The sequence below is a fragment of the Rhinoderma darwinii genome, unplaced genomic scaffold, assembly GCF_050947455.1.
Source record: "Rhinoderma darwinii isolate aRhiDar2 unplaced genomic scaffold, aRhiDar2.hap1 Scaffold_4580, whole genome shotgun sequence".
Lineage (NCBI taxonomy): Eukaryota > Metazoa > Chordata > Amphibia > Anura > Rhinodermatidae > Rhinoderma > Rhinoderma darwinii.
The window spans coordinates 33,908-98,467 of NW_027463987.1; the positions used below are offsets into that span (position 1 = coordinate 33,908).

Below are 64,560 nucleotides of genomic sequence, written 5' to 3' on the forward strand. Positions count from 1 at the left end.
CCGCCCGTCTGGACGAACATCCGCCCGCTCCGCCCCCCAATGAACGTAGGAATGCCCGACGATCCACACCAATCGCCCCGCTGGTCCTGAAAAATAAAACCACTGATTAACAAAACGAGTAAGGATGCAAGCGAAACATGGAGGAGGAGAGAAAAACGATGAGGGGACCTGGAGGGAGTGTAAAGAAGGAGGGATTACGACTGGACTATCATATAAACTGAGGGCGCACATACAGCTGGAAGCGGCGGGAATCCCATCGACCTATCTGCTTTACCACTTCCTCACCCAACCCCCATGCCACCGCCTCCGTCGCTGCCCCAATCCGAAAAGAATGGGGGGAAAACAACGCCTCCTCCAGTCCCAACTTCCGCAGACACCTACGAAAAACCCACGTAAACTGATACCGGGACATAAAGGACCCATCCTCATGACACAACAACTGTCCCCTACGCACCGTTGAGACCACTCTGAACCCCGCAAAGCAGGCGACTGGGCACATCCTGACCCCCTTGGCCACCCCCAACACCACTCTCTTACCCCGACCCCCTTGATCCGTCTTAGACCGCCGGATCCAGAATTCCACACTCCGATCCGTTACCAACACATTGTCTCCTTGTGCTGGGAGCCACCAGCTCCCTGACCCTCAGGGCCCCAAAAAATGCCCACGAGAATGCCAACCTATACAGGGTCACCTCGTAGCTGGAAAAACAAATGTCACACAACACCCCCCACAACTGTTCCAACAACATAAACGACACAGGGCGCCGCCGATCCGGCAACATCCTCCCTCTCCTGTACCCCCTCAGGGCCTGGCCAACCAAAATACTTTTTGTAACATCTGTGTACCCCCGGACCTTAAAACCAAAAGCCAGGGCTGCCACAAAACGATTTACCTTGGACACTGACCAGCCCGCGATAGAGACTTGCCCCAGAAAGACTAACAACGCCACCACCCGATCATCATCCGTCACTACACCCTCCAGAACTGCCAACCAACTCTCCCACTCCCGCCACGCCGAATCATAAGCAGCCCAAGTACCCTGCGCAAGCGAAGCCTGAATCAAACCTCCTGCGGCTCGTAACCCAGCCCCCACAACCATTCCGGGCAAGCGATCCCGTCCTCCTCCGCGTCCGGAGCCACCATCCTGAACCGCTCCCACTGCAAGCGAGAAAGAGAATCTGCGATGTCATTTTTGATCCCTGGCACATGAACCGCCACAACCCAAGCGTTCAAAGACAAGCAACGTAAAACCAGGTGCCTCAACAGCCGGACGACCGGGGGGGATGACGCTGACACGTTGTTAATAGCCCCCACCACGCCCAAGTTGTCACAATGGAACCGTACCTCGCTGTCCCGAAACCTCTCACTCCAAATTTCCACCGCCACTACTATGGGAAACAGCTCTAGGAATGCCAGGTTCTTCACCAAACCCAACTCCGCCCATTCCTCAGGCCACCGCGCCGCGCACCACTGACCCTTGCAGTAAGCCCCAAATCCCACGCCCCCCGCAGCATCTGTAAACAGCTCCCAATCTACGCTGTCAACCACCGGGGCCATGATCAAGGACCTCCCATTATAACGATGCAAAAACTCAAACCAAACTGCCAAATCTGCCCTCAGCGCCTGTGTCAGACGAATGAAATGATGAGGGGCTGTCACCCCAGCCGTCGCTCCCGACAGCCGCCTGCTGAAAATCCGGCCCATGGGCATAATCCTGCAAGCAAAGTTAAGCTTACCCAAAAATGACTGTAATGCACGTAACGTGATCTTACGCAAATGTCTAGCCCGGTCCACCTCCGCCCGTAACGCTACCAATTTATCTTGCGGGAGCCGACACTCCATCCTCAAAGAATCAATGGTGATTCCTAAAAAGACCAGACAGGAGCTAGGTCCTTCCGTTTTGTCCTGGGCCAAAGGCACACCGAACCTCTTTGCCACCCACTCTATCATGTTCAACAACGTAGCACCAACCGAAGACCCGCCTGGACCAACACACAGGAAATCATCCAAGTAATGTATGACCGACGAGACCCCCGCAACATCGCAAACCACCCACTCCAGGAAAGAACTAAAAGCCTCAAAATAGGCACAGGAAATAGAACACCCCATAGGGAGGCAGCGATCCACAAAATAAGCCCCGTCCCAATAACATCCTAACAGCCGTATGCTGTCAGGATGCACAGGGAGGAGGCGAAAGGCCGACTCAATATCCGTTTTTGCCATTAATGCACCCACACCATAGCGGCGCACCCACGCAACTGCCGCATCAAACGACGTGTAAGCCACCGAGCAAAGTTCTGGAGAAATCCCATCATTAACCGATCGCCCCCTCGGGTAAGATAAATGATGTATGAGCCTAAACTTATTCGGCTCCTTCTTAGGCACCACCCCCAGTGGTGACACCACCAGCTCCGGTAAAGGGCAACTCTCAAACGGACCTGCCATGCGCCCCAACTCCACCTCCTTCCGCAACTTATCCCCTACTACCCCTGGATACTGCAACGCTGAACGCAAACTACGCAAGGTAAACGGCACCTTGTGAGCAGGGGCAGGGTTCCGGAAACCAACCCGAAAACCATCCAACAACAAACTTGCCCTGGACCTATCAGGGTACCTATTTAGAAAGGGCTCCATGTCTTCCCACCTCACCGGTGTCCGGCCCTTGACTAGCGCCCCCGGCCCCTCGTCCTTTTCCCTTCCGAAAACATTTAACCGCTCCGTGAGAGATCCCCCCGCAGGAGGAGCAGCTATGTTTGAACTTACAACCCGATCCGAACTTACACTGGCCCTCATTAAACTGCCAGCAGAACCCGGATTTTCCTCCTGTCCCCCCTGCTCCCCCCCCCCGAAGGCAATGAGGGGCCGGCCACCCCGGCCCCACCCCCTTGAAAGGACTGGCCAAAACGCACTGGAGCCATGACCCGCAACCATAACCCTATGTCTTTGTTATCCCACCTAATGTCAGGTCTCACTGCCTTCCGCTGCCGGAACTGCTCATCATAGCGCAGCCACGTCTGCCCGCCATAAACTCGATGAGCCTCTCCGATAGCATCCATATAACAGAAGAGGCCGGAACAATGCTCCGGCGTCTTCTGTCCAATTACGCTTGCCAAAATAGCAAACGCCTGCAACCAATTAACAAAAGTTTGGGGAATCAATCGATACCGACGTTTTTCCTCCTTCTCCTTCTTGCTTTCCAACCACTTCCCTTTATCTAAATTGAACTTCTCCAACGGCAACAATGAAAAAATTTCCACATATTCATCCCTCCATATCTTTTCCCTTACTTCCGGTTTCAGATGCGCCCCCAATGGGCCCTCAAAACAAACATAGACCTCGCCCTTCGCCTTATCATCCAACCGCACCTCATCCACTGCCACATCCTTTTCTGTCTGCACCGACACTGCCACGCCCGATTCCCTAGACACCACCCCAGCTCCCCATAGCGTGCTATCCACCACTGCAGGCCCCGACGGCCCCACCCAAGCTGCAACCGGGGACGGGGAACCTATCGCCCCCCCTCCGCATCGCGCCAAAAGGTCACGCACACAACACAACAATTCCTGAATCTCACCCCCACCACCCGTACTTCCTGTAATCCCCCCGCTACACCCCGGCAATCCCGTAGGCAAAAGTGAACCCCCACCCCCTACCCCTGGGGACCGAAATACAGCAGGCAATGAAAAAGTAAGAGACAGCGACTCACCGGGCTGCGCAGGTGCTGTGTCCCCACCAGCCGGGGCGAAGGATCCATCCAGACGTCCCTCTTGGTCACCGAACTCACGGTCGTCCACTTCATCCTGCCCAGACGGGCCAGGACAAGCGCCGCACGCATGACATCCCCGACCTTCTGATGGAGCGCTCCTTAACTGCGCCAATGAACTGGGCCTCTCCGCCCGTCTGTTGGGGAGGCTCGACCACCCCGCGGCCCGCAGGTAGCCGCCCTCCTGCCCGCCGTGTCACCACCGACCGTGGCACACGCCTGGAATTGGTTGCACCATCCTGGGTACAGGTGGGCCGCCCGACTGGAGCATCGCCAGCACGGCCCACCGCAAGTCCTGGGTCCCGTCGTCTGGAGGCAGAGGGAGGTCCCGGATGCATGGGTGCCTGCCCTACCACCTCCGCTGAGCCAGGCCGGCTTCCAGGATTCCTCTCAGACCAGGCCGTCCTGCTCACGGCAGCCGAGCGAGGGGCCCGGCCTGGAGGGTCCCTCGTGGGGCTCCTTACCCTGCGCCTGGCTCGTGGCATCACTTCCGGGCTCAACCTCTCCGGAGGCCTCGTGCGACGTGACCGCCGCCGGGGAGGAGAGGACGGCACCGCCTGCGCCCCAGATCCAACACGGAGCTGGGTAAGTAGTGCATCCAGTATAAAGTACTGGACAAACTTCCCTGTGCTGCTGCAATTTTCCCTGTGCTGTTAACTAAAAATCACCAGCTTCCCTGTGCTGCTGCAAGCTTCCCTGTGCTGTTACTAAAGATGGCAACGCCTTTCCCTCTCCTACCCTTAAGTAAACTGACCTCGCCCCCCTCACATCCGCCCCCTCCTAACCACACCCCTAACTCCTTAACTCCTTCCCTTCCTAACATCCCTGATCATGGTGGCCTCCCCCTATGGCATTCTGCCGGGTCCAGCCTGTACTGGACCGGTGAGGTGACTACCATCATATAGTACAGGCAGGGAAGCAAACCCAGGACAGTCCACCCTGACTGGGGATTTCTCGCTGACCAGACAAGTGTTAATATAATGTATTCAGGTATATTTTTGCTGTTATCATTAATGTCTATGGATAAAAACAAATCACAAAAACTCCAAAAAGGCCAAACCATTTATTCATACAACTGTACTAGAATATTATCATTTATTGTCACAGAGTGAAATCAGAACAGAAAATGTTGTCATCAGACTCTCTCCGTACTGCAGCCTCAGGCTTTGGGCCTGTAACGTCAAACTTTTCAGCATCGATATTAACCCCTTCAGGACGCAGCCTGTTTTGGCCTTGTGGACGCAGGCGATTTTTTCAAATCCGACATGTGTTCGTTTATGTGGTAATAACTCTGGAATGCTTTTACCTATCCAAGCGATTCTGAGAATGTTTTCTCGTGACATATTGTACTTTACGTCAGGGAAAAAATTTGCTCGATAAATTCAGTATTTATTTGTGAAAAACACCAAAATTTGGAGAAAATTTGCAAAAATTTGAATTTTTCTAAATTTGAATGTATCTGCTTGCAAAACAGATATTAATACCACACAAAATAGTGACTAGTTTACATTTCCCATGTGTCTACTTTATATTTGCATCATTTTTTGAACGTCCTTTCATTTTTCTAGGACGTTACAAGTCTTATAAGTTTAGCAACAATTTCTCACAAGAAATTTCTAAAACCTGTTTTTCATTGACCAGTTCAGTTCTGAAGTGGCTTTGAGGGCCTTCTATATTAGAAACTCCCCATAAATCACCCCATTTTAAAAACTGCACCCCTGAAAGTATTCAAAACCCCATCAAGAAAGTTTCTTAACCCTTTAGGCATTTCACAGGAATTAAAGCAATGTAGAGCTGTAATTTACAAATTAAATTTTTGTTGCAGAAATTCATTTGTAATAAAAAAATTGTGTAACACGGAAGGTTTTACATGAGAAAAGCAACTCAATATTTATTGCCCAGATTCTGCAGTATTTAGAAATATTCCACCTGTGGCCCTAGTGTGGTAATGGACTGAAGCACCGGCCTCAGAAGCAAAAGGAGCACCTAGTGGATTTTGGGGCCTCCTTTTTATTACAATATATTTTGGGCACCTTGTCAGGTTTGAAGAGGTCTTGTGGTGCCAAAACAGTGGAAACTCCCAAAAAGTGACCCCATTTTGGAAACTACACCCCTCAAGGAATTTATCTAGCTGTATAGTGGGCATTTTAACCCCACAGCTTTTTTACTGAATTTATTGGAATTAGTCTGTGAAAATGAAAATCGACAAATGAATGGGCAGATGTTTGCCGACGCTTTCAAGCAGTATTTTCGGCCGTAATTCCAGGCATAAAACGCCTGAATTACGTCCGTAAAAAGTGCGTTTGAACATACCCTAACACTGCAATACCCAAAAAATCCCTTCAACCAATCCCTAATAACCTCCTTTGCCCCTCTTCCCCTTGAGAGATACCCATCCTCTTTTGCTGCAATGATCTCCCTAGACATCTCAAAAAGTAGACAAACCTTTCCTTTCCCCAACGCTTCCTGGCACAAGTGTGAGTAGATAGAGGTCAGCAAACATGTAGAAGTGTCCTGGCCCCAAACTTTCACCCTTCTTTCCACTAAAGGATTGGCTTTTAGTATTGTGCCTCCTTGTCTTTACCTTTTTCCCTCACCATGTTTGAACATTTTTTTACAGCACCTTCAACAGCTTGGCCATCACCCCTTCTAACCTCAACATCAGACCACTCATAATCATCTGACAGATCAGAATCAGACTCAACAGTTGCTGTTATCTTCTTCCTACATTGCTTCACTTTTAGTCATATTGACATCTTGTCCTTCCGGTGGTCCCCATAGTGACTTGCCTTCTCTGCTGCTCTTTACGTCCAGACAAGTTGCTCCTGTAATTACAAACATCGTGCCAGCACCCTCCTTGTGTAGTAAACATTTTGGCCCCATGTTCGGATTATGAGTCCCTCCTGGGATCATGCTGCCCTCACCCACCCAGGAACGCTGTGCAAGGGCCCTGGCACTTGCCCCATCATCATGTGATATTCCCTAAAAAAAATTCTATGCTGACACCATTGAGGATAGCTGCCATGCTTCCACGATGCAAGGACACTTACTTTTAGCCACCACATCTAAACAGTCCATTACACCCCAAGTCCAGGTCCCTGTGCTGCATGTGTTGTGGGAGTTCTATAGGTGGCGATATCCTGGACCCTTCCACTGCTTTCCGCTTGAGTCCTGTAAATATAAAAAGATTTTGCCAGTATCCATTGTCACCTATGCCTGCAGACCATAAGTGGGTAATGCAACTCACTCAAGTCCTTGTCTACTGCATCATATTGGTACGGCCGCCTCAAGTTTCACACTAAAATAGTAGTCCTAGATTAGGCCTATCGAACTTCCAGTCTGTGGCGCCGTGAGATCGAACGCATTAATGTGCCCGCTGCAAGGAACTGCAGCAACTACCGCCACCGTAGTTCCCACGCTACCTCCCTGAAGCCCTTGTAGATAATTTTACCAGGTCTTGACGTGTCCCAAATGTTCTTGGCAGGGCAGCTCTGCCTAAAATCCCCCTACACTACCCCCAATCTCCTCACCCAATTACCTTACACCTACGTTCAGGCCCAAACCGGGCCATGTGGCCAGAATTTTAGGCAAAGAAACCCCTAACTTTCACTATGCCTATTCCTACCAAAGTATCCAAAGTTCCCCTCTACTATCCTTGTGTTGACATTTTGCCCTCTCGTCACTCTTTCAGTGTAGAGAGCTACTGGTGGGTACTGTATATAGTAACTAATGATGGACATACCTCATATAGATGAAATATTACTTCAGAGAGTCCCCCTGGCAGCAGGCAGCCGATCACAACAATATCTGGAACAGAAAATGTAAATTGTGCAGATATTATGAGGTGAGCTTAGTATGGGCCATCATATCAACAAATATATGTTCAGCCTATTGACAACATTGGGGAATTTGTTCCCGCAGCCTCGCTTGTCATGTGTCTCTATAGGAACATTCCGGATGACATCACATTATAGGATTTCTATAGGTTGTTATTTTCTATAATACTTACATATATACGGTGGATCTTCTAGCATGTCGGCTGTCACTGGGGCCGCATATTCACATGTCTTATATGTCTGTAATATACATAATGGGTTTACTGCATATACATAAAATAACCCCATATCTATAATGTATAATAATATATTTACTGTCACACATGTCATTTCCTATCACAGGGCGAGTCCAATAGCCCCTCTGCCACAGAAATAACGCCAGCAGTATAACGGCACATGACAATTGGATGGCGCTGGTATAGATGTTGTGTGAGGGCCCAGGAGCTTATAGTTATTCTCCTATATAATCGTATCCTTAATAAAATACATCTAATTTATTTCTTGTTTAGTCTTTTGGACTGGAGTAGAGAGGGTAGAAAATGGTAAATTACGTTTCTGGATTTAGATACCAGAGAAAATATTTATTAAAGATTTTTTCTGACAGTTTTAAAACTTGAGTATAAGCCGCATATGTCTATAAATAACAGACAGTCACTACTCATCCTCCATATACCCTGCGGCTCCTGCGCTGGTGATTCTGATGTCTTTGGTTACTAGGCCACAGCGGTCATGTCAGTGTGGACGGCTGTCACTGCTGCAGCTATTATGTCACATCCAGGGCCGGCCTCAGGTTGATTGGTGCCCTGTGCTGTACCTTCTATGGACGCCCTCCCCCCTTATGATGCTTTATGTAGTGGCCCATTAATATAATGATACAGCGCCCAATAACGTCATCTAGTCATTAGACTATGAAATCTATCTTTCTGTCTTTCCACAGGTTTGGTCCACAAGTGCTGGATCGGGAGTACAAGCTGTGGGGGCTCAGGACATCTATGGTGGTGGCGCCCCCTTCAGGATGGGCCAGTAATGCGCCCTGTGCGATCGTATAGAGATGCAGGAAATAAAATACACCGACCTTGGACTCTCCTACTGAATACGTCCGGCTGAATGTAGGACGTTATGTGATGGTGAGGTGGAGGGCTCTGCTTATTCTGTGATCTGCCCTCCTGGGACGTGTGGTTCTCATCAGCTCTTATGAGGAATTAATACCAGGAGTAAGAAAGACAAAGTATTAGGAGAAATCCCAATCAATGGAAACATTTTCATGTAGAACCGAGACCAGTCCCCAACATTGTATTTTATAGCTTTAGGTGTATTATATATTATCTCATTTTTATGCTTCTACAATGTGTCTCTTATCAGTGAGTTATTATAATGAACTATATTCTTATTACATCACAACAGTAACTATTATGGGGTTTCTCAGGGGGTTCATACAAATATTCACACAGACACTTTATTAGGAGTCCTGCCACCCCTCCCCCTACAATGCGGCAGATAAACGCTGTGGACGTCAGAGTGACAGGCGGCATGGACAGGTCCGCTCTCGGCCGCCCGCTTTTATTACTTGTAGTAATGATAACAGTAAGGTAAGCAGTGTCTCCCCTGACTGCCAGCAAAGTTTGGGGTCCATGTCTGGGACACACTGCACAAGTGCCCAGCGCTGAGACACCAAGTAGTAGAGATGACTCCTGATCCCTGTACCTTTCCTTCACCATGACATTACAATATACAATATTATATAATACAACCCCTCAGCAGTTACATGACGTGGAATCAGTGGCTATTACAAGATGTTTGCCCATTTGGCCTAGGTATTTAGCCGGTCAGGGGGCTTCTCCCATATGACTTTCTCACATAAATCAGGGGCGGACGTACCATATGTGAGATCTGTGCAGTTACATTGGGGCCAAGCAATTTTTTTCTATTCTTCCATCTACCACCCCCTATTGTGCCCTTACCTGTCCCCCCTAGACTACATGGCACCGCCAGTCATGTGACCATCTTCATATTACACATAGAAACCCATTACCTACACGATCCCTATCCCTATATATAGTAACTAATGATGGACATACCTCATATAGATGAAATATGACTTCAGAGAGTCCCCCTGGCAGCAGGCAGCCGATCACAAGGTATTCTGGAATGAAAATGTAAATTGTGCAGATATTATGAGGTGAGCTTAGTATGGGCCATCATATCAACAAATATATGTTCAGCCTATTGACAACATTGGGGAATTTGTTCCCGCAGCCTCGCTTGTCATGTGTCTCTATAGGAACATTCTGGATGACATCACATTATAGGATTTCTATAGGTTGTTATTTTCTATAATACTTACATATATACGGTGGATCTTCTAGCATGTCGGCTGTCACTGGGGCCGCATATTCACATGTCTTATATGTCTGTAATATACATAATGGGTTTACTGCATATACATAAAATAACCCCATATCTAGAATGTATAATAATATATTTACTGTCACACGTGTCATTTCCTATCACAGGGCGAGTCAGACATTGAACACATTTTGTAATGTAACGTAGACCCAGGGAACATAACTATAGGGGTGAAGAGGTTGTAGTCACACACAGGCCCTGGTGTCCATGACTGGCATAAGCGGGTCACAACCTGAACAAATCCCCAATTCTGCCATCACCTGGAGGAATCCTGACACATGTAATGAATATTCTGGGCATGCACCGGGTTACCTGACAATATATAAGTTTGGGTGGCAGCTTAGTCTGGATGCCATAGTTCACCACACCGGGTTTCCAGGCTCTTGGTCTCTGATCCTAATATATTACAGGTTTGTAGCTTGTCAGTAATAAGCGGTCACTACATTTTGTTAGGGACATTTTTTTCTATTCTTCCATCTACCACCCCCAGCATTGAAGCGAGGAATATTAGGAAGAACAACCTTGTTTTCTGAGGGACAATGTGAGAAAACTGAAATTGGGCTCTTGGAGAGAATCTCCATTATTGCTATAAACCCTCCAGCCAGTAAATATGTGATATAACGTGTGTAGAGGTAAAGAAATATTCGGCACTTACCTTGGACTCTCCTACTTTATATGCTGGGCAGTAGTTGGGCGCTCTCCTTATTTTTTGAGCCGCCCCCCTACACCTGGACCTGAGACCATCACAGAGATCTTCATTGGGCTGTTACTTTTTTATTACTCCTGGAAATATAAGAAGAAATTGACAGCTGGGTGATGCTATTCCCTTTTCTCAATGCCATGGTCTGATACTATACAATGAGTGCTGACAGTTTCATAATGTTTAGGGACACGGCCTATAGACAAGAGATATTGTATGCCCCATATGTAAATATTTCCAGGAGGAATTATAGAGGAATGGCAATATGCAGAGTGCTAAGAAGAGATGCTCCAGTATTATAATTTTATGGGAAATACAATTATTTACTTATAATAGGAACAGACAAGTCCAGAACATATGACCAGTATTATATACATAGAAGAGATAATACATCCTCCCTGGGATTGGAGCTTAATTGTAATTAATTATTATAATATAAGATTACACTTCATGGGAAATACAATTTGTCAGTTATAGATTTAGGCAGCAGTGGATTTGGGGTCACTATATAGCAGGTAATGGAGTTGGTCCTCTCCTCTTTGCGGCTGGGTGGTGACAACCTGCGCAGGACTCCGCTCTCCAGAGGAACTACATTGGCAGCAGAAAAGCGGTGGAGAATTGTCCCAAAGGTCATGGGAAGGGAATGGAGAGGTAAACAAACATCACGCCCGTCTGTCCTCAGTAGCTACATTGGGGCCCCATAATGGAGGGCCCGGTTTGATCTTCGCTATGAGGACCCCTGTCTTCTATGTCCGGCTCTATATCCAGGAGTAAGATTATGTGACTGGTGAACTTCTTGGTGTCAGTAGAATAAGAGTGTTGATGATAACTATGACGGCCGCCACGTGTCAGGGATCTATCTCCCTATGTGACATGGAGGAATGGCTTCAGTCATACACAACAGTGACGTCTGTTTTCTGACCTGATAATTTGGGACGTGTATGAGTAATATGCAGGAAAGGTAAATTACAGGAAAGAGAGATCAATACCTGAGCGCTGTATTCAGGACACTGTCCCGGCAGCAGCAGTTCTGGGACTAATCAAGGGATCTGTTCAGATAAGATCTAAGAAAAAAATACAAAACCTCTGATCACAGGATAGATACAAGAATAGTTGTCATGTTACCAGAAGTTACACAAGAAAAAGAGAGGAAAAGGATCCAGCGCTGAGACAATATGAGTCTATAAAAAATGGAAACTTCTTCCAAGTTTTATTGGACAAACGAAGTTAAAAATAGGATAGTCCGTGTATCTTTGGTATCCGTGGTTCATTGGGATGAATAAGCAGGTGCCTACGCGTTTCAGACGCGCTCTGCCTCCTTAATCATGGCTTTCCGTGAGAACTCTGTCAAATGTCAATGGATTTTATATCCGGTCAAGCAGGTGAATTTGATTGCGGTCCACACAGATTACTTTGCTGGAACGCTTCGCCATTATTTAGTTCTGACGGCTGATCTGATAGATATGAAGTCCAGGAATCGGGAGCGGCTAATTCAGGTATAGTATTTCTTGTCGTCATTTTGTTTGGAATTTACAAGTACTTTAGATTGTGCCGCAGCCTTTAATTGTTGGTTCATGAAGGTGACATGAATATGGCCAGAGTTCAATTGACTAATAGACGGATTGGGTTCAAATACATCTATGTGAGAAAAGTGTTAGATAAAAACGTGTTGCGTTGTTGCTGGAGATATCAAAAATGTTTAAGATGTTAGTAGGATGTGTTTTGTATATATCGTTTTTTAATTATTTTTGGTATTATTAGTTGGTTTATTTGTTTACTTCTTAACTGGGGAATGTCCTGAACACGTATTATGGTTCATGTCATTTTGATGATGTTATACCCCTATTGTATATTTTATTGTTTTTTATTTTGCTTTGATGGGGTGTTTCTTCCTGGTAATATTTCTATGGATTTTGATATTAACACAACTTGTCGTTTTCTACTTGAATGATGAGAATTTAATGACAAACACGTTTGTTTGGCGTTATATCATTACGTTTTTCTAATTCTATCATGTGTTCTGGCGGCCAATCATATTGCTATTTACTTAAATATTTATGTTTTGTTGATTCCCGTTAATTGCCTTGAATTGGTTCATTTAGCTATTGCCATTGATTTGGAAGATAGGACTTGGATGATATTGTTTGCATTCAATTATTCTCAACTTGTTATATATTTTGATCGATACAGGAAAAACGTTGGCTCCTTATTCCTTTTAGGGATCATTATGCACCCATATTTATTGTCTGGAAGTCTGATGTGTTTTTCTTGTGCACGTTCGTGCATATAATAGCGATCTCTCATTTTAGGACATTGTAATGTATTGGTTTATGTACTAATGGTATTGAACTTGTATAATATGAATTTAATGATAAACTCATTTGTTGTAATGATAATAATTTTATCGGCATACATTGCGTATGTGTATTATATATTTATGATGCTCGAATTATAAAATTAATTTATTAATGTATTTTTAGTTATTTGTGTTAGTAATGTTTGGGGGGGAAAGATAATGCAGTTATGTGTTTATTCCCGTTGGTAAGCTTGAATTTGTTATTTTAGTTCCTTGCATTATCTAGACAGCGATGCTAGAATGATTAGTTTGAATTAACTGTTATCACTTTCTTGTGTATTATAGTCAAAAATTCCAAAAATCAATAATGGAACATCAATTCCTTCCTCTTTTGTAACCTAAAAATCCAATATGCCTCTCTTGTACGTGTCTTATGTATAATATCTCCCCCTCTTTTTGGAGTATGAATTTTTTCAATGACATAGCATTTGAAATAGTTGGTCAATCTGTTGTGTTGATGGATAAAATGTTTAGCGACATTTGAGATGTTGACAATATTCGGATTACGTATGTATCCTAGATGTTCTAGCATTCTTGTTTTAAATTTACGGTTGGTGCATCCTATGTATTTGAGGTTACACTGGGTGCATTCAATAATGTAGATTACTGATTCTGTATTGCAGTTGGTGTAATTATTAATGGTGAAGACGTTTGTATTATTTGTATCGTGGAACAGTTTTTTTGGAAGTGCAAAGAGGCAGACTTTACATGGGTTGTTCCCACATTTGTAAAAGCCTTTCTGTTCCAGCCAGGTGGTTTTAGTTATTTTAGAATTGAAGAAGGATGGTGAAAGGAAGCTACCTAGAGACGATGCTTTCCGGGCTACAATTCTACACCCGTCTTTGAGGATGTCTTCCAAACTGTCATCTTCCATCAGCATGGGTAAACGTTTATTTATGATCTTTTTTATATCGTTGTACTGATTGTTTTGTTGCAGGACCAGAGTTGGTTTGTTTGAATCCGATGCTGTGTGTAGGTTTTCTTTAAACAGTAGGATGTCTCTAGATTGTTTATGAATTACATTTGCGCCTTTTTCAAGGACCAATTGGGATATCCTCTACTGTGTAATCTTGTATGAATTTGTTTTTGTTCCACTTCGTAGTAGACTTCTGAACTGCAATTACGTTTTGCTCGGCTCATTTCTCCGATTGGGGTGGATTGGATTGTGTGCTTGGGGTGGTTGCTTGATGCATGTAGTATGGTATTTCCACTCAGAGGTTTTCGGAATGTTTTAGTGCAGATTCGAGTTCCTGCTTTTCCCATCAACTCGAGATCCAAAAATGTGATGTTGTCTTTGTTCCATGTGTGGGTGAATCCAAGATTTGATGTATTTGAAGTTAGGAAAGTTATGAAGTGTGGGATGTCTGAGGTGTCCCCTTCCCAAATAAATAGGAGGTCGTCTATGTACCTTCCATACCAGTTGATATTACCTGCAAAAGGATTGTTTATTGAAAAAATCGATATTTCTTCCCACCACGCCATCACTAAGTTAGCTAGGGAGGGGGAAATTTGGCTCCCATGGAGACGCCTTTCATTTGTAAATAAAAATTGCTGTCAAATAGAAAAAAATTGTGTGACATTAGAAACATCACTGCCTCCAGGATAAATGCCTGTAACTTCTCAGCATAGGTGCTATGTATGGACAAATGATGTTTTAGTGCTAACAGTGCTATATGGTGGGGGATCCTGGTGTACATTTTAACCCAATCTGTTTATTAGTCAATTGAACTCTGGCCATATTCATGTCACCTTCATGAACCAACAATTAAAGGCTGCGGCACAATCTAAAGTACTTGTAAATTCAAAACAAAATGAAGACAAGAAATACTATACCTGAATTAGCCGCTCCCGATTCCTGGACTTCATATCTATCAGATCAGCCGTCAGAACTAAATAATGGCGAAGCGTTCCAGCAAAGTAATCTGTGTGGACCGCAATCAAATTCACCTGCTTGACCGGATACAAAATCCATTGACATTTGACAGAGTTCTCACGGAAAGCCATGATTAAGGACGCAGACCGCGTCTGAAACGCGTAGGCACCTGCTTATTCATCCCAATGAACCACGGATACCAAAGATACACTGACTATCCTATTTTTAACTTCGTTTGTCCAATAAAACTTGGAAGAAGTTTCCATGTTTAATAGACTCATATGGTCTCAGCGCTGGATCCTTTTCCTCTGTTTTTCTTGTCTATCCAGTACGTGTGCCGACACGAGGACCCGAGCGCTACAGGCAAGGCAAATTACCTGCACAGGTGAGCTGGTGGACTCCTCCCATTTTCTCTACTACCAGAAGTTACACTTATAAACTTATACATTACACATATACACTATTTAACAATGGAGTCTATAGATGACCAACACATGACATATATCAGAGGCGTCCGTCACCGCCATCCAGTAAGAAACGTGTACAGTATGTTAAATGTATACAATTCTATTAACACGGGAATATATGTGTGACGGAGACTGAGGGACGGCATATGTCGGGGGTATACTTTGTGTAACATCTCGCGTCATACATCTCAGGATATGTCAGATTTAGGCTGGATTCACACGAGCATGTTCGGTCCATAAAGGACGGAACGTATTTCGGCCGCAAGTCCTGGACACACTGCAGGGAGCCGGGCTCCTAGTATCATAGTTATGTACGACGCTAGGAGTCCCTGCCTCGCTGCGGGACAACTGTCTCGTACTGTAATCATGTTTTCAGTACGGGACAGTAGTTCCACGGAGAGGCAGGGACTCCTAGTGTCGTACATAACTATGATGCTAGGAGCCCGGCTCCCTGCACTTTGTTCGGTCCGGGACTTGCGCCGAAATGCGTTCCGTCCTTTACGGACCGAACATGCTCGTGTGAATCCAGCCTTAGGGTTAAGTTAGGCTCTGTTCACATCTGCGTTGGGGTCCCGTTCTAACTTTCCATCTGAGATTTCCGTCAAAACGGGACCCTGAGCAGACACAAACTGACACTGACGGAAACCAGAGGTTTCTGCTTCCATCACGATTGATTTCAATGGTGACGGAGCCGGTTCCTGAGGTTTCCGTTTGCCTCTTTCGTGCACTGGACCCGTTGTTTTGCCGGAAGCAATAGCGTAGTCAAAGTGACGGGTCCGGTGCACAACGGACACAAATGGAAACCACGGGCATCGGCTCTGTCACCATTGAAATAAATGGCGATGGAAGCAAAAACCTCCGGTTTCCGTCGGTGTCAGTTTGTGTCTGACAGAACGTTAGAACGGGACTCCAACGCAGATGTGAACAGAGCCTTAAGGAAAGACACATCTGTAGACATGAAAGGTAAATTAAAATAAAGCTAGATCAAGCCTGAGCGCTGTATTCAGGAGGCTTCCCCGGCAGCAGCAGTTCTGGTCCAAATCCAGGGATCTGTTCAGACAAAATCCAAGAAATAATATAAAACCTCTAATCACAGGATAGATACAAGAGTAGTTGTCATGTTAACAGAAGTTACACCAAAGTGGAAACATAATTTACATGTTAAAGAAGTTCTCTACCTTGTACCGCAGTCACAGAACCACCTGAATGGACTATAGGAGGACTGTAGCATCCTTCCTTACTCCACACAGGTCAGATACTTGGTTTCCCATTTATACTCTGATAACTATGACTGGCTCCAAGTATTAGAAGTTACCTATCTACCCAAATCACATGAAGGAACGGAATCAGCCATATGTAAAAGTGGGAACTGTTGTCGGGGAGTCGTTACTTTCAGCATCACATATTCTCTCTCTGAGTTCATGAATAAAGCTTAAGAGAAATTTCAGTTTTGTACTCAAATATTTTATGTTTTAGGTAAGTTCTAGAATACCCGGACCCTTAAATATGCCAAAGAGTATATAAGATAGATAGATAGATAGATAGAGAGAGAGAGAGAGAGAGAGAGAGAGAGAGAGGGAGAGGGAGAGGGAGAGAGAGAAAGACAGATAGATAGATAGATACATAGATAGATAGATAGATAGATAGATAGATAGATAGATAGATAGATAGATAGATAGATAGATAGATAGATAGATAGATAGATAGATAGATAGATAGATAGATAGATGGTAGATAGATGGATGGATAGATAGATATGAGATAGATAGATAGATAGATAGATAGATAGATAGATAGATAGATAGATAGATAGATAGATAGATAGATAGATAGATATGGGGTAGATAGATAGATAGATAGATAGATAGATAGATAGATAGATAGATAGATAGATAGATAGATAGATAAATATAATTTTTCTTACTATAGAGCTTTATATTAGTCTTCATATATTAATGTCTATAATAAATATCTCAGCATCATTCTCCATGACAGAGTTATTTGGTGGAGGATGTGGTGGTTGTGACCTCATCGTATTCTATAGTGAACATAGTCTGTAATCTGGCAAATGTGGAACATGAACATTGAAGGGACTTTCCAGGACTTTGATACTGATGGCCAAGCCTTGACAAATGGCATCAATATCAGATCAATGAGGGTCCGACTCCCAGCACCCCAACTAATCAGCTGAATGAGGGGCCCCTTTATTGCTTACCAGGCATAGCACCGTATATTTTGTAGTGGCTGTGCCTGGTACTGCAGCTCTCTGAGCTGAGCTGCAATACTGAGCACAGCCACTACCAAATGCATGGAGCTTTCCTGGTAAACAATGAAGAGGACATGGGGCTGACCAGGGTGGTGCGGCCCCTTTACTCAGCTGATCATGGGGATGGTGAGAGTCAGATCTCCACCGATCTGATATTGATGGACTATCCTAAGTACAGACCATCAATAATAAAGTCATGGAAATTCCCTTTAAAAGGTAAATAAGAGATTTTATACAAAGGACAGAACATACATATAAAATTATAGAGGATCTGACGTCTCTCCTGACATGTCTGTTCTAGAAAATACTTGAGAATTCACATTTCTATTCACACATTACTGACTGCTGCAATTTTCAGGAAATAGTAAGTTGTAACTTTAATGGGGAAAATATGTAACATTGAAATCTGAATGTAAAATCCTCATGTTCAGTTTTTACTTCTGTTCATAGAAACATTTTACTGGAACTTGAACTGTTTCTCTAAAAAAACAACTCCGGCAATTATCAGAAATAATTCCTTCTACAATCATATAGTTGTGGTGAGATGCTGGTTATAAATTGCTGCAGGAATGTCCAGTGTGAATCTGGTCTTATCTGAGAATTCTAGAGCGTAGATATTTCATGTATCCAGTAACATGTATAATTAATAACACTGACATTATAGCTGATAAATAATACAATGCTGCATCTTACCTGTCAATCACACAGTCAATCACAGTCCTGGTCCAGATGTTATTCCAAAAATTGTAGAAAAAGCCCAAAAATCGTGATCTGTAGGAAACACACTGATCAAATATCAAGTGTAAAGTGAGTGTAATACAGCTGCACATAGAACCCAGCGACTAGTACTGTCTATGACATCATCAGTGACATCATAAACGGCTGCAGTATCTGTTACATCATCGATTAGCTCCTCCTGCCTGGATAGACTGTCTGTGTATACACTGGATATAGGCGTTACATGGGACTGCTGTTTTATATACATGGAGGATACATGTGTTATTATAGGGGCTACGACTAAGAACATGTAATGTATGACACGTGTGAGCTGTTACTGGATGGATAGACTGTCTGTGTATACACTGGATATAGGCGTTACATGGGACTGCTGTTTTATATACATGGAAGATACATGTGTAATTATAGGGGCTACGACTAAGAACATGTAATGTATGACATGTGTGAGCTGTTACTGGATGGATAGACGGTCTGTGTATACACTGGATATAGGCGTTACATGGGACTGCTGTTTTATATACATGGAGGATACATGTGTTATTATAGGGGCTACGACTAAGAACATGTAATGTATGACACGTGTGAGCTGTTACTGGATGGATAGACTGTCTGTGTATACACTGGATATAGGCGTTACATGGGACTGCTGTTTTATATACATGGAGGATACATGTGTAATTATAGGGGCTACGACTAAGAACATGTAATGTATGACACGTGTGAGCTGTTACTGGATGGATAGACTGTCTGTGTATACACTGGATATAGGCGTTACATGGGACTGCTGTTTTATATACATGGAAGATACATGTGTAATTATAGGGGCTACGACTAAGAACATGTAATGTATGACACGTGTGAGCTGTTACTGGATGGATAGACGGTCTGTGTATACACTGGATATAGGCGTTACATGGGACTGCTGTTTTATATACATGGAGGATACATGTGTTATTATAAGGGCTACGACTAAGAACATGTAATGTATGACACGTGTGAGCTGTTACTGGATGGATAGACTGTCTGTGTATACACTGGATATAGGCGTTACATGGGACTGCTGTTTTATATACATGGAGGATACATGTGTAATTATAGGGGCTACGACTAAGAACATGTAATGTATGACACGTGTGAGCTGTTACTGGACGGATAGACTGTCTGTGTATACACTGGATATAGGCGCTACATGGGACTGCTGTTTTATATACATGGAGGATACATGTGTTATTATAGGGGCTACGACTAAGAACATGTAATGTATGACACGTGTGAGCTGTTACTGGATGGATAGACTGTCTGTGTATACACTGGATATAGGCGTTACATGGGACTGCTGTTTTATATACATGGAGGATACATGTGTAATTATAGGGGCTACGACTAAGAACATGTAATGTATGACACGTGTGAGCTGTTACTGGATGGATAGACTGTCTGTGTATACACTGGATATAGGCGTTACATGGGACTGCTGTTTTATATACATGGAAGATACATGTGTTATTATAGGGGCTACGACTAAGAACATGTAATGTATGACACGTGTGAGCTGTTACTGGACGGATAGACTGTCTGTGTATACACTGGATATAGGCGTTACATGGGACTGCTGTTTTATATACATGGAAGATACATGTGTTATTATAGGGGCTACGACTAAGAACATGTAATGTATGACGCGTGTGAGCTGTTACTGGATGGATAGACTGTCTGTGTATACACTGGATATAGGCGTTACATGGGACTGCTGTTTTATATACATGGAGGATACATGTGTTATTATAGGGGCTACGACTAAGAACATGTAATGTATGACACGTGTGAGCTCTTACTGGACGGATAGAAACTGTTTTACTAATAAAGGATTCATTTTATATAATTTAGTTTGAGTTCTGGATTTTCACCTTTTTAATGCTCCACAAAGTTACCAGAATATTATCCGCGCACCGAGAGTTTATTGGACACACGGGCGGCCTGGTGAGCGGAGGAACTTCTTGTGTGTTTGGAGTCATGTACAGATGTAGTCATCCTTATCCTGACTCTGATAACTTGTCACTTAAGTCATTGAAAACCATTGAAAAAGTGAAATGAAAGTTTCTTGCCGCTGTGTATTTAATGCGTTAGAAGTCAAGTTAAAGATCTCCACATCTGTACATAGAAGGGGACACATTGCAGAAGAATTATATCATTAGTGTCACTTCTATAAATTGGATCTGTGTGTAAAACTGTCACCTCTGTCTTTGAAGTGTCGTCTCGTCATTACAACCTCGTTTTGAAATGACGTTTTCTCTTTATTCCGGACGCTACAGACACTGACCAATAGGCGACTATCTTTATAGACTGTGCGCCATTTATAATATTAGTGTCTTCTTTTGGGCCCCTCAGACACCGGCCCCCGGGGAGACTTTTACCTCTGTAACCCCTATTATTATGCCCTTGATGATTATACACCGTTCAGCCATAACATTAACCCATTAAGCCCCCATGACATAACTGGACACCATGGATTGTCTTACATAAGGCCACATGATGTACAGTCACGTCACGGTGATTGTGCGGGCACAGGAGGTCATTCTATTTGAAGATGCCGCCACATTGGGAATTTTTATGGATACAAAATCTATTTGCTATTATTTAACATTGATCTTTTTGTGCATTTATAACATTTGTAACAAGAATAATTTAGGTGTAAATGGGTCTTAAAGGAGTATTCCCAGCTTACACATAAAGGACGTGTTCACACGGCGCATCTTCAGGCGGATCTCAGAGTGTAAAATGCTCGTGTTACGCTCCGAAATACACTAGAAATGCGCCTGCAAACCGCTTACCACTAATATAAATAGGAAATACAACGCACAGCTCATATGAGGCGGATATTTTTGCTGCTGAATTATTAAACAAGTAAAAATACGCTTTATAAAAAAGAAGGGACATGTCCCTTTCGGAAGCATTTTAGAAGCTGATTTCTCCCTTTTCCTGTGACACTTTAAAAAATTCTCTGAAAAATCTCCTCAAAATACGCTCAAAAATGATTGGAACATCAGCTCTAAAAAACGGCCGGAATCAGAGTCTCTTCTTTTAATCTCAGCCTCGTATTTTCAGCCTAAACATCTGCGGTGTGAACCTGCCCTCACATGCACATTTCCTGCAGACCTCACCCAGTCATCGCTACTCGCTTCACGCTGTTTGTTTTGGGGAGCGCGGGGGGGGGGTTTCTTTCCCTAATCCCAGACAACCCTCTTCAGGCTGGATTCACACACAGTATAACGTTTTTTTCAGGCGTTTTTTCCATAGACTTCTAAATAGAACTTCAAAAATGCCAGAAAAAAAAGCACATACAAAATGACACCACATAAACACGCCACTAAAAATGCCTTAAAAATGCATGTTTCATTTTAATAACGCTGGTGTTTTTAGAAGTGTTTTGGTGCAGTTTAATATGACAGAGATTTTCTGTGTGTGAAGGAGGCCTTAAGGTAACGCTGTGGGAAAGATATTATAACCGAAAGAAATTGATACATAAATTTCCCTCTGCATAGAACATATCCAAAGCCGTCCCATTCGTTTTCTTCACCATAGTGTCCGTATCCCTCTCTACGTGACTGGCCACAATATTGTTCGCTGTGATGGCGACTTTCCTATGATGCACACGGATATGAAATCCTTACATGGTGTAAGGATGACGAGTAATATAAAAAGATACAATATATCACTGCATACTGAATCGGTAGAGTTCCATATTATATATACTGTAAGTGGGAGTGCGGTTTGCACCGTGTTATTCTTTAGGATTTGATCGATATTTTCCTATATGATCCATGAGAGGTTTGGGATCATTTCTGGGGATAGTAATTGTCTGGAATTCTAATGAAACTTGGTGTCACACAGAAGGATCCTTTCTTTTTGAGTCGTGTCTTGTCTTCTGGTCTCCATTTATCCTGGCACTGAGACGGCCTCTCCTTTCCGAGGGAGGTTAAATGTCAAGGAATCACTACTTGAGAAAATCCCCAGAGTGCAAGTTTATGGAATTGCTATACGAGCAATTCCCCAAAGGCAGCTGGAGACTGTCTGGATCAAGTGTGCAGGTAAATCAGCTACCTCAAGTCCATCACCACCCTGGTCAGCATAGTCTAAGGCTACTCTATGGTCTTCACCAGAGCCCACCTCAAGGCAGGTTGGATTTGGCTGCATAGAACCCAGGTTGCTTCTACAGAATATGGTGTTGGGCAGGAGGTGCAATGCAGGCAATGCCAGAACGGAAACCAGACAGATAGAGGGTAAACAGCAAGCGGAGTTCACAACAAGGAGATACTAAAAGTCCAAATCCCAAAACAGAAGAATACCAGGACTTGCAGAGGTCAAAACCAGCCGAGAGCAGAATGTCCAAATCAGTGAGCAGAGGGAAAATCCAAAGACAAAGCCAAGGACCAGTTCAAAGAGTCCAAACAGTCAAGGTGATACAGGAGCTTGATCAGAAACATGCAAACACAAGAAATCACAAGTAACAATGAGAAAACTGAACAGATTCAAAAACTCCACCCTTGGCCCTGATAGGACGCAGACAGAGAAATGAGATTGGCTCTGTATCAAAACCAGGACCATCCAGAAGCTTGGCTAGTAGTCATGACAATCTTAAAGTGACCGACGTTTCCTAAGATTAAATATGAAATAAATCACCTGCTCTTAGCTATTTTTTCTCGCATATGTCATGTAAATTGTCCAAATGTTTGATCAGTTTTCATGAAACATTAAAGATTTTGTTTTTGGAATCGTTATTAACATGTTTTTTATACTCATTTCTGTGTATTGTGCTTTGATTGCGTGACATTCTGTAGTTTTCAATTAAATTTTTGTTTATTTTCTTTAGTATTTACAGTGTTTTGAAGTGGGCGGAGATAGAGCACTCTGTAGCCAATCAGATCATTGGACAGATCCAAGAAGCAGGAGAGGAGTGTGCTGATCTTGTGGGAGGCAGTGACATGTTCATTCATCTGACTGTCTAAAGTGGATATAAGTAGTTATCATCTTGAAAGACAAGACCACATATGACAGCATTTGATGTGGCTAAAAGGTTACGGCCAGGGTTTGACACCAACACAGATGGGTGCGATTTGCGTTTTTGGTAGTTTTGGTACAGTATGGGAGACGTATTGCTGCTCAATACAATTAACCCTTTCCCGACATTTGCTGGATGGATATGTCATGGTAAGCTACTGCTTCCCGCATTTTGCAGTATCCATACGACATATGCATGGCACCGGCTCAGAAGCTGAGTCCGTGCCATCATCGCCGGAATTCAGCAGTATCTTACAGCTGATATTCGGCTGTAATGGCTGGGACCGAAATTAGCTTTGATCCCTGCCATTAAACCCTTAAATGCAGCGGTCAAACGCGATTGCTGCATTTAAGTTGTTTGCACCCCATCGGAACCCCAGCAATGAAATTGCCAGGGTTTCCCGTGGCAGCAATGGCAACCGGAGGCCTAATACTGGCCTCCCGATATACCTAGCACGGACGTTTTCCAGGCTCCTGAAAGGCTTCCGTAGTCAAAGGCAAGATGGAGGCTTCTCAGCAGCTGATCCGGCGTCATCAGCGGTGGATGTCAGCTGTATGTTACAGCTGACATCCACCTGTAACGGCAGGAACCGGAGCTAGCTCCGATTCCTGCCACTAACCCCTTAGATGCAGCAATCGGAAGCGATGGCTGCATTTTAGAGTTTGCTAGCTGATCGCTAGCCCTGCCATGCAATCAGGGTTTCTGCTGCTATGGCAACAGGAAGCCTAGCAATGGCCTCCTGCTCTGCCATTACGGAAGCAGATTAGGCCCCGCTGGGAGGCGAAGCCTAATCAGCTTGCTGTCAGTAAATGACTGACAGATCTAATACATTGCACTACATAGGTAGTTGTAAAGGTTCTGCCAGACACAGCTTCTGTGTCGACGCCCGTGATTAATCAGTCTACACCTGCTCCTAGGTCTGATAGAGTGACTCGATCTGCTACCACTCAGGCTGGTAGGCTCAGGAGTGGGAGAACCTATCACAGCCTGGCCAGACGGTTCTAGCTCCCGCCCTCTGTCTATTTATACCTTCATTTCCTGCTTGTCCTCTGCCTATGATTCTGTCTTGTTTCCTGGCTCTGCTGCTCCTGCTGTTATTATTGACCTTGCTTCATATTGACCCTGGCTTTACTGACTACGCTCCTGCTCTGCGTTTGGTACCTCGTACACTCCTGGTTTGACTCGGCTCGTTCACTACTCCTGTTGCTCACGGTGTTGCCGTGGGCAACTGCCCCATTTCCCTTAGCTTCTGTGTACCCTTGTCTGTTTGTCTGTCGTACACTTATTGAGCGTAGGGACTGTCGCCCAATTGTACGCCGTCGCCTAGGACGGGCCGTGCATGTAGGCAGGGACTGAGTGGCGGGTAGATTAGGGCTCACCTGTCTGTCTCCCTACCCCGTCATTACAGTAGTCTAATGTATTAAAAAAAAAACAATCAGACAGTTGGACCTTCAAGTGTAAAAAAAAACAAAAAACAAGCCCTCATACAGCTCCGTCAAAGAAAAAGTTAAAACTTTATGATTCTCACAACGTGGCGACAGAAAAAACACATTCTATTTATAAAAGTAATTTTATTGTGCAAAAAGTTGTAAAACATAAAAAAGTTCTATAAATTTGGTATCGCCGGAATCGGACTGACTCGCAGATTAAAGGTAACATGTAATTTATAATGCATGGTGAACGCTGTATAAAAAAAACCTAAAAGAAAACTATTTAAGAATTGCAGTTCTTTTGGTCACCTGGCCTCTCAAAAAATAGGATAAAAAGTGATAAAAAAGTCACATGTAACCCAAAATGGTACCAATAATAACTACAGCTCGTCCCGCAAAATAACAGCCCTCATACCACTACGTCTATGAAAAAATTAAATCAGTTAAGGCTCCAATAAGCCGGGAAAGAAAAAATATGCAGTTGTGCAGATCAGAGGGGAACATTTCTTCTGTTTCAAGAGGCGATTTATCAAGGCCCTAAAATTAGGGAACCAGGAAGGGGAGGCCCAAACATATCCGCTGGAAGCGAGGGCGCCCGTATTATACCAGGACAGCACTTTCCCAGCAAAACTCCCCAAACTGCAAAGGTGCTGAGTGTGGACCAAAAGGGGATAAGAAAATACATATATCAGTGCGATACCGGCCTGTGCAGAAAGGATTGCTTCACAGCGTAACACACATCTATGGATTATTTTACAGCTTTTTTACCCCATTATTATACCCCCTGACAATGCCCCTGATATACTCTGCACAGCTTACATGTACCCCCACATTATAAAAGGAAACACCAGCAATACTCCAAACATAACTACTACCAAGCAAATCCGCTCTCCAAAAGCCAAATGGCGCTCCCTCCCTTCTGAACCCTACAGTGTGCCCGAACAGCAGTTTTCTTCCACATATATGGCACTGCCATACCCGGGAGAACCCTTTTAACAATTTTTGGGGTGTGTGTCTGCGGTATGCAGAGGGAGACCAGATGGTGCATGAGTGGCAGCAGGGCTGGCTGGGACTTGTGGTCCTGCAGATATCAGATTGATGTCACGGGTGGCGTGGCCGCCCCCTGCGTCTCTACCTCTGAACCCACACAGCTTTTGTCAAGGTGCAAGTCTGCAGTAAAGAGACACCAACTTGGTTATAACAAGATGGTAAACTTTACTGATGAGGTCTGTGCAGATTAATGGCACATACAGTCATGTGCAGGAGAAGAGGAGTGGTACACAGACTGGCAAAGAGGTGTGAAATACTTGGTCACCATTCCCTGAGATGGTAGAATTGTCTCTAGCTTGAATAGTGGCTGGGATGATGAGGAGAACTCGCGGTTGAAATGGGCGACGGACACAGTCCAATATTATGGAATCTCCCGAGGGCAGGGCCTTCACATCTTTGCTCACTGTGGATGGTTTCTTGAGAGGCTTTTACTCATGGTTTGGCGCTGGCACGATACCCTCCTGTGGAACGTACAGCAAAACGGATCTCAACTTCATAGCCGGAAAGTGCGCACGCTGGCGGAACCATTAAAGGCATAACGCGTTGCAGAGAAGCTCTTGTACAGCGTTATCTTCTCTGGCACAGAGAAACGTTCCCTCCCGGTGTGGACTGGAACAGCTTTGGATTTGTCTTATTATTTCACGGCACTGTGGAACACCGCGGACGCTCCAAAGCTGGAAAACGGATGAAGGCCCTGACAACCGGATACCGGGGAGTTCACTGGCAGCGCCAGGCTTAGAAGCTTCTAGATAGGGAACTGGACATGTGTGGCCTAGTCCAGCCTGAGCTAAAGTTGGCAGAATCACCAGACAGCAGGTCTGTCCGCTTCACCTCATGGCCGACCTCACACATGTCTCCTACTCTAAACCGGTTTCTGCTGGTTCTGCCCTCTGGAACTTCTAACTCCTCCCACAGAGCTAGCGGATTGGCTTCGAGTAGAAGCATGTGACCATCTATTTTGCTCCTGTACAAAGTGAGAATATATTAACCCTTGCACGACATCACCTTTAGGTATACATGAGATTTGCAGCAGATAAAAGGAAATGCATATTGTTACACACTTGGAACTCCTGGTCCCCAGCAAATACACAGGGATTACATAGAGAGAACTCCTCAGCCACCCGACCACTTACATACAGCAGCTGGGAGACTGTACCGGGACACTGCAGGGTGACTGACAGGACGTAAAGACAAATACTTGCCCCATGATCACCACTTTGTCTCATATCTCTACTCTACCGAGCACACGTTATACAGCGCAGCTGCGGGGTCTTCTATTATTTACCTAGAAAATCATAAATTCTGCCCCCACAGGTCTTACCCCAAGGGACAGTTCCCCCGTCCTCTAATTTCACTGCTCAGCTGAACACTTCATCCAGATCATCACATTAAAGACACAAATAAACCACATCCATGAAATCCGAAAATAATGCAGAGTCAACAAACCATTATGTAAATGAGGATAATTCTCTACTTGCCGTCCGTATTTACAGTAAATAGTTCTTGCTTGTGTGACGATATATATAATAACTTCTACAATAACAGACTTTAATATGCTTGTCTTAAAGGGACAGTACTTTATGCCATAAAAATATTTAAAGGGGTATTCCCACCTTAGACAGTTATGGCATATCCACAGGATATGCCATAAATGTCTGATAGATGTAGGTCTAATAGGGGGGGCCAAGCCCAATTTGCCATATTGCCAAGTACAGATCTAAAAATAGTAACATTTGTCATCAAGAATGTTCTGTGGCGAATCTTCCTCATAAATAATATAGAAATTAAACACTGAGAACAAAGTGAATAAAATACAACAGGACGGGTACGCGCTGGTCTCCGGGGGACATCTTCTAGGTCATTGTATAATTACTTCATTCACTTTGACTCTGTTAAAACTAATGAGTTACATCCTGGAAAGAAACAGGGAAGGATGGAGAGGAGGATGAGTCATGTCATGTGTTCAGCTCTGTATAAACAGATTTACTACGTTCAGATTTACAATTAAAGAAAATTAAAATTTAAGGAAGGTCAATTCCCAAAGACAAGCACAATACCTACCCCCCTCACTGCAAACTATGACCATGGGTCATGAGGTCCTGGGATCACCATGTTCTGGTCGGTGAGGCCGAGTAGAAAAAGTTTGAAAAGCCCTGAAATAGAGAAACGTAATAACTCCCCCCTTCACGTGCAGAGCTATAGGGGTGCAGCGGTAGCAGTGGCACCAACCCCTAGTGCCTGAGGAGGCCCAAAGACTCCTCTGCCATATAAGAAGACACCAGTATTATAAATGGCACATGGTAGATGAGGTCCCTGTTACAGATTTTACATTGGGGTCCGGGAGCTTGAAGTTAACCCTCTGAATGCATTTGATCACAGTATAGCAGCGGAGCTGCGGTATCCAGAGCCAACTGCTTCCGACACTGGCAACTGCATAACATCCGGTACACAGAGGCAGCAGGAATAGCCGCGGGGTCCAGGTGTCGGACCCCCACCCATCATATACTTATGACTTATCCTGTGGATAGGTCATCAGAATAAAAAACGACAACCCCTTTAAAACCTGGAAAAGATGGCAAAAAACAAAATTAAGAACTCAAATTTTCTAAAAACGAGACAGAGAGGCCGGAGCCTTTCATACCACAGTTATCTCCATATTTTGACTTTAGTGCCAAAGAGGATGGGCTTAGCTATGTGGCTTAGTTTTGTTTGGTCAATTACAGTCAGATCTGTAGGGCAGTTTCTACAGAGGGAGACAAAATAGATGCCCCAGAAAAAAAGAATTGTAGAAAAAATCTGACTTTTATATAAGTAGAACATATGTTTCAGCTGAGCTCACACAATGCTGGGAGTCGTAGTCTTGGCACATCTGGATAGCCAATGTTTGGGGACTACTGCTTTATAGTATCGGGACCTGGACAAGGATGCCCTGTTGCTTTTACACATTTTAAGATCTATTCCCTGTCACACACCACACGCACCACACGCACCACACGCATCACACACACCACACGCATCACACGCACCACACGCACCACACACACCACGCACCACACGCACCACACGCACCACACGCACCACACACACCACACGCACCACACGCACCACACGCACCACACACACCACACGCACCACACGCACCACACGCACCACACGCACCACACACACCACACACACCACGCACCACACGCACCACACGCACCACACGCACCACACGCATCACACGCACCACACGCACCACACGCACCACGCAACACACGCACCACACGCACCACACACACCACACACACCACATACACCACACACACCACACACCACATACACCACATACACCACACACACCACACACCACACACACACCACACGCACCACACGCACCACACACACCACACACACCACACACACCACATACACCACACAAACAACATACACCACATACACCACACACATCACACACACCACACACACCACACACACAATACACACCACATGCACCACACACACCACACACATCACACACACCACACACACCACACACACCACATACACCACATACACCACACACACCACACACACAACACATACACCACATACACCACACACACAACATACACCACACACACCACACACACAACATACACCACACACACCACACACACAACATACACCACACACACCACACACACCACACACACACACACACCACATGCTACCATGCTGTACATTGTCTTTTTATCCCTTATTCATTATGAATATTCATCATCAGTGATATAAATCCTGCCTGACACTGACTGCAGAGCCGGGTAAATTTCATCTCTCAGGAAAAATATTTCTCTTACATTATACGACCGGTAATAAAGTTTACGAGTCTCATTTGTCAAAGCCGTATTGTCTTGCAACATTAAAAATCAATAGCAATGAATGAATCTGTTCCTCCGGACAGAATATACTAGACATGGAAACCAGAGAGGAATTAGGATTTGGGGTTTTTTAGGGAATACAGAGGTAATAGTGGGGTCCCCCTTTCAGGACTCTCATCTATAGGCCGGAGCAGAGAGCAGCTACAAAGAGATTCTCCACCTCTGGAGGACCCGGCATTTCCATGTATTACACAGACAGCCCATTCTAAAATAACAAAAATATATAAAAAACAGGAATAATAAATGACAACAAATACATTACAAATCACAGAAATCAGTGCAATGGAATTAGACTAAAGACAAACACAAATGTAAAACAAGTATAATAATATTGAAGCTGCCGCAAGTCATAAAACAGAAGTTGTCGTAAGAAGGCGGAAAGTTTTCTTCTGTATTCAGCCGGTTAAAGCCGATCCAGTCCATCGTCCAAGTTCCCCAGATTGTTCATGTTAAATAAATACCATATTTTTTGTGATTTACTCTGACTGAGAAATGTCATATTATAATAATCTGTTTATTACTTTATTATTTTTTATAATGGAGTGTATTGTCTGGTATGTAGCCGCACGCTTATACCCCCCCCCCCAAGACACACACATGGTCCAACGCAAACACACACTACCCAGTCACAGTCAATATAGCCCATGTAAAGGATCCAGCCACAGTGCCCCCATATCAGCACCAGCCACTGTCCCCCCATAACAGCACCGGCCACTGTCCCCCCATATAAGCACCGGCCACTGTCCCCCCATATCAGCACCAGCCACTGTCCCCCCATATCAGCACCGGCCACAGTACATGCTGATCATCAGCAGCCACAGTGCCCCCATAACAGCATTAGCCACAGCTCACCTATATGAGCATTAGCCATACTGCCCATTTTTCAGCACCAGAAACAGTGCCCCATACCAGCATTACCCACAGTGCCCCTTTATCAGCAGCAGCCACAGTGTACCCATATCAGCAGCAGACACAGCGTACCTATATTAGCACCAGCCACATTACAGGGCCAGGCGCACGCCTCCATTGTAGTACACATGCCCACAGAACTAGCCAACCACTTGCCTCCGATTCCCGTCATTCTGAGTCACCAATATACTAATGACGGTACTTAAGAGAGCAGTGCGCCCCCTATGGTGGTTTATATGCATGCAGCCTGGGATCCTGGACACCCAGTGCAGTTGACCCCATACTCATCCTTGTGGACACCCTCGTTACTGAAAAGTAATATCTGAAGTAAAAAAATAAAGTGTAAAAGTATAGGACTAGCGCAGGACTTTTCTCTCCACTGCTTCTCACGGAATCTACAACAGAGGCCCCGGGTGTAGCCCCCAACGCAGATGAGAACAAGCCCTTATAGGCAACCCACCGACCCTGTGGTTGCAGGAAATTTCTCTATTGATGACCTTTACTCGCCCTCAATATCAGATCAGTGTTGGTGAAACACCCGGCAGCGCCGCAGATCAGCTGCTTCGTTGCAGCTCCAGCACCGGGACTATTGAACAGCTCTCTGGCGGTGTTGTGCGGTTCCAACATCGATCGGATATTGAGTGTCTTTTCTGAGGATAATTTATCAATTTCTATTACCGGGACATAATCCCCCGACCAGACCACAACCCAAAACAAGTCCCTTATATATGACAGCAGACATTCTTGTTTTAAGAACATTTATATTCAATAAACAAAATAAACAAGTATCACCGACATGAGGCAAAAATGACATTTACAACAGCCCAGACCTGAGCAGACCAATCACATGAGGAAAGAAGATCACATGTCAAACAGTTCAGCACTCAGAGAGGTCGACGCTGCTGGAGGTCCTGAGCTGCACTCTGCATGTCCAGGTCCAGTCTGAGCTGCTGGGTATGGGCCACTGTGTGATTGGCCAGTGGGTGGGGGGCCGTGGTATTCAGATTGATAGTACCCGTCCTGCTGAAACAGGGTTGGAGGACTGTTATACGGCTGGTAATGGTCAGGGTGTTGTGGTGGTCCAGCGTGTCGGGGTAGAAGGACACGCCACCCGCCATCTGTGCTGCTCCACATGCTCATACAGGTCCCACGGGTCGTTTGCACCAACAAAGATCTCCACCGCTGCAATCAGCATGTTCTACCAGTGCAGCTGTCGGTCTTCTGGCACATGTCGTAGATGGGGCGCGAGACTGTGAAGGATGACGGCCCCTGGACATTTGTAGCTTCTTCGGGTCAGATAGTCGGCACACTGGTGTTAATCATGGATTGGTTGTGGGCGCCGGGTCGCCACGCCCCATACTACACCGCGGTGCAGGCCGACTTGGCCGCGTGTCTGCAGCCACTCACGATGCTGCCAGAATGTTGACCTCTTCAGGGGTTTGTTGCTGGGCGGTGCTGGTGCTACTATCAGATGATTTCTATTCTGGTGCCTCAATTTGGGTTTTATCAGAATCCTCCTGTGGATCATCCCGACTGTCAACGGTTCTAGAATGGAAAAGGAAATCATAAACCCAATAATAATAATAAATAGTATAAAGTGACATATGGAAGAATGGCCCTCACCCTCGGCCTATGTGGTACATGCCATACTTCCATGCTGGCACTTTCAGGACAGCAAGACTACTTTCTTCTGGAAGTGATGTATGGAAGTATGGGGGGCACCACAGGGGTCTGGGGGACATACTATACTTCCATATGTAACTTCCAGACACAATGAGTCCTGCTATCTGGACCAGTGCCAGCATGGCACACACCACAGAGGCCTGGCATTGCATGGCAGTCTTTTTCATGAACTATATGGCACTGTATAGTAGTATTCTGCGTATACTGGATGACATTGTTATGTGGGCAATGTATGGCAGTGTTATTTAGGCACTGTGTTGGGTACTCGGTGCGCTCTATATGGCACTACTATCTAGGCAATGTATAGTGGTATTACTATTATATAACGGAGCGGTTATGGCGGGGACAACGTCTGACTATTGTGAACTGCACATTTCTCCTCCAATGATCTGTAAATCTGCACATGATACGGGGAAGTTGGATCTCGCTGGTTTGCTTGTTGGAATTTATACAAATAAAGTGAAGTTAAACGTTTGACAATCTTCTGACATCTCATAGTGACGGGTCAGAAGTTTGGATTGGTGGGGTCCGAGCACTGAGACCCCCACCAATCTCTAGAATGAAGCAGCTGAAGGTCTCGTGTGACGCTCAGCCGTTCCTGTCTGCTCGGCTATTTCTGGAAATAAATGTATCTGTGTGCGGAGTCAATAGAAAGTCTATGAGCCCGTCCTCCGCTACATCGGCTTTCCGGAAAAAGCCGAACAGACACGAAGCAGCTGAGCGATCACATGAGACCTTCAGCTGCTTCATTCTAGAGATTGGTGGGGGTCTCAGTGCTCGGACCCACCAATCCAGACTTCTGACATCTCTCTATGACCGGTCAGAAGTTTGTCAGACGTTTAGCTGCACTTTATAGATAAATGTCATGTTCTTCATATAAAGCTCCAGTTCTCACTATTGCTCTTCACATAGACTGATCTTTCATTCTTCTAAGGCTGAATTCAGATGAATGTAGAGAACGTTCATGTGACCGCCGTTATAACAACTGTGTGAAGGGATCCGGTATAAAATAGAACATGTCCTATTTTATTCAATTTTCACAGATCCCTCAATAGACTCAAGTCTATTTTCATGTCCGAGTTCCCCCACGTTGGTGTGAATCTGGCCTTATGTAGTAATTCCCATTATGAAATATCAGAAGATGGAGTTTTTCTAGTTCTATAATGACATCAGCTGGAAATGTTCACCTCACTATAGGGGTTCTGCGTGGATCAGCCGTGTGACTCCCCCAAGAATAACACAACTTCATGTCACTTCATGTCTTCAGCTCCTCATGGGCCGGAGAGAATGATATTATATCGTCTTGTCAGTTTTGCCGCAGCCGCATGAATAATGAGCTCAGAGTTCGGCTCCCAAATCCTTGTGCTGTGAAAAGGAGATTTTCAGTTAGATTTGGAGGCAATGTTACCAGGAAAAGGCGACACGCCGCTGCTCTCTACCCCCCGCAGCCTGGAAAATGGGAAATAAGATCTGAAACTTCAGCGTGAAAATCCATTGGCCGCCAACCAATAAACTGCTCCTGAACCTGTTTCCTGTAGTGAAAACTGCATTAAAAAAGACTCATCAGTGGATACTAGAATTTCACAAGAAATAACAATTCTGTAAAATCTTTTCTTAGAACTCTGCGTTGTGCCGTTCCTCTGTTATTCCTCCTGAAAATGTATGAATAAATTGACAACTGGGTGTTACCATTCTCCTTGTCAATAGGGTGTGGCTCTGCACTGCCTGATATTTTCAGCACTGATTGGACAGTTTCAGAGTCTGTAGAAACACGCCCCTATGACACGGGGAATGATAACTGCCAGTTGTTGATTTATTCATACATTACCAGGAGGAATAACAGAGGAACGACGCAACGTAGAGTTCTAAGAAAAGATTCTCCAGAATTGTTATTTAATGGGGAATACAAATATCTACTGATAAGTCCTTTTTAAAGCAGTTTATACCTATAGCACGTGCGTGTGTGTGTGTGTGTGTGTGTGTGTGTATGTGTGTGCGTGCGTGTGTGTCTGTGTGTGTATGTGTGTGTGTACGTGTGTATGTGTGTGTGTGTGTGTGTGTATGTGTGTGTGTGTGTGTGTGCGTTTGTGTGTGCGTGTGTGCGTGTGTGTGTGGTCCAGACATCACAATTTGTCCCTTGTCAATGTGGCTCAGATTCTTACACTTGCCCATTTTTCCTGCATCTAAGACATCAACTCCAAGAACTGACTGTTCACTTACTGCATAATAAGGGCTTGTTCACACACAACGGAATTGCTGCAGAAATTCGAGCTGAAAAACGCAGACATTCCGCTGCGGCAAAAACGCACCATTTCCTGACTTTTTTACGGCAGAAAATGGTGCGTAATTTGCTGCGTTTTTCACAATGTTGGGAGATGGAGACGTCTCCTCTGAAAAACGCAGCAATTCTGGACACTTTCCGCAGCAGGAATTGACATGTGACGGTCCGAAAAATACGCACCGCAGGCCAAACTCTGCTCGGAATATTTACGCAGCGTGTGGAGGAGATTTGTTAGATCCCATCCTCTTTGCTGCTACTGTATTCTGCTGCGTTTATTCCGTCCGAAATTCCGTCCGGAAAAAAAACGTGTCAATTCCGCAGCGTGTGGAAGAGCCCTATATCCCCCCCCTTGTCAGACGCCATTGTAACCAGATCATTAATGTTATTCCATTTACCGGTCAGTGGTTATAATGTTATGGCTGATCGGTGTATATACAATATCTGTCCAATAATCCAGACAGTTGATAATCCGGCGTTCATCAAGTCCAGCGATGTCGGTTAAATTCACTGTTTGATGTATTTTTCTCTATAAACTGAATATAGAATTTATTATTAGATAATAACAAAGAAATAATTTGTGACAATTAAACCCCCCCCCCCCCCCATGCTGACGACAAACAATATATATATAATCTCTATATGTTCTGCATTGTATTGTGACTTGTTTGGCTGCTGATCCCCGGGATCCACTAACTCTGGGAGAACATCACATCCTTTACACATTGATCTCCTGATCCCCGGGATCCACTAACTCTGGGGGAACATCACATCCTTTACACATTGATCTCCTGATCCCCGGGATCCACTATCTCTGGGAGAACATCACATCCTTTACACATTGATCCCCTGATCCCCGGGATCCACTAACTCTGGGAGAACATCACATCCTTTACACATTGATCTCCTGATCCCCGGTATCCACTAACTCTGGGAGAACATCACATCCTTTACACATTGATCTCCTGATCCCCGGGATCCACTAACTCTGGAGAACATCACATCCTTTACACATTGATCTCCTGATCCCCGGGATACACTAACTCTGGGAGAACATCACATCCTTTACACATTGATCTCCTGATCCCCGGGATCCACTACCTCTGGGAGGACATCACATCCTTTACACATTGATCTCCTGATCCCCGGGATCCACTACCTCTGGGAGAACATCACATCCTTTACACATTGATCTCCTGATCCCCGGGATCCACTAACTCTGGGAGAACATCACATCCTTTACACATTGATCTCCTGATCCCCGGGATCCACTAACTCTGGGGGAACATCACATCCTTTACACATTGATCTCCTGATCCCCGGGATCCACTACCTCTGGGAGAACATCACATCCTTTACACATTGATCTCCTGATCCCCGGGATCCACTATCTCTGGGGGAACATCACATCCTTTACACATTGATCTCCTGATCCCCGGGATCCACTACCTCTGGGAGAACATCACATCCTTTACACATTGATCTCCTGATTCCTCCGCTGCTTTCTGTCATTACCTGAGATGGATGGTGATAAAATGTGTAAATCACTGGTATATAAAACATAAGGGGCACAACGGGAAGAGACCGGGATTTCTGCGCCTGGAAAGATATTGAAATACAATGAGATTTATGTGGAGTCGCTGTGACTTACATTACAATCTCAGCGTCCAATGAAAACCCAAATCTGACTGAATTCTGCAATATTACATTTTACTAAATAAAATTATCTGAATGTAAATATTCCCAAGTCAATACAAAAATAATATACAGTCCATGAAAGACAATTTATGGGGACCATAATATTACACCCACTAAACGGCTCCTGAAGGGATGAACTGGGGGGACCCACAAAAAAGATCTGTGTCTGCAATCTATAGGGGCCTTATGGACAGTGATTTAATGTGGTTGTATCAGTCAGACATCCCTTTTCTATATGTACTATTAGGGTATACGGATGTCATAGTGGAGCATCTCTTGTCAGGAACCCCCTCTAGTACACGGCCATTTTAACACATTGGTGGGCCCAGTGCAAGGGCTTCATGAGTGCCCCCTCCTAATTATCTTAGGCTGTTCCCACGGGTCAGAATATGCTGTGTAAAAGTATACAGCGTATCCGACCTAAAACCCGCAGGGAATTCCGCCCAGAAAACTGCACCAAATTGTGGTGCAGTTTTTCGGGTGCAATCTCCGCTACAAGAAAAATAATAAATTGTATACTTACCGCTGACCAGTCCGGCCTCCGGGGATGATGCTGCGGCCCATGTGACTGCCGCAGCCTGTCATTGGCTGCAGCAGTCACATGTGATGAAAAGTCATCCCAGGAGGCCGACCTAGACGGAAAACAGAAGAATGCGTCGCTATGACAAGTATTAGCTTTTTTATAAAATTTAAAAAAAAAAGGTTTCTTTTTATTTAATTAGTGATTTTTTAGCGGCGGAATTGCAGCGTTTCCACCGCAAAAGTAACAGCACTTGCTATTCGCTGCGGATTTAACACCCCCATTGTATTCAATGGGGAAAACCCGCAACAAAAGAGCAGCGAATCCGCAGCATTAATTGACATGATTTAAACTTCACACTGCAGGTCAATTTATGAAAGGTTTTCGCTGCAGATTTTTTCTACAGAGTGTGCGTGAGATTTGTTCAAATCTCATTCACTTTTCTGCTCCTGTAAATACTGTGGAATTTCCACACATAATTTCATTCGGAAATTCTGCAACGTTTACTATACGTAGGAACCCGGCCTCACAAGGTCTACAGATTCAATGAAACATCATAAGAACAATTCTATTTAGAGGCAATTTTTTAGACACATTAGTGGGAAAGATTTGGACTCACTGGTGACGTCTTCTATGATTGGAGTCGTTCTCTTTCAGTTTTCTTCTCTAACCGTCCTAAATCGCAATGAGGACTTCTTCCAGACACAACTCAATACTGCCCCTAAAAACAATAGTGCCAGATAGTGACCCCAACAGTTATAATGGCCAAGACGGTAATAATGTCCTGCAGAAGAGAAACTTGGCCCTTATAGAATATACACAATTTACATGTCTTATGTTTGGGAACAATCCTGAGATTTATAGTGGGGTTTTTTTCCCCCCAAGCAATCTGTAAAAATTAGCCAAATAACAGCGTACATGATGTCACCATAACAGAAAATGAGACAGAAAATGTCTGGAATAGCAGTTACCAAGATGCCAAAGAGGAATATCATGGGTAAGTATATTGTCAGCAACTTCAAATCCCATCTGGGAGAAACATATATTGTCACACCCCTAGAAGTTACTTATGACAACTTTTAGTTTTATGCTAATTTTTTCTAAATGGCAAACTGGGCATTTTTTTTTACTTTTGACCAAGTGGGCGTTGTAAAGAGAAGTGTATGACGCTGACCAATCAGTGACCAATCAGCATCATACACTTCTCTTCATACATGTCCAGCTATACTCACAGAACAGCGTGATCTCGCTAGATCACGCTGTGCCGTCACTTAATTTTACCGGCGTGTCGGGAGAATGAAAAGACATCGCCTCCACTCCGGTAAAGTTACTGTGGGAGTGACAGCACAGCGTGATCTCGCGAGATCACGCTGTGCTGGGAGTACCCCTGGATATGAATGAAGAGAAGTGTATGATGCTGATTGGGCAGTGTCATACACTTCTCTTTACAATGCCCACTTGGTCAAAAGTTTAAAAAAAAACGCCCAGTTGGGCATTAAGAACAAATTAGCATTTGTTTAGGATTAGGTAGGAGATAGGGCACTTATAAACTGGTGACAGAGCGGTTTAAATTACATGTTAACTTTATTATTTGGGTCTTTGCGGTCGCGGCGATACCATATATGTGCACTTTTATTTATTTTTTACACTTTTACTGAACAAAACCACTTTTTTATAGGAACATTTTTTTTTTATATTTTTCAACTGTAATCTTTATTAATCATTTTTACGCTCTGATGCTTTGGTAACTTAGTCTACCAAAGAATTATTTCCTGTCAGTGTAAATCTGGCACGTCCTAATTGGTATATAGCCAGGGCAGGCCTAGGGGCCTTTATTCGGCCCACGGCTGCCATGACACCCCATCGGAGGCAGGCGATTGCATTTGCGGGCCGCCGATGGGCGAGAGAGGGAGCTCCTCCCCCTGTAAACAAGTTAAATGTCGCGGTCGCTATTGACTGCAGCATTTAACGGATTAAACGGCCGCAATCAAGTTAAACTTTGGTTGCTACTGTTGTCTAATGACCGCTGAGTTCCCGCTCCCGCCTGCAGGACACCCGCGCAGGACTTAGACTCGGCTGCCATGAACAGGCGTATTGGTGGTCACTAAGGGGCTAAAGATAAAAATCTTCACTAGTTGATAATTAATGAACATTTTCCCCTCAAATTAAAATATGGCCTTTAAATCTAAGTTTTGAGTTGTCCTCTTGTGTGACGTCACTTATCATTCTCATTATTAGCTCCAGCTCCAGGTAGCGCTTCTGCCGTGGGGTTTGGCCACCATTTGCCACTGTGTACCTAAACAGTGCGATACATTGCAGACTTCCGTCACAGGTACACTGCAGAAGTCCTCCGGAAGGCTATAACGTAATGTGAACAGGGTCTAACTTCCAATGAAGCATCACATCAAGTGTATAGTTAAGGCTGTGTTCACACATTGCGGTCATATCACGGTTTTTGCAGCGATTTTCACTACTCAACAAGAACACAGCGGTTTTGCAAAGAAGCTGCATTTTTGCCATGGAATCTTGGCAAAAACATGTGACATGACTGCACCGTGTGAACACAGCCTAAAAGGTGAAGGTAAAACAATGAGAGTGGTGGTGTGAACATGTATTCAGACTACAGAATCCTGAAGAGACGTCATGTAACGAGTATTAGCACATCCTAAATTATCATCAGGGAAACAGTGAGTATTTAGACTTACCATCCCCGTCCAGCTACAGTCCAGTCATGATTGAGTTTCCGGGATTCTTCTCTTATGTTGGTGGTGACGGAGGTTCTCGGTGGTGATGGGACAGGAGTTTCCATTTCTCTCAGACTTTCAGAGCTGCGGGCCGTGTTGTGAAGACATAATGATGGAGGTTTTTGGACATTACTAGTTTGATGGGAATCTCCATTTGTAGGCAATGATCTCGATGTGATGATGAGATTATATAAAGTCGTCCAACTCTGGGGGGAGATTTTTCAGCTTTGGGGCCAGTGTTTTTTCTACGGTAGAGACATCTGGAGGCAGAAATCTGATGAAGTCGGGGACTTAGAGACCAAATCCAGGATTCCTCAAAGTCAATTGTGGTTGAGTAGGGATCGGTCTCTATGTCCAGAATTGTTTTTCTCCATTTCCTCATTTTTATTCATCAGTTCATTCTGTGATTTGGCAATGGTCTCCTGATTGGAGCAATTCCTTTTTTAGAGAGTGGACAATTTCTATTACATTCTCCTAGTTGCGGCCTTAACAGATGCTTCATGAACTCCTCAGTCAGCAGAGGATTCAGGGATAAACAAGTCTACTCCATCAGCTGGAATACTGTGAGAGGGAAAGGATGCCTCGTCTATCTTTTTAGATGTAGTTATCTTAGTACTGAGGCCCAGAGAAGAGTCAATTACTAGAGTAAGTTGTCCCAGGGATAGGCATGGGCCCTTTAAGAGTCAGTTCACCAATATAGGACATTTCCATCTCCCATTGATCACAGGAAGAGAAATTAAAGTGTTATGACCAGTTTAGCACTCTGGATCTAGGCCAGACTGTCCATCAGCAGTCAGGATGTGTGGAACTGAGCATGCTCAGTGCGTGCCAGCCTAGAAACAAGGGGGGGCACAGTTACCCGTGTACTAGGAGGATACTCAGGGGATATAAAATGGGGACCCCAGGCAGTAGTGGAGAGCCCTGGTGAGGGATTTGCAGTCTGGTCTAGGGGTCACGACCTAAAGCACGTTCCATAGTGTAATGGTTAGCACTCTGGATCTCGGCCAGGCTATCCACTAGCAGCATGGACACAAGGGTACCAAGGGTAATCAGGAGGGCTGGCCCTTAAATCAGGGGGCACTCAAGGTACCCGTGTTCTAGGAGAAATCGGGGGAATAAAAAGGGGACCCCAGGCAGTGGTGATTTGTGGTTTGGGACCCCTAGCCTCGTCTAGGGATCACAACCTAAAGAAGGTTCCAATAGTGTAATGGTTAGCACTCTGGATCTAGGCCAGACTGTCCATCAGCAGTCAGGATATGTGGAAACTGAGCATGCTCAGTACTTGCCAGCCTAGAAACAAGGGGGGGCACAGTTACCCGTGTACTAGGAGGATACTCAGGGGATATAAAATGGGGACCCCAGGCAGTAGTAGAGAGCCCTGGTGAGGGATTTGCAGTCTGGTCTAGGGGTCACGACCTAAAACACGTTCCATAGTGTAATGGTTAGCACTCTGGATCTCGGCCAGACTGTCCACTAGCAGCATGGACACAAGGGTACTAAGGGTAATCAGGGAGGGCTGGCCTTTAAAGCATGGGACACTGAAGGTACCCGTGTTCTAGGAGTAAACAGGGCATAAAAAGGGGACCCCAGGCAGTGGTGATTTGTGGTTTGGGACCCCTAGCCTCATCACGACCTAAAGAAGGTTCCAATAGTGTAATGGTTAGCACTCTAGATCTAGGCCAGACTGTCCGTAAGTAGCCAGGGTGCTCAGCCTAGAAAGCTGGTGGGCACTAAATATATTTTGCGGAGAGTGGACTGATAAACAACACAGCTGTGGCACTTGTGGAGCCGGAAGCAAACATAGTCAATACATGGCCGAGGTCAGGGCAGGCAGCATACAAGCATAGTCCATAAACAGGCCGAGGTCAGGGCAGGCAGCAAACAAGCATAGTCCATAAACAGTCCGGGGTCAGGGCAGGCAGCATACAAGCATTGTCCATAAACAGGCCGAGGTCAGGGCAGGCGGCAGTCAAAAAGCATAGTCCAAAAATCAAGCCAAGGTCAAAACCGGAAAATCAAATCAATTGGATTAGCAGCTAGTGCACTAAGATGGTATTTGCACGCTGCAGGAGACTCCACCACTAGTCTCTTTTTAGGCGAAACGATATTTTGCCATGGTACTCCTTCTCCGGAAAGATGGTATCTCTGTGGAAGGTGTACCGGACATAGTCTCCCTCATCGCTGACAAACGAACTGCGATTATCCGCCAATGGGGTGTTCAGCATGGCCCTCATCATCCTGCGTGATGCACCACCCATAGGCTCCCCTAGTGGGCCGTCATACAGCTGTCTCGCAGTCACCTTAATGCGCGGTGGTAAGGCATATGGTGCACTGCGGACCCTAGATGTTCTTGCCACTGCTGACCTTCTCTGACTTGACAAGATCGATGACTGTCTTGCAAGGAAGCTCTTAAAGGCAGTTGGTCTCCTGGGCAATGGGGCAGTGGTCCGAACCTCACCTGATCTTTTGGTGGGTTTTGGTACCTGAGGAACGTGCCTTGCTGCGCAGGTGGTGGCTGCAGGTGTTGGTGGTGGAGATTTTAGTCTCAGGTATCGGCCCGACTCTTTTTGAGGTGTTGTGAACAGCTTTTTAATATATGGCACGAGACTTAAAGCTGCTTTCAGATGTCCAAAAAAGCCAGTCTGCCTTTTTTTAGGCTCCCGGCTGTACGGGGTCTTCCCGGGACGATGGAGATATCTCCGGGGCTGGAACTTTCCACCAGCCCCCGGGGCAGCCATCTGGCTGTCTCTTCCTCCACACACTTGGAAGTGCGGGTCTGGAAGGACTAACAAAAATAAAAAAAAAATAATAAACAAATAACAAAGATATAAAAACAAATTAGAACCCAGCTGGGACAATCTCAGTAGTGCTTAGCGGTCCTCTCTCCTCGATGCCGGCCTCGCACTGACCGTTCTTGCTGAGTATTCCGTGACTGGGTGACGACGCTTCTGTGATGCTGTCCATGGCAACAAGGTCCTAAGTGGTGCTGCCCATGGCATCCAATCACATTCTAGCTCTCACTGTACAAGTTGTAGGTTAGAAAATAAAAATGTGTATCGATTGGCATGGACAGATTGTACCCAATGTGTGTTTCTTCCACCTTCTCTGTTCAATGAGGAACCAATAGAGATGTTTTAAAAGTCTAAATACATCCATGTAGTTCATTTCCTTCTGGCAGTAGAGCATGCTGGGATCTGTAGTGCACATTACCTGCGCTGCTGACAGTTAAATAAAAAAAATCAGTTTGATGTTTTCAGTTGAGGGGGATGGGAGAGACGTGATAGCGCTGCCGGCAGTTATTTCTCACCGCCATATATACTGGACATAGGTTATAGGAGTTATGTGCACTGGGATCCTGTGAAGGCCGGATATTGTATTGACAATCACATGTCGCTGGTCCCTGTATAACCACTGACAGGAACATGTCCCATCTTCTCTTCACTGATGCACAGACCACAAATATGGGGGTTATTATTGAGCTCTTACATGTCACACAGGACGGTCAGCAAACAAAGTGTCCACTGTAATCTATATAATAATGTCAGGTGCCAACCTATCCCGACAGCCGCCCATATGTTGGAAGGCATCAACTTCACTCATAAGGAGACAGACATATTTAACACCCCAAATGTCTATGGCAAAATAACATTCACCCCAAATCTATAAAAGGATGGATAAGATCAGAATCTATGAATAGGGAAAATGATGATAAACATGAGATCTGTCAGCCAAAGCATTTATACAAAGATCCAATTATGGGGATGGAAAGATCCATTTACTATGATGTAAAGTCCCTGTAAGCCGGGGCGCGCGCTGATGAGGGACGGTCTTATAGTAAAACAAATATAGACCCCCCCCCTAGTGTGCAGTAAGACCCTCCTGTGCACCTCGTGTCTTTCTCCTGGATGCGTCTCCGGCTCCAGACAAGCAGCAATATAACACAGCGGAACATGTGGAAAAAAAATAGTATCCACTGTCAGAATCCTCCTCCTTCAAGTGTCCATTCCAGAATTGAGAACAAGCACTTGGGAATTCCATGGGTAACAGGGAAGGTTTGGTGATAGAAATGTCAGTGCAGACATACCGGCAGTATACGGCTTTCTCAGGACCGGATATTACTAGGAAATGATTGAAGAGAAGATTTTTTAACAATCTGACATAAGAGGAAAACTCAAGGACTTGTATCTATAGAAATGTTTCATTATTTAGGGTAAAATGGTTTTTAATGACTGGTTATTATAACCATTTTAGCAACAACATGTCCCCTCCTATCTGTGTAAGAAACTATTGGAGTAGACCTAAGTGAAGCTACAACCAGAATCTACAGTAGCCCGGGGGATGCAGCTCAATGCCAAGCTGCAGCAGACAAAGCAAAGGAAAGCCACATGAAAACTTCCAGCCCAATATCTTCATAAAAGATCAAACACTGCAGGAGCGCGGCCAATTCTTTCCTCCTCATTAAAGGGGTTTTCGTATCTTGGACATTTATGGCAAGTCCTATAATTGTCCGATAGATGCCGGTCCCACCACTGGGACCCACACCCTATTTCTACAAAAGGGCCCCCTGACCTTCGTCCTACCTCTTCCAGCTCCTGATGAGGCCAGGTCACTGTTTGACGAAGTGGTAGGGAGCTACGGAAACAGCGGAGCACGGTGAGCTATGCTGTTTCCGTAACTCCTGACCACCTCGTCAGACAGTGGCGGGGAGCATTGGGAGATGGATGAGATAGGACGGGGGTCAGGGAGATAGGTGTGGGTCCCAGAGGTGGGACCTGCATGTATCGGGCCTTTATGACATAAATATGTGGATATGCCATAAATGTCCAAGGTGGGAAAACCCATTAAAGGGTCGTCCAGGACAAGTAATAAAGTCTGTGAAGAAGAATATCACTTTTTCTGGAGTGTTTATAGAGGAACGGTCCCTGACCTTTACTTTGTAGTAATGAACACCACATGTCGGCAGAGATTCCACTATTTTCATGTCCCTGCAGGTGGGAACAGAGAAAGAAGAAACAAATGTTACGCCAAATAATGAAGATGTTACAATGTCCCCCATGCTTGTCATCACCACAGACGTTCGGTGCATCTACTGGCAACTCACGGCAGACAACGGCATTACTGACTATTCATAAGACTAGATATGGTGACCGGTGATACTGTGACGTCCATGCTGCTGTGGAGACAAGCAGAGGGTCTGGTGGGGGCACATACTGATGACCCCCCAGAAGTTCTGCCCCAGCATTTCTCCGGGGAAGTAAACCATTGGTCCCAACGCCGGACAGAAGAAATGATTTACGTGTAATATTCTGTATATCTGTTCTTTGTAGATGGATCTGCTGCTGATTGGGGGATGGGGACGGGTGAGGGGCAGGGAAATCAGGCAGGAGAGATTGTATCTCCTGTTGTCCTTATTCTTCAGGGACCACTGGCATTATCTACATTTAGTTGGAGTTACCAGGCACAGGGACTGCTCAGAGGCGCTAGTCCCGGAGTGACTCCACAAATCTCTATGTATGGATACTGTACGTCATATAATACCACTGCCCCCCACATGTGCTATCAGGGTATATAGAGATAGTAGAGGGGTGTCCCTCCAGTAGTCATAGCGGACAGCTGCCACAAGGGGGACCCAGTGCTTCTAGACATTACACGCAGGGTCCTCTTATATTAATGGGCACCATGTAATGCTACATTTTTGGGTTAGGGCAGTCCCCCCCTGTCAGTCCACCCTGGAGTCCCCCCTGGAGTCCCTCCTGGAAACAGCAGCTGATCATCATGTGTGACAGAGCAGGACACCGGATATATATATATATATGTTACATATGATAGAGCTGCACATGAACATCTCTCCAGACTATGACTCGTCCTCTGGTGACACTTTTATCTTCTTGCAATGTTGGATTTCTTGGTCCTCACTAGAAGGAAACACAATATAAAGATCTCATCTAATATGAAGCGCTGTCACCTCCTCAGTTACTGCTATTTTACTGCATTTCAGCGCATCAGAAATTATAAACTGTTGTATTTTACATCTCATGCGCATCAGACCATAAATGCCACCTATAGAAAATGTACAGAAAATATATGGATTATAGACGACTCTCCCAGAAACAGCGCAGCCCCATAGTGGAGGAGCGGAGGTATTTTTGGGAATAAAAAGTAGACCTTTTTTTCTTATATGGTACAACCCTTTAACCCTTTAAGGACACGGTCAATTTTGGCCTTGAGGACAGAGCAATTTTGTTTACATTTCCCTCTTTGCATCCCGACGCTCATAACGCTTTTATTTTTTGTACGACGTAGTTGTATGAGACTTTGTTTTTTGCGGGACGAGTTGTACTTTATGTATGTACCATTTTTTGGTCCAAATACATTATCGTTTAATTTCTATACATTTTTAATTAGATTAAAATGCAGAAAAAAAGCAGTTCCGCAGCAGTTTTAATAATTTTTTTTTTACACCATACACCGATCATCATAAATAATGTTATACATTTGTTGTACAGGTTGTTACGGTCGTGGCGATACCAAATATGTCTATATTATTTCATGTTTTGGGACTTATATTTTAAAAAGTTGATTTATTTTAAAAAATGTGTATTTCTGTGTATTTTATTTACCATTATTTTTTTTTTACATTCATTTAACTTTTTTTTTTAATCCCATAAAGGGATTTATCATTTTGATTTTTATTTTGTAACTGTAATGTACTGGCATAGATCTATATGCCAGTACATTAGCCTGTTACTGATCGTACACAGGCAGTTGTTAGGGCAGACCTCAGTATGCCCTAACAACAGGAAATATGTTCAGACAGCCCTGGGGTCCTTCAACGGACCCTGAGCTGTCTAGCCATACAATTTATGGGCTTCGATCGCTTCACATGGATTTTCTGTGACGTGATCAAAGGGCAGTCCCCCTTCTCTTATTTACTTTTAATGCCATGATCAGCTTTGATCGCGGCAGTCAGGGACGGCTGTCACACAGGACGAGTATGCTCGTCCTAATGCGCGAAGTGCTCGCCGCTCAGTACGAGCATACTCGTCCTGTGTCGGCAACCAGTTAAAATAAATAAACGATAAAATATATATATATATTTTTTCTGAAATGATTGCCGAGACCGGATACAATTGTAACAAATTTTCAATAGCTGAAAGTAAACAGGTTTTCATTTGCTGACAGCAAGCAAAGGATTTTTTTTTATAATGGTAAGGATTAAAAACAAAGTATATGAGAAAGTAGTGCAGTATAATGTCCCCATAGTGCCCTTCACACAGTATTATGCCTCCATAGTGCCCCACACACAGTATAATGTCCCCATAGTGCCCCCACACAGTATTGTGCCTCCATAGTGCCCCACACACAGTATAATGCCCCATAGTGCCCAACACACACAGTATAATGCCCGCATAGTGCCCCACACACAGTATAATGCCCCCATAGTGCCCCACACACACAGTATAATGCCCCCATAGTGCCCCACACACACACAGTATAATGCCCCCATAGTACTCTTCACAAACACAGTATAATGCCCCCATAGTGCCCCACACACACACACACACACACACACACACACACACACACACAGTATAATGCCCCCATAGTGCCCCACACACACAGTATAATGCCCCTATAGTACTCTTCACAAACACAGTATAATGCCCCATAGTGCCCTTCACAAACACAGTATAACGCCCCCATAGTGCCCACACACAGTATAATGCCCCCATAATGCCCACACACAGTATAATGCCCCCATAGTGCCCACACACAGTATAATGCCCCCATAATGCCCACACACAGTATAATGCCCCCATAGTGCCCACACACAGTATAATGCCCCCATAGTGCCCACACACAGTATAATGCCCCCATAGTGCCCACACACAGTATAATGCCCCCATAATGCCCACACACAGTATAATGCCCCCATAGTGCCCACACAGTATAATGTCCCCATAGTGCCCTTCACACAGTATTATGCCTCCATAGTGCCCCACACACAGTATAATGTCCCCATAGTGCCCCACACACACAGTATAATGCCCCCATAGTGCCCCACACACACAGTATAATGCTCCCATAGTGCCCAACACACAGTATAATGCCCCCACAGTGCCCCACACACACAGTATAATGCCCGCATAGTGCCCCACACACAGTATAATGCCCCCATAGTGCCCCACACACACAGTATAATGCCCCCATAGTGCCCCACACACACAGTATAATGCTCCCATAGTGCCCAACACACACAGTATAATGCCCGCATAGTGCCCCACACACAGTATAATGCCCCCATAGTGCCCCACACACACAGTATAATGCCCCCATAGTGCCCCACACACACACAGTATAATGCCCCCATAGTACTCTTCACAAACACAGTATAATGCCCCCATAGTGCCCCACACACACACACACACACACACACACACACACACACAGTATAATGCCCCCATAGTACTCTTCACAAACACAGTATAATGCCCCCATAGTGCCCCACACACACAGTATAATGCCCCTATAGTACTCTTCACAAACACAGTATAATGCCCCATAGTGCCCTTCACAAACACAGTATAATGCCCCCATAGTGCCCACACACAGTATAATGCCCCCATAATGCCCACACACAGTATAATGCCCCCATAGTGCCCACACACAGTATAATGCCCCCATAATGCCCACACACAGTATAATGCCCCCATAGTGCCCACACACAGTATAATGCCCCCATAGTGCCCACACACAGTATAATGCCCCCATAGTGCCCACACACAGTATAATGCCCCCATAATGCCCACACACAGTATAATGCCCCCATAGTGCCCACACAGTATAATGTCCCCATAGTGCCCTTCACACAGTATTATGCCTCCATAGTGCCCCACACACAGTATAATGTCCCCATAGTGCCCCACACACACACAGTATAATGCCCCCATAGTGCCCCACACACACAGTATAATGCTCCCATAGTGCCCAACACACACAGTATAATGCCCGGACAGAAGGTATATAGAGAAGAAGTCCTCCAGCTCACCTGACACTTGCTGTATGTGTCGCGGTCATCGCACGGGCTCTCGTGTCGGCACACGATTGGTATAGACAGGCAGAGGCAAAGGGGTTGAGTCCAGCGCTGAAGAGGATAAAAAGGAAACTAGTTCCAAGTTTACTAGATATTCGATTAAAAAGGTCCAATAAGTTGGAGTCCTGGTGTGCAAACGGGAGTAAATAACGATCCAGTCCTGAAGCCTACGCGTTTCAGACGTTAGGCACGTCCTTAATCATGGCTGTTAAAGTTTTGGATACTAGGGCCCCGGTTTTTATATGCATGAGTTCCGGTTTGTGCAGCTGGTTGGACTTAATTGCGTGTCAGCTTACGATTAGTTATTGAAACGCAAGCCAGAGCGTTTAAAGATTCTACATGTGAAATTGCTATAAAATAGAACATAATTGTGGACTATACTTATGAAAGGATGAGGGGCAAAGCCTGGGGAAACAGAGAACGTGTATTTCTAACTGCAGGTTTTTTAATTGCAATCAAGAAGTGTTAGGACATCGCTTCTGTGAGTTACGTAACATTGACTCCTTTGTTTACATGCTAGATCTTGTGTGTATTATTGGCTGGCCGGATGAGCCAATAGGAAGCAAGGGAACCTGACGGGCCTCCTGGAATCAGCTGATGCTCCAGGTCCGATCTTGTTCAAGGTAAGTAAGTATATGGGGCTGTCTACAATAATACTTGTTAAATTATTTGGGTTTTACGAAGACTATATATGAAAAGAGAAGGTTTAGATTAGTTTTTTACTATGGAGCAACGTGGTATATGAATGTATATAGAAGACGACATGTAGTTATAACGGGCGGCGTCTTATTGAAAAATTGCATTGTAGTTTCTCAGGATTTTTTGTGCATGCAATTTATTTGGTTTGCGTGTTTTCTGTGCATGTTTGTCTGAGGGAAAAAAAAAAAAAAAAAAAAGAAAAAAAAAAAAAAAAAACAAAAAAAAAAAAAAACCTCCATTCATATTGCGTTACTATGGGCCGGCATGAACTAGTGTGAACTAAGGATGAATAATATAGTGGGTCTATGCAGAGGGTGCTACTCTTGGATGTCCCAGGCTGAGAAAAAATTGTATATTAAACGCATTGGGTATATATGATGTTTTAGTTTGTGCAAGATACAAGTAGTCTTGTAATCAACTAATGATGGAACTATGAATGTATTGCAGTTAATTAAATGGAAAAATAAGTCAATAGGGGGAGGGCCCTTAGTATCTATACGCTGGATCGAAGTATAGGTGTAGAGTGCAGGGAGTGTAGGGAAAAAGAAAAATTGGCAAAAATTAAGAAAATAGGGTGAGCGTGAATGACTGGCTAAAAAAAGTCAAAATATTGTATCGATTGCATTACAAAAAGCACATGTTATGTATGCAAAAAATAATGAATGACTTTAGGGACAGACGGAGAGAGATCATTGGCTTGAGGCTGTTGCTCATAAAATATTAATTACTGTACAAATAATAGGATGTATCCTTTGGAATACAGACTAAAGTTTAATACTGGAACATAAGTTCTTTCTTGAGGTTGAGTCCCTGTGGGAACCTCGTTTTTAGTCTGTATATCCAAAAAGCCTCTCGCAGATGAGTTTTATGTTTTAAGTCGCCTCCTCTTTTGGGGAGATGGATTTTTTCTATGGCGAAACATCGGAACAATTTTACTGATCGATTATGATGATGGATAAAATGTTTAGAGGCACTAGAAATGTTTAAGATATTTGCATTTCTTATATAGCTGAGGTGTTCAAGGATCCTAATTTTAAATTTACGGTTTGTGCAGCCTATATATTTTAGTTGGCATTCTATGCATTCGATGATGTAAATAACGGATTCGGAATTGCAATTAATGTAATTTTGGATAGTATAGGTGTCTAATTGTGTAGAGTCACTGAAAGTTTTAGTAGGGTAAGCATATTGGCATACCTTACAGGGGTGCTGTCCACATTTGTAGAACCCTTTGGTTTCCAACCACGTTGATTTGGTCTCGTGTGATGTAAATAGGGATGGTGATAGTGTGCTGCCTATTGATGGAGCTTTTCTTGCTATTATTCTACACCCTTCCTTCAGGATGGACCTCAAGTCGACGTCCTCCATGAGAACAGGTAAGTACCTATCTACTAGATCTTTTATTTCCTCAAACTGGTTACTTTGCTGTAGAACCAAGGTTGGTTGATTGGACTCTGGTTTGGTCGTTTTGTGCTGTTCTAAGAGTAGGGTTCTTGGTTTTTTGGTAATAATGTCTCGGGCTCTGTTGAGGGACCACTGTGGATAGCCTCTCTTACTCAATCTGGTTGTGATACATTCTTGCTCTATATTGAACTGGTTAGTTGATGTGCAATTTCTTTTAGCACGATGAAGTTCTCCTACTGGAATGGCTTTGATTGTATGTCTAGAATGATTACTTGTAGCATGCAAAATGGAGTTGGCTGAAGTGGGTTTCCGGTGCGTTTGAGTTGTAATAATTTGACCTATTTTTCCCTCTAGTTCTAGGTCTAAAAAGACTATTGACGTTTTATCATGGTTGTGGGTAAACTTGAGATTGTAGGGGTTCTGGTTAAGATAGTCGACGAAGTTTGAAATATGCTCAATGGGTCCCTTCCATATTAGCAGGAGGTCGTCGATATAACGTCCATACCACTCAATGTTTGTGCCATGAGGGTTGTTGCTAGAAAAGATGTATAATTCCTCCCACCACGCCATTACCAGGTTTGCAATTGATGGGGAGAATTTGGCTCCCATAGAGACGCCTTTCAGTTGGAGAAAAAATTTTTCATCAAATTGGAAGAAATTGTGCTTCATTAGAAACATAAGTACATTTAGGATATAGGTTTGAAAATTTCTATCGTAAGTACTGTGTGTCTGGAGGTGACTTTCTAAAGCAGTGTAGGCTACATGATGAGGAATTGATGTGTAGAGTGAGACAACATCACAGGTTAACCAGGTATAATCCTCGTTCCAAATTTTATCTTTTAACGAGATGAGGACATTTTTGGTATCTTTTAGAAAACCTGGAGTTTGCTGAGCCAAAGGTTGTAACAAGGTGTCGAGCCATTCTGATAATTTTTCTAATATGGATCCTATCCCTGAGACTATAGGTCTCATTGGTGGGGGATTAATTAGTTTATGGGTTTTAGGTAAAGCGTGAATTATGGGAGTAATGGGTTGTTCAACATATAGATAATTAAATTGTTTCTGATTGATGAAACCCCCTTGGAGACCTTCGTTCAGTAAACTTTTCATTAAGAATTTTATTTTCACTGTTGGATTTGAGTCAAGTTTTTTATAGGTGTTGATATCAGATAGCATGTCGAGTATTGATTTTTGATAATCTGATTTATTCATGATGGCAATTCCTCCGCCTTTGTCTGCCATTTTAATCGTAAGTTCTTTGTTGTCTTTCAAGGTTTTCATTGCTTTTTTCAGGCGGTTGGGCATGTTGGGTTTTGGATGGTTAGTTTTGAGTCTATCTGCTATACTTTGTAATTCTTGTTCAATGATAAATTGAAATCGGTCCATAGATTCGGTTCGTGCATTCACGGGATAGAATTTGGAGTTGGAAGTTATAAAGTTTGAAGCCATCATAACAGTTTGGTCCGTTCTCTCCGGTTGCAGACTTTCAAGGCATGCTAGGGTTCTGAGTTCTTGAAAAGAGAATTCAGACATGAGTTGGTGTTTATGGTTCTTGCAATCCCTATTGGGTTGGCTTGTAAAAGTCGTGGTGGTATTGGGGTCTTCTGTTGTGATGGAATCTTTGAGGAAGTATTTTTTAACAGTTAAATTACGAATAAATTTGTTTATATCTAGCAATGTATTGAACAGATTGAAGTTATTGTTGGGGGCGAAATTAAGGCCCAGAGTGAGGACTTCTTCTTGGTCTGCCGAGAGAGGGAAGGATGATAGATTCGTTATGTTGGAATTTAATAGTGCTGGAACTTTCGCGACCGGAGGTGACGGGTTTGTTCTTGATAGGGTCGATTTGTGCTTCCTCCCGCCCCTCCTGCCTCGTTTTTTGACATTTGTGCGGTAGCTTCTTGTCTATGGTAAGGACGGGAAGAAGTTCCAACATGTTCTTCTTCTGATAGGCCTTCTGCAGAGTCGGGTTCCGTGGAACTGAAGCTTACCCTGCTCGGTATATCTCTATATCGTTTGTATTGTTGGTTGCGTTGTTTTAGAATGGGTCTAGGTCTGGAAAAATTGTGTTCCTTTCGATTCCAGTTATATACTTCGTTGTTCATATAGTCTCGTGTGTCCCGCTGAAACTTTGATTTCTTTGTTTCAGCTATGGAAAGATCTAGTTTGTCGATGTAGGAAGACGTGCGTGTATCCAGCTGTGAAAAGGCAGGTAAGCTTGAGTAGACATCCAGTTCTTTTTTGATGTCCATTATTTTGATTTCCAATTCTTTTAGTTTTTGTTCTTCTTGTCTCGTGATGAGGTTCATTAGCTTGATGGAACAATCAGAAAGAGTTTGGTTCCATTCTGTGTGAAAGTCTTCGGTGTATATAAAGGAGGGCATTTTCTTCAAACGTAGCCCCCTAGGAATCATATTTTTTGAGACGTAGTTTTTGAGGGTAGTGAGATCCCACCATAGTTTTGCCTGTTGTGCCAGGTGTTTCTCCAAGTTGTGGAATGAGGCTTCCAAATCCGGGTTTCTTTCAGAGGTGTTGCCACTGCTGCCAAAAACTTTTGCGGCCAGTTCAGATCTTGTTAACTGAGCCTCGTTTGACATGTTGAGCGTAGTCTCAAGAAATTATATAATTATTATATTGTATATTTCTTGTAACACATATACATTGGGTATCTCTCCAAATGTGCGGGAATTGGTGAGAAGAAGTTGTAAAAACAATGGGAAGATTATTAGCCAGAGTATAATATACAAAATTGTTGAGGATCTTAATTTGCATAGACGATTGATTAAATCCCTGTAGACATATTATCGTGACAGACTTGCATTAAAACTTCTCCTGTTGCACAAAAAATTCAAAGCAGGAAGGTTGTACACATGTGTAAACAGATTGGTTCTTTTAGTCCTGAATAGGGCATGTGTATATAACAAGGGTGAGCACGTAAGGCAAAGCCGAAAGCTCAGACAGAAGGTATATAGAGAAGAAGTCCTCCAGCTCACCTGACACTTGCTGTATGTGTCGCGGTCATCGCACGGGCTCTCGTGTCGGCACACGATTGGTATAGACAGGCAGAGGCAAAGGGGTTGAGTCCAGCGCTGAAGAGGATAAAAAGGAAACTAGTTCCAAGTTTACTAGATATTCGATTAAAAAGGTCCAATAAGTTGGAGTCCTGGTGTGCAAACGGGAGTAAATAACGATCCAGTCCTGAAGCCTACGCGTTTCAGACGTTAGGCACGTCCTTAATCATGGCTGTTAAAGTTTTGGATACTAGGGCCCCGGTTTTTATATGCATGAGTTCCGGTTTGTGCAGCTGGTTGGACTTAATTGCGTGTCAGCTTACGATTAGTTATTGAAACGCAAGCCAGAGCGTTTAAAGATTCTACATGTGAAATTGCTATAAAATAGAACATAATTGTGGACTATACTTATGAAAGGATGAGGGGCAAAGCCTGGGGAAACAGAGAACGTGTATTTCTAACTGCAGGTTTTTTAATTGCAATCAAGAAGTGTTAGGACATCGCTTCTGTGAGTTACGTAACATTGACTCCTTTGTTTACATGCTAGATCTTGTGTGTATTATTGGCTGGCCGGATGAGCCAATAGGAAGCAAGGGAACCTGACGGGCCTCCTGGAATCAGCTGATGCTCCAGGTCCGATCTTGTTCAAGGTAAGTAAGTATATGGGGCTGTCTACAATAATACTTGTTAAATTATTTGGGTTTTACGAAGACTATATATGAAAAGAGAAGGTTTAGATTAGATTTTCACTATAGAGCAACGTGGTATATGAATGTATATAGAAGACGACATGTAGTTATAACGGGCGGCGTCTTATTGAAAAATTGCATTGTAGTTTCTCAGGATTTTTTGTGCATGCAATTTATTTGGTTTGCGTGTTTTCTGTGCATGTTTGTCTGAGGGAAAAAAAAAAAAAAAAAAAAGAAAAAAAAAAAAAAAAAACAAAAAAAAAAAAAAACCTCCATTCATATTGCGTTACTATGGGCCGGCATGAACTAGTGTGAACTAAGGATGAATAATATAGTGGGTCTATGCAGAGGGTGCTACTCTTGGATGTCCCAGGCTGAGAAAAAATTGTATATTAAACGCATTGGGTATATATGATGTTTTAGTTTGTGCAAGATACAAGTAGTCTTGTAATCAACTAATGATGGAACTATGAATGTATTGCAGTTAATTAAATGGAAAAATAAGTCAATAGGGGGAGGGCCCTTAGTATCTATACGCTGGATCGAAGTATAGGTGTAGAGTGCAGGGAGTGTAGGGAAAAAGAAAAATTGGCAAAAATTAAGAAAATAGGGTGAGCGTGAATGACTGGCTAAAAAAAGTCAAAATATTGTATCGATTGCATTACAAAAAGCACATGTTATGTATGCAAAAAATAATGAATGACTTTAGGGACAGACGGAGAGAGATCATTGGCTTGAGGCTGTTGCTCATAAAATATTAATTACTGTACAAATAATAGGATGTATCCTTTGGAATACAGACTAAAGTTTAATACTGGAACATAAGTTCTTTCTTGAGGTTGAGTCCCTGTGGGAACCTCGTTTTTAGTCTGTATATCCAAAAAGCCTCTCGCAGATGAGTTTTATGTTTTAAGTCGCCTCCTCTTTTGGGGAGATGGATTTTTTCTATGGCGAAACATCGGAACAATTTTACTGATCGATTATGATGATGGATAAAATGTTTAGAGGCACTAGAAATGTTTAAGATATTTGCATTTCTTATATAGCTGAGGTGTTCAAGGATCCTAATTTTAAATTTACGGTTTGTGCAGCCTATATATTTTAGTTGGCATTCTATGCATTCGATGATGTAAATAACGGATTCGGAATTGCAATTAATGTAATTTTGGATAGTATAGGTGTCTAATTGTGTAGAGTCACTGAAAGTTTTAGTAGGGTAAGCATATTGGCATACCTTACAGGGGTGCTGTCCACATTTGTAGAACCCTTTGGTTTCCAACCACGTTGATTTGGTCTCGTGTGATGTAAATAGGGATGGTGATAGTGTGCTGCCTATTGATGGAGCTTTTCTTGCTATTATTCTACACCCTTCCTTCAGGATGGACCTCAAGTCGACGTCCTCCATGAGAACAGGTAAGTACCTATCTACTAGATCTTTTATTTCCTCAAACTGGTTACTTTGCTGTAGAACCAAGGTTGGTTGATTGGACTCTGGTTTGGTCGTTTTGTGCTGTTCTAAGAGTAGGGTTCTTGGTTTTTTGGTAATAATGTCTCGGGCTCTGTTGAGGGACCACTGTGGATAGCCTCTCTTACTCAATCTGGTTGTGATACATTCTTGCTCTATATTGAACTGGTTAGTTGATGTGCAATTTCTTTTAGCACGATGAAGTTCTCCTACTGGAATGGCTTTGATTGTATGTCTAGAATGATTACTTGTAGCATGCAAAATGGAGTTGGCTGAAGTGGGTTTCCGGTGCGTTTGAGTTGTAATAATTTGACCTATTTTTCCCTCTAGTTCTAGGTCTAAAAAGACTATTGACGTTTTATCATGGTTGTGGGTAAACTTGAGATTGTAGGGGTTCTGGTTAAGATAGTCGACGAAGTTTGAAATATGCTCAATGGGTCCCTTCCATATTAGCAGGAGGTCGTCGATATAACGTCCATACCACTCAATGTTTGTGCCATGAGGGTTGTTGCTAGAAAAGATGTATAATTCCTCCCACCACGCCATTACCAGGTTTGCAATTGATGGGGAGAATTTGGCTCCCATAGAGACGCCTTTCAGTTGGAGAAAAAATTTTTCATCAAATTGGAAGAAATTGTGCTTCATTAGAAACATAAGTACATTTAGGATATAGGTTTGAAAATTTCTATCGTAAGTACTGTGTGTCTGGAGGTGACTTTCTAAAGCAGTGTAGGCTACATGATGAGGAATTGATGTGTAGAGTGAGACAACATCACAGGTTAACCAGGTATAATCCTCGTTCCAAATTTTATCTTTTAACGAGATGAGGACATTTTTGGTATCTTTTAGAAAACCTGGAGTTTGCTGAGCCAAAGGTTGTAACAAGGTGTCGAGCCATTCTGATAATTTTTCTAATATGGATCCTATCCCTGAGACTATAGGTCTCATTGGTGGGGGATTAATTAGTTTATGGGTTTTAGGTAAAGCGTGAATTATGGGAGTAATGGGTTGTTCAACATATAGATAATTAAATTGTTTCTGATTGATGAAACCCCCTTGGAGACCTTCGTTCAGTAAACTTTTCATTAAGAATTTTATTTTCACTGTTGGATTTGAGTCAAGTTTTTTATAGGTGTTGATATCAGATAGCATGTCGAGTATTGATTTTTGATAATCTGATTTATTCATGATGGCAATTCCTCCGCCTTTGTCTGCCATTTTAATCGTAAGTTCTTTGTTGTCTTTCAAGGTTTTCATTGCTTTTTTCAGGCGGTTGGGCATGTTGGGTTTTGGATGGTTAGTTTTGAGTCTATCTGCTATACTTTGTAATTCTTGTTCAATGATAAATTGAAATCGGTCCATAGATTCGGTTCGTGCATTCACGGGATAGAATTTGGAGTTGGAAGTTATAAAGTTTGAAGCCATCATAACAGTTTGGTCCGTTCTCTCCGGTTGCAGACTTTCAAGGCATGCTAGGGTTCTGAGTTCTTGAAAAGAGAATTCAGACATGAGTTGGTGTTTATGGTTCTTGCAATCCCTATTGGGTTGGCTTGTAAAAGTCGTGGTGGTATTGGGGTCTTCTGTTGTGATGGAATCTTTGAGGAAGTATTTTTTAACAGTTAAATTACGAATAAATTTGTTTATATCTAGCAATGTATTGAACAGATTGAAGTTATTGTTGGGGGCGAAATTAAGGCCCAGAGTGAGGACTTCTTCTTGGTCTGCCGAGAGAGGGAAGGATGATAGATTCGTTATGTTGGAATTTAATAGTGCTGGAACTTTCGCGACCGGAGGTGACGGGTTTGTTCTTGATAGGGTCGATTTGTGCTTCCTCCCGCCCCTCCTGCCTCGTTTTTTGACATTTGTGCGGTAGCTTCTTGTCTATGGTAAGGACGGGAAGAAGTTCCAACATGTTCTTCTTCTGATAGGCCTTCTGCAGAGTCGGGTTCCGTGGAACTGAAGCTTACCCTGCTCGGTATATCTCTATATCGTTTGTATTGTTGGTTGCGTTGTTTTAGAATGGGTCTAGGTCTGGAAAAATTGTGTTCCTTTCGATTCCAGTTATATACTTCGTTGTTCATATAGTCTCGTGTGTCCCGCTGAAACTTTGATTTCTTTGTTTCAGCTATGGAAAGATCTAGTTTGTCGATGTAGGAAGACGTGCGTGTATCCAGCTGTGAAAAGGCAGGTAAGCTTGAGTAGACATCCAGTTCTTTTTTGATGTCCATTATTTTGATTTCCAATTCTTTTAGTTTTTGTTCTTCTTGTCTCGTGATGAGGTTCATTAGCTTGATGGAACAATCAGAAAGAGTTTGGTTCCATTCTGTGTGAAAGTCTTCGGTGTATATAAAGGAGGGCATTTTCTTCAAACGTAGCCCCCTAGGAATCATATTTTTTGAGACGTAGTTTTTGAGGGTAGTGAGATCCCACCATAGTTTTGCCTGTTGTGCCAGGTGTTTCTCCAAGTTGTGGAATGAGGCTTCCAAATCCGGGTTTCTTTCAGAGGTGTTGCCACTGCTGCCAAAAACTTTTGCGGCCAGTTCAGATCTTGTTAACTGAGCCTCGTTTGACATGTTGAGCGTAGTCTCAAGAAATTATATAATTATTATATTGTATATTTCTTGTAACACATATACATTGGGTATCTCTCCAAATGTGCGGGAATTGGTGAGAAGAAGTTGTAAAAACAATGGGAAGATTATTAGCCAGAGTATAATATACAAAATTGTTGAGGATCTTAATTTGCATAGACGATTGATTAAATCCCTGTAGACATATTATCGTGACAGACTTGCATTAAAACTTCTCCTGTTGCACAAAAAATTCAAAGCAGGAAGGTTGTACACATGTGTAAACAGATTGGTTCTTTTAGTCCTGAATAGGGCATGTGTATATAACAAGGGTGAGCACGTAAGGCAAAGCCGAAAGCTCAGACAGAAGGTATATAGAGAAGAAGTCCTCCAGCTCACCTGACACTTGCTGTATGTGTCGCGGTCATCGCACGGGCTCTCGTGTCGGCACACGATTGGTATAGACAGGCAGAGGCAAAGGGGTTGAGTCCAGCGCTGAAGAGGATAAAAAGGAAACTAGTTCCAAGTTTACTAGATATTCGATTAAAAAGGTCCAATAAGTTGGAGTCCTGGTGTGCAAACGGGAGTAAATAACGATCCAGTCCTGAAGCCTACGCGTTTCAGACGTTAGGCACGTCCTTAATCATGGCTGTTAAAGTTTTGGATACTAGGGCCCCGGTTTTTATATGCATGAGTTCCGGTTTGTGCAGCTGGTTGGACTTAATTGCGTGTCAGCTTACGATTAGTTATTGAAACGCAAGCCAGAGCGTTTAAAGATTCTACATGTGAAATTGCTATAAAATAGAACATAATTGTGGACTATACTTATGAAAGGATGAGGGGCAAAGCCTGGGGAAACAGAGAACGTGTATTTCTAACTGCAGGTTTTTTAATTGCAATCAAGAAGTGTTAGGACATCGCTTCTGTGAGTTACGTAACATTGACTCCTTTGTTTACATGCTAGATCTTGTGTGTATTATTGGCTGGCCGGATGAGCCAATAGGAAGCAAGGGAACCTGACGGGCCTCCTGGAATCAGCTGATGCTCCAGGTCCGATCTTGTTCAAGGTAAGTAAGTATATGGGGCTGTCTACAATAATACTTGTTAAATTATTTGGGTTTTACGAAGACTATATATGAAAAGAGAAGGTTTAGATTAGATTTTCACTATAGAGCAACGTGGTATATAAATGTAGATAGAAGACGACATGTAGTTATAACGGGCGGCGTCTTATTGAAAAATTGCATTGTAGTTTCTCAGGATTTTTTGTGCATGCAATTTATTTGGTTTGCGTGTTTTCTGTGCATGTTTGTCTGAGGGAAAAAAAAAAAAACCTCCATTCATATTGCGTTACTATGGGCCGGCATGAACTAGTGTGAACTAAGGATGAATAATATAGTGGGTCTATGCAGAGGGTGCTACTCTTGGATGTCCCAGGCTGAGAAAAAATTGTATATTAAACGCATTGGGTATATATGATGTTTTAGTTTGTGCAAGATACAAGTAGTCTTGTAATCAACTAATGATGGAACTATGAATGTATTGCAGTTAATTAAATGGAAAAATAAGTCAATAGGGGGAGGGCCCTTAGTATCTATACACTGGATCGAAGTATAGGTGTAGAGTGCAGGGAGTGTAGGGAAAAAGAAAAATTGGCAAAAATTAAGAAAATAGGGTGAGCGTGAATGACTGGCTAAAAAAAGTCAAAATATTGTATCGATTGCATTACAAAAAGCACATGTTATGTATGCAAAAAATAATGAATGACTTTAGGGACAGACGGAGAGAGATCATTGGCTTGAGGCTGTTGCTCATAAAATATTAATTACTGTACAAATAATAGGATGTATCCTTTGGAATACAGACTAAAGTTTAATACTGGAACATAAGTTCTTTCTTGAGGTTGAGTCCCTGTGGGAACCTCGTTTTTAGTCTGTATATCCAAAAAGCCTCTCGCAGATGAGTTTTATGTTTTAAGTCGCCTCCTCTTTTGGGGAGATGGATTTTTTCTATGGCGAAACATCGGAACAATTTTACTGATCGATTATGATGATGGATAAAATGTTTAGAGGCACTAGAAATGTTTAAGATATTTGCATTTCTTATATAGCTGAGGTGTTCAAGGATCCTAATTTTAAATTTACGGTTTGTGCAGCCTATATATTTTAGTTGGCATTCTATGCATTCGATGATGTAAATAACGGATTCGGAATTGCAATTAATGTAATTTTGGATAGTATAGGTGTCTAATTGTGTAGAGTCACTGAAAGTTTTAGTATCGTTATTTACTCCCGTTTGCACACCAGGACTCCAACTTATTGGACCTTTTTAATCGAATATCTAGTAAACTTGGAACTAGTTTCCTTTTTATCCTCTTCAGCGCTGGACTCAACCCCTTTGCCTCTGCCAGTATAATGCCCGCATAGTGCCCCACACACAGTATAATGCCCCCATAGTGCCCCACACACACAGTATAATGCCCCCATAGTGCCCCACACACACAAAGTATAATGCCCCCATAGTACTCTTCACAAACACAGTATAATGCCCCCATAGTGCCCCACACACACACACACACACACACACACACACACACACACACACACACACACACAGTATAATGCCCCCATAGTGCCCCACGCACACAGTATAATGCCCCTATAGTACTCTTCACAAACACAGTATAATGCCCCATAGTGCCCTTCACAAACACAGTATAATGCCCCCATAGTGCCCACACACAGTATAATGCCCCCATAATGCCCACACACAGTATAATGCCCCCATAGTGCCCACACACAGTATAATGCCCCCATAATGCCCACACACAGTATAATGCCCCCATAGTGCCCACACACAGTATAATGCCCCCATAGTGCCCACACACAGTATAATGCCCCCATAGTGCCCACACACAGTATAATGCCCCCATAATGCCCACACACAGTATAATGCCCCCATAGTGCCCACACAGTATAATGTCCCCATAGTGCCCTTCACACAGTATTATGCCTCCATAGTGCCCCACACACAGTATAATGTCCCCATAGTGCCCCACACACACAGTATAATGCCCCCATAGTGCCCCACACACACAGTATAATGCTCCCATAGTGCCCAATACACAGTATAATGCCCCCACAGTGCCCCACACACACAGTATAATGCCCGCATAGTGCCCCACACACAGTATAATGCCCCCATAGTGCCCCACACACACAGTATAATGCCCCCATAGTGCCCCACACACACAGTATAATGCTCCCATAGTGCCCAACACACACAGTATAATGCCCGCATAGTGCCCCACACACAGTATAATGCCCCCATAGTGCCCCACACACACAGTATAATGCCCCCATAGTGCCCCACACACACACAGTATAATGCCCCCATAGTACTCTTCACAAACACAGTATAATGCCCCCATAGTGCCCCACACACACACACACACACACACACACAGTATAATGCCCCCATAGTGCCCCACACACACAGTATAATGCCCCTATAGTACTCTTCACAAACACAGTATAATGCCCCATAGTGCCCTTCACAAACACAGTATAATGCCCCCATAGTGCCCACACACAGTATAATGCCCCCATAATGCCCACACACAGTATAATGCCCCCATAGTGCCCACACACAGTATAATGCCCCCATAATGCCCACACACAATATAATGCCCCCATAGTGCCCACGCACAGTATAATGCCCCCATAGTGCCCACACACAGTATAATGCCCCCATAGTGCCCACACACAGTATAATGCCCCCATAATGCCCACACACAGTATAATGCCCCCATAGTGCCCACACAGTATAATGTCCCCATAGTGCCCTTCACACAGTATTATGCCTCCATAGTGCCCCACACACAGTATAATGTCCCCATAGTGCCCCACACACACAGTATAATGCCCCCATAGTGCCCCACACACACAGTATAATGCTCCCATAGTGCCCAACACACAGTATAATGCCCCCACAGTGCCCCACACACACAGTATAATGCCCGCATAGTGCCCCACACACAGTATAATGCCCCCATAGTGCCCCACACACAGTATAATGCCCCCATAGTGCCCCACACACACACACACACAGTATAATGCCCCCATAGTACTCTTCACAAACACAGTATAATGCCCCCATAGTGCCCCACACACACACACACACACACACACACACACACACACACACACACACACACACACAGTATAATGCCCCCATAGTGCCCCACACACACAGTATAATGCCCCTATAGTACTCTTTACAAACACAGTATAATGCCCCATAGTGCCCTTCACAAACACAGTATAATGCCCCCATAGTGCCCACACACAGTATAATGCCCCCATAATGCCCACACACAGTATAATGCCCCCATAGTGCCCACACACAGTATAATGCCCCCATAGTGCCCACACACAGTATAATGCCCCCATAGTGCCCACACACAGTATAATGCCCCCATAGTGCCCACACACAGTATAATGCCCCCATAATGCCCACACACAGTATAATGCCCCCATAGTGCCCACACACAGTATAATGCCCCCATAGTGCCCCACACACAGTATAATGCCCCCATAGTGCCCACACACAGTATAATGCCCCCATTGTGCCCCACACACAGTATAATGCCCCCATAGTGCCCCACACAAAGTATAATGCCCCCATAGTGCCCACACACAGTATAATGCCCCCATAGTGCCCACACAAAGTATAATGCCCCCATAGTGCTCACACACAGTATAATGCCCCCATAGTGCCCACACACAGTATAATGCCCCCATAGTGCCCACACAAAGTATAATGCCCCCATAGTGCCCACACACATTATAATGCCCCCATAGTGCTCACACACAAAGTATAATGCCCCCATAGTGCCCACACACATTATAATGCCCCCATAGTGCTCACACACAAAGTATAATGCCCCATAGTGCCCCACACACATTATAATGCCCCCATAGTGCCCACACACAGTATAATGCCCCCATAGTGCCCACACACAGTATAATCCCCCCATAGTGCCCACACAGAATGTCTCATAGCGCCCCCACACACAGTATAATGCCCACATAGTGCCCCCCCACACAGTATAATGTCCCCATAGTGCCCCACACACAGAATAATTCCCCATAGTGTTCCACACACAGTATAATGCCAGCCATACTGCCCCACACGAAGTATAATGTCCCCATAGTGCCCCACACACACAGAATAATCCCCCAATATGTTCCCACACAGAATGTCTCATAGCACCTCCACACACAGTATTATGCCCCCATAGTTCTCCCCCCCCCCCCACACAGTATAATGCCCCCACACAGAAACAGTGCACCAAAAAAATAACCAAATTCTCATCTCTCCCTGTTACCACAATGAATACAGTAGATTCCTCTGCAGGTCTCCACAGTGGCGGATTAAGTAGACCAGAGGCCCTGGACTGTTACCCAAACGTAGGTCCCCCTTCTCCACCGCCGCCCTGCCGTAACTTTTGTTAACACTTTCTTTTTATGCAAACATTAACAAATGGGTTTTGCGATTCCCCTTGTCACAGGACTGTGTCCCTACATACTGACAGTCTCCAAGCATCGCTGACAGTATCACACTGTGCAGGGACACATCATTCTGACAAGGGGAACGGTAACACCAATTTGTCTATCAGTTCTGGACTGCACAAGTACTTTTTGTGAAATACCAGGATTTCCTATAATAAACATGTCAGGAAAGGTAGAACCGATAAAAACAAGGGGACATATACAAAACCACCGAAAAAGGCCATACTTACAAATGGACACAGCCAGGTCAGAAACGCTGATGAAGGAGTGAGCAGGTGCTTTAAATAATAATAGCCACTCCCACTAGTCTTGAGGGGAGTGGTGTGTGGTGCATGGGATGTGTAGTAAGAAATAATAA

The 64,560-nt window shown here is 43.9% G+C and overlaps 3 long non-coding RNA genes across 5 annotated transcripts; all 3 read right to left on the reverse strand.

Moving 5' to 3' along the window:
* Nucleotides 1-7,514: 7,514 nt before the first annotated feature.
* Nucleotides 7,515-8,802, reverse strand: LOC142718064 (uncharacterized). The gene is made up of 3 exons (XR_012872207.1): nucleotides 8,676-8,802; nucleotides 7,774-7,840; nucleotides 7,515-7,571 (listed from the first exon to the last, which is right to left on the reverse strand). It is a non-coding gene; the product is annotated as an uncharacterized LOC142718064 (long non-coding RNA).
* An 874-nt stretch (nucleotides 8,803-9,676) lies between these two features.
* Nucleotides 9,677-11,821, reverse strand: LOC142718063 (uncharacterized). The gene is made up of 4 exons (XR_012872206.1): nucleotides 11,696-11,821; nucleotides 10,662-10,789; nucleotides 9,945-10,011; nucleotides 9,677-9,743 (listed from the first exon to the last, which is right to left on the reverse strand). It is a non-coding gene; the product is annotated as an uncharacterized LOC142718063 (long non-coding RNA).
* A 19,744-nt stretch (nucleotides 11,822-31,565) lies between these two features.
* Nucleotides 31,566-45,607, reverse strand: LOC142718062 (uncharacterized). Of its 3 annotated transcripts, XR_012872203.1 has the most exons (7): nucleotides 45,518-45,607; nucleotides 44,625-44,682; nucleotides 37,573-37,674; nucleotides 36,251-36,334; nucleotides 35,134-35,271; nucleotides 33,645-33,822; nucleotides 31,566-32,319 (listed from the first exon to the last, which is right to left on the reverse strand). It is a non-coding gene; the product is annotated as an uncharacterized LOC142718062 (long non-coding RNA). The 3 variants fall into 3 exon arrangements; XR_012872205.1 differs by lacking the exon at nucleotides 37,573-37,674; XR_012872204.1 differs by lacking the exons at nucleotides 44,625-44,682; nucleotides 45,518-45,607 and adding an exon at nucleotides 39,659-40,555.
* Between the last annotated feature and the right edge of the window lie 18,953 nt (nucleotides 45,608-64,560).